This window comes from Globicephala melas, chromosome 16 (assembly GCF_963455315.2).
Source record: "Globicephala melas chromosome 16, mGloMel1.2, whole genome shotgun sequence".
Taxonomy (NCBI): domain Eukaryota; kingdom Metazoa; phylum Chordata; class Mammalia; order Artiodactyla; family Delphinidae; genus Globicephala; species Globicephala melas.
In genome coordinates this window covers 70,159,372-70,231,460 of record NC_083329.1, presented here as the reverse complement: position 1 = coordinate 70,231,460, position 72,089 = coordinate 70,159,372, and the positions used below count along the sequence as shown (strand labels likewise).

The 72,089-nt window shown below is 39.2% G+C and overlaps 1 protein-coding gene across 3 annotated transcripts; it reads right to left on the bottom strand.

The window, feature by feature from the left end:
* Nucleotides 1-14,240: 14,240 nt before the first annotated feature.
* Nucleotides 14,241-60,889, bottom strand: TMEM26 (transmembrane protein 26). 3 transcript variants are annotated; one of them, XM_060286572.1, is made up of 6 exons: nucleotides 60,393-60,888; nucleotides 42,092-42,170; nucleotides 37,845-38,012; nucleotides 35,680-35,900; nucleotides 20,924-21,000; nucleotides 14,241-17,930 (listed from the first exon to the last, which is right to left on the bottom strand). In XM_060286572.1, exons 1-6 carry the CDS (start codon nucleotides 60,581-60,583, stop codon nucleotides 17,506-17,508), a joined length of 1,161 nt encoding a protein of 386 aa, XP_060142555.1. In that variant the 5' UTR covers nucleotides 60,584-60,888; the 3' UTR covers nucleotides 14,241-17,505. The 3 variants fall into 3 exon arrangements, with proteins under 3 accessions (XP_060142555.1, XP_030699794.1, XP_060142556.1); XM_030843934.2 differs by having other exon boundaries at nucleotides 37,899-38,012; XM_060286573.1 differs by lacking the exon at nucleotides 37,845-38,012 and having other exon boundaries at nucleotides 60,393-60,889.
* Between the last annotated feature and the right edge of the window lie 11,200 nt (nucleotides 60,890-72,089).

The window sequence follows — 72,089 nt, the reverse complement described above, 5'->3', positions numbered from 1 at the left end:
TTTTCACCTCGACCTACTCTGCTGAATCTTCTTTTAAAGATGTAATGCAAGAAAAACCATTATAATCCTCACCATTGTTCTGGTTGCTAATAGACCTGTGCAAATATTATTGTAGGCTTTTTAAAAATTATTAATTTATAAAGTGCCCTGAGCCTTACAGAATATGAGCAACTGAGCAGGCTGGGGCAATAAAGTTACATAAATCACTGTTAAGTTAATAGCATAAACCACAGTGACCCTACGGTGGCTCAGTACAGTAGTTTTGGAGAACAGGCACAATCAGGAATTTTTGAAAATCTAAAAAAGAAAGTATATTTTAAAATATGTAAATATGTCTGTTGATTTATAAAGGCAGTGTCAAGTGGAGATTAATGGAGAGCCCAAAGAATCAGCAAAAACCAATAAGATCAGAATGATGTTTAAAATTCTTGTATAGTTTGATGATATTTTGATGACTTCAGAAATGTTCATCAGAGAATCAAATTGCAGTCAGGATAAAAAGGACAACTCACAAGTGATCATCACGCTTTCCCTGAACTGGGCTTGCAGCCCACCCAGACTTATGAAAATCCTCACTGCATTTATTGTTTGCATACTGTAGAGGATGCTGTTCTGAACACTGTGTACAGTGTAACTTTGTCAGGTGCAATGGGAGAAATTCCTGTCTGATCTTAGTACCAACCACTGTGGTACTTCTGAGTAATGGGTTTGTTTTTTATTTAGTGGGCCCTGGGAACTATGTGATTGACCACATTTCCCTTTTAATAATGGCAGTGAGAGAGCAGAATTCTCATTTATAGCCTTCCCATAGCAGTGTATATGTCCATATAGGAAGTGTTTTCTCATTATTTCTGAATCCACTTTATGTTACTATAACACGTTTTATTATGTTTAGTTAGCTTTATACATCTGGTTAGCTGCCTTACCTAAATCCTTACTGAAAAGAATGTGGGGCTTAGGGAGGAAGAGAAACGGGGAGAAAGTTGAAAATTTTAAACTTAGACATAAATATAATTTTCTATTACAAGTTATAAAATCTAATTTTTCTGTATTTACAAAAGAGGTAATTAAATTCATCTTAAGGGATTCATACCTCTAATGCTGAATAATAAATAACTTTGATAGTAAATATCAATTTTCATTTATACCACATTCATGGGTATAACCACATTAATCCACACTGAATATCACCTCAGAGTTTAATACTGTGGGATAGTTGCTTAATAGGTTTGTTCATCTCTGTTTCAATTTATTCATCTGCAAAATGGCAGTAATAGTGTGTAGGCTTGTTGAAGGCTACACATAAGCTTGAAGGCTTGTTGTGAGAATTAAAAAGAATCTCTGTGAAGAACAAGTCTTAACCTTCTTGTACCTCAGTGTTTTCATCTGTGAAAGGGGTATACAATAGTACCTATATCACAGCTAGGTTGTGAGGATTAAACAAGCAGGCATAGTAACATGTTTAGGAAAATTCCTAATACCGTATAAATCCTATTATTGTTGTTATTATTTCTTATATTTTTATTTTATTTTACTAATACCGTATAAATGCTATTATTATTGTTGTTATTATTTCTTATATTTTTATAAGATATTTTCTTTTACTATTTATTTTATTTACTATTTATTTTATTTTACTATTTATTTTATTTTACTATTTTATTTTATTTACTATTTACTATTTATTTTACTATTTATTTTATTTTACTAATACCATATAAATGCTATTATTATTGTTGTTATTATTTCTTATGTTTTTATTTTATTTTACAAAGGTTTTATAAATATCCAAAATTAATTTCCCCAACTTAAGGGTTGGAAATATTGCTTTACTGAAACTGAATCCATAGTAGGCTTCTTAAATGGGCTTAAAATGGCCGTTTTTAAAAAATCACACAGTGTGCCAGTGCCTCCGTGGGATTCTCTGTTTATATTGGTCCTAAATACCATAAGATTAGCAACTGTAGAGCGGTGGTTCTCAACTGGGTGATTTTGATCCCCCCCACTCCCTAATGCTAAATAACTTTGATAGTAAACATCAGTGTTAATTTGTATCATGTTCAGGGTGTATTCGGCAGTGTCTGGAGTCATTTTGGTTGTTGCACCTGGAGGGGCTGTGCTCATGGCATCTAGTGAGTAGAGGCCAGAGAGGATGCTAAACATCCCAGAATACACAGGACAGGTCCCACAACAAAAAGTGACCTAGCCCTGAATGTCCATAGTACCGTGGTTGGAAACTCCTGGTATAGAGTTTCATGGCCAAAAATGGAATAACAGAAGGAATGGTTAGAGAACTGGTGGAAATCAGAATCTTTCTTACTTAGTTGCTGCTGTTTCTGCATTTCCCACCCCCAGATTTTAGCTTTCAATTTAGTTTTGTCAGAAGCCTAACAAATATGGTAAGAAAATTAGGGAATGTGACACGGCATAGTTTAAAGAGTCCTGGAGACTGCCATTGCCCACTTGCCTCTAAATGTACAAATAGTTCTATTTTCAAAAAGTAACTTGGACCCAAATTAAGAATCTCAGGAAGATCTGTCAGAGTCCACATCTAGCACACATCCTAGAGAAACTCTTGTGTGTGTGAGCCTGCGGGGCTGTGCAGAACAATATTTTGGTAATGGTGAAAAGTTAGAGACAATCTAAAGGGCCATCAAAAAGAAATGGATAGAGGAAATAAATTTAAAAGTAAGTGAACTAGATATGTATCAGACTGGATAGAGGTCAAACGTAATTTGAGTAAAAAAAGCAAGTTGTAAAACAGCTCGTTGGGATACCACCATTTTAACAATCTTAAAAACAATATATCAACAGTTAGGATTGTGTTTGGTCGCATTCGAAGAAATTTAATGACAGTGGCTTAACCAAAAAGAGGTTTATAATTTTGTCCTGTAAGAGTTCAGCTGAAGGTGATCCAGATGAAGGTGGCTCTAAGAAGCCATCAGTCAGGTCCCACAAAGCGAGGGATGGGCCACTTGTACAATTAACCAGGTCTGGTGGTCCAGAAAGGGGATAGGGTATATAACATGTAAATATGTTTAATTAGTCCATCTCTGGTGGAGAGCTTGAAAATTGTTTTTAGGGGTCCTCAAACCTGCAACCAGGGTTCCTTCCCCAGAGCTCATTCTATCTTTCACTCTTTCATCCTCAAGATGACAAGATGAGAGCTTCCACCCCACACAGTTCATCCATGTGTCAGGTCCATAGAGAGAAAGGGTAGAAGATGAATCTGAACCTAGTCTGAATATACCCCCTCTTACCAAGAAAATGATGGTTTTTACAGAAGCCTCATCTTCTGAACTTCTGCTTCTACCTCCTTGGTCAAATCGAGGTCACGTCGTTCCCTACCCGCCCCTCCACTCTTTAGCTGCACCAGAGCCTGGGAGGGGTGAATGAATAGACTTCTTGATCTCTGCTTCCTGAACAAGAGCAGTGTCCTGACAGAAGGGAAGAGGGGAATGACAATGAGTAGGTGGGCAAACAGAATCGTCTGCCTCAAATAGTATAAAATGTTTAAAGATGGGTAGTAAAGATGTAAAAACATGGTCTGGGAGAATATATCCCAAATTGATGAGAGTGTGTGCCTCTAGGGAGGGAGAAAGAATACCATTGAGTAGACGTACAAAGCAGATTTTTCCTTAATTCCTATTTTATTTATGTATTTAATATAAAAAATTTCTGAAGCAAATTTAATATTAAATTTTAAAAATCTGGGTCTTCGATGTATGAATCTTTTACTCTGTTCTTCTATGTAATTGTTCTAAGTTAAGGAAAAATCTCATAACTTTTGCCAACCTACAAAATACTCGGGCTAGTGGTATGTATTCTTTTGTCTCAAGAGAAAGAGAGATATGAATGTATCTGCCCAAATAATGAGACAAGAGGGGACTGAGATGAAAATTCCAGGGAGCAGCATTCCCACCGGCCACAGAGCTGGACAGTTCTTGGAAGCTCTAACTCCCAAACCCATATTGCATACGGCTTCCCCCAGGTGCATACTCTGAAACAGTTAAACTAGGATTTAAGCAGGACCATGGGGAAATAATTTTAAGTATTCATGATTCATCTTGTTCTCAGTGAAAGTCAGCATAAAAGCTTGCATGTACAATGTTTCCAAATAGCTGACTGTCCTAACATTTTCTTTCATAAGAGATAGGTCACACAGGATACTCATACAAGAGGTACTTTTATGAAAGGCACTTTTATCCACCCCACCACCAAAAAAAAAAAAAAAAGAAGTGTAATGAATTATTTTCCAAAGCTGATGGTTTCGGAGCATTCATTTTCATGAAAGTCAAAGTCACCGCCACTCAGTAATGAATTCCTTTTGGATGCAATTCAGACTTTCCAAGGTTACCAATTCAGGTTTTACAGAAAAAAATTATACTGGTCTGACAAGAGATATGCCTGGCAAGTTGAGGAACAAAAAGTTAAGGAAGCAGAAGACCCAGGATGAGGTGACTGGGCACCTCATGAGCACTTGAAGAACTTATTTTTGTGCCAAAGCAAAGAAGCCAGTTTAGAATAGGTTTCAATTTATGCAGATGAAGAAATCAGAGAAAGAAGAAAAAGGAAAACTTAGTGTTTTCGTTTCACGTTTTCTTGCTGCAGACTCCTGACCCCCATGACTTAAAGTGCTTCTATGAAAGAGGAGGAGCTTGGAGGGGAAGGGAAGGGAAGAAGTCTGTGTCAGGGAAACTCAGAAGGTCTTCTGTAGAAGAATCCCACATCTTCCCTGTAACGGTGTCTTTTATTAATTTGCCTAAGAAAATATTGTAGGGGTTTCAGCGTGGGAAGGAAGAAAAATGAGTTTTATTTTTCCTAGCTCCATTAAATATAGAAAAGGAGACAATAAACGAAAACAGTCTGGCATAATTAATCCCAGTACCACAGAAACAATGGCAAGACTTTTCTTTGAACCAATCTGCACAATATAAATCTCTCTTTGGGAAGAAGCCGTCAAATTACTTTAATATTCCTGAGGATTGAAACTGTTGGGAACAAACCAGTTTAGGGCCCAAAGAAATCAAGTGGTAATTAAATCCCATTCTGATCATTCTGACAGATATTGTTTTCACCTTCTGGAAGTGTCTGTGGACCCACTTCTGGGTACGGCAGGACAATTTTGCTGGTCAAAGCTAAGTTTGGAAAATTACAGACCAGTGGGAAAAAGCAAATCTATTTAGATGTTTTAAGTTGCTGCTCGCTGATGGGTAGAATCATTTCATCATGCATTCCTGCCTGGGGATCTGAACCTTTGGGCTTGAGCCCCTGTTCAGACCCAAAGACATGATCTTTGCCAGTCTTCTGAATGCTCATTTCCTCATTTGTTTAAGAAAACAAAACTTGCATCTAGAGTGGTTGTAAGGATTAAAACAATTTATGTGAAAGCATTGCATAAACTCTAAAATGTTGAGCAAGGAAGATTATCCTAAGGGTATTACAGATACCATGTTATTGGCAGAAAACTTTAATTTTTAATTTAAAATGTTTAATTTTTGTTCTGTTGTATGTATTTTGCTTTTGTGCACAGGTCATTTTGGTCTTGATTGTGCCATTCGCTAGAGTAGAACTAGGACGCCCCTTCTCTTCTTCCACCTTTCATCTCTTCGCCTTCAAAGAGGTAAGGAGATCTAACATTCCTTCAAGCTCAAAGGCTCCAAAGGTATGTGACTCAAAGTACAAATAAAGAGCAGAATCTGTCCTGAATAAAATCCTTGTGTAGGCAAATCTGAAAGGAGATCAACAGCGTGACACTAAGTGAAAGAGCATTTCTGAGGCACTTGAAACTGAAAACTAGAAATTATAGTAGTGGATGTTTGCTTTGGCTTCTCCAGGAAGTTGGAGAAATGAGGTCTGTATTCTTTGGAAGATTCTGATTGAAAAGAGGATTTTTATTAAGTTTTAGAAAAGCCATAAGGCAAGGATGAATTCTCTAATAGCTGCTCACACAGTTCCTGCACACTATCCCTTTCGAGGGACTGGAGCTTTGATGAATGTGGCTGTCACCCCCAGAGGTGTCATGCACCATATAACATGCACCCTGGATCCACACCGCGGTGTTTAGTCTTCTGTGGAAGAGCACAGAACACACAGATTCGAGGGGAAGCTGATTCTGCTTGGTGCTGATTTTACATGTGGGCAGGTAGGTGTGCAGTTTTAAAACACAAATTACCAGGATGCTAGAGATCACCGGCACTCAGGCTGTGAAGGGGCGCATGTGTGCAGCAGAGCCAGAGATGTCCGTGAGCTCAGTCAGGTCCGACTCCACAGTCTCGAAAGTAAAAGAAACAGCAGATCCAGAAAGACCAGCCATTGCCACTCATGCTTCTGACTCTCAAGGCAAAATAAACCGGGCTGAATGAACTTTTTTGTCACATCTGATTCAGCAGCATACAGCTTAATGGGCTGCTTCCCCAGAGAGAAATGGTGGACATCTGCTCTTAAATATGACTGACATTTTCAACTACCTTTTTCTCTAATGCTTTTTTTTTTTTTGCGGTACGCGGGCCTCTCACTGTTGTGGCCTCTCCCGTTGCGGAGCACAGGCTCCAGACACGCAGGCTCAGCGGCCATGGCTCACGGGCCCAGCCGCTCCGCGGCATGTGGGATCTTCCCGGACCGGGGGCACGAACCCATGTCCCCTGCATCGGCAGGCGGACTCTCAATCACTGCATCACCAGGGAAGCCCTCTCTAATGCTTTTATGCCATATATCGCTGAAGTATAATCTTAAATTTTTTGAAAAGTACTTGCAAAGAGTTAATGAAAGAGGTTGTAATCTTCAAGTAGAGATCAAGTATGTCTTCCTTCTAAGATTGTTTTTGCTGTGATGGAAATTGCTAGAATGTGATGGGCCCACGTAGTCTTCCTTTCAGCCCAGTGAATCTGTAAAAATAAATTTCACTGCTCCCTCACATGTGACAAATGAGCATCTTCTGTCCTGGACATGTACTGGGAACACACTTTAGATTATTCTGTAGGTCCATATAGTGCTTTCAAGTCTTCCATGGTGCTTTCACATGAGCAGTGTCCCACTACTTTGAGCCTAGAAATATGCCTGAGTTCAGACAGAAGCCTCTTCAGAATAGCTGCATCCTTTGAAAAGAAGACAGCAGATTATAGCCAGAATGATTACAGGTCCAGGATGAGATCTTGCAATGTTTGAGGCATCCTACAGTGGCCGTCCCGCAGTGATCAAGAGCCATCACCTACAAAACGTGTTTTCAAAAAATAAACAACTTTCATTTCTTTTAAATCGGCCCTCTCAGATCTCCATTTTTTTTTTTTTTTTTTTTTTTGCATCCCCTCTTATGTGTCAATGTGTATGTTGGGAACAAGGCTGGAAACTTCAGGTCCTACACAAAACCCAGAGAGAACCAAAATGAGCTCTTCACGGGCTTGAAGACAGGTGGTAGGAAGCGAAGTTTATGGAGTTTATAAACATTTTTTTAAAAAAACCGTAGATATAAATTTCCTCAAAAGCAAGGGCAATGTCTTATTCATTTGTGTATCTCTCACATAGCTAGCAGTGGCTTGTATGTGGTAGGTATTAAAAGATATTTGTCGAGGCCATTGATCATTCATAGAGCAAAATATTATTCTACATAGACCATGAGAGTCTCCATGGAGCATAGAAAGATGAATAAAACAAGGTCCCAATTCCAGAATTTCCACAGGGGCACCATTTGGTCCAGGCTTCAAATTCACAAAAACCCTAAAACAGACACTCTTCATTTCTCCTCATGAGGTTATATATGCCTTCATAAAGATAATACTGACAAGATTGAGAGCTGACATTATTCATCATACAAATTTAAATTAACCCACAGTTTTTGCAACTCTTTTGATGTTTTTTTACCTTTAAAGATTTAATTAATATATTATCCTATAATAAAAACTATTTCTATAAACTCATCTATCTACCTAGCTAGCTAGCTAGCTGTCATCTGTCTGTCTATCATTTTTCTATCTGAAGTAAAAGATTCATGAAAGAATGATTATTATTAATGATGAACATTACAGTAAGGTGGGATCCCACGTGATTTTTACCCTCTTTTCTATATGTTTGAAATCATTGCGTTGAACACATATGACTTGTGTAATCAGAGAAAAGCAACAAAATTATATTCAGTATGCAAAAAAAAAATGAAGTAAGATTCAGCAAATGTGTGAATGAGTGGAGTCAGTCAAAAATGACACCTTAGCTTAAGCCAAAATGACTGGAAGGATGGTGGTTTTGTAGGCATTGAGCATTCAAGAAAAGGAGCTGATTTGGGAGAGGACACTTTTCTTTTTTTTTGCGTTGCGCGGGCCTCTCACTGCTGTAGCCTCTCCCGTTGCGGAGCACAGGCACCGGATGCGCAGGCTCAGCGGCCATGGCTCACGGGCCCAGCCGCTCCACGGCATGTGGGATCTTCCCAGACCGGGGCACGAACCCGTGTCCCCTGCATCGACAGGTGGACTCTCAACCACTGCGCCACCAGGGAAGCCCGAGGTCTTTTTTTTTAATTAATTTTATTGGAGTATAGTTGGTTTACAATGCTATGTTAGTTTCTCCTGTACAGCAAAGTGAATCAGTTATACATATACATATATCCACTCTTTCAGATTCTGTTCCCATATAGTTCATTACAGAGTACTGAGTAGAGTTCTCTGTGAAAAAGACAATGATACCACTTTTATGTGGAATCTAAAAAAATGGTGTTTAGAACTTTTTCTACATTCACACAAAAGAGTAGCTGGGCATTATAGTCTCAAAGAATAATTAACATTAGGAAAAGCTCAAGAAATGATAATAAATGAACAAAGCAGAATATACATGTAAATATGTAGTTTGATTTTAGTTTTATAAAAAATTATAGGTATAAATAAGCACAGAAAAATAATGTACCCAACAGTAGGTTTTGAGCAGCTACTATGTGCTACCCACTTGGGACACAGAGATGAACAAGATAGGTACCCTTGACCTTTACATTTCCATTATAGGTAGGATAGACAGCAAACAAATAGACATATAAAGTAGAGATAATTTCCACTAATGATAAACGCTAGGAATAAAGTAAAGATACTTGTGATGGAACTTATTGGCAAAGGGAAAAAGTGACGGCCTCTCTGGGGACCTTGCACTTAAGCTGGAATCCAAATGAAAAGGAGCCAGCTCTGGGAAAACGGGAGGTGGAAGTAGGAGTTGTCCCAGGAAAAAGCACCAGCGGGAACGAAGTCCCCCAGACAGAAAGAAGCTTGGTGAGTTCTGGGGACAGACAAACTTTCAGTGTGTCTGGATCTGCTTGGTTATTATGATAGAGTCTAAGACATGGCCAATGCCCTCGGACAGCTCATAGACACAGAAACGAATCGTTGCATATATTATTGTAACCACTGGGACAGAGGCAAGTACAAAGTGCTGTAAATACACAGTAAAGGAGGAGAGTCACTCAATCTGGGCAACAGGCAAATGTGATCTTTGAGCTAAGCCTTCTGAAGCTTTTGTGGGTTTCTGCCATGGTTGGCGATCGCTAGGTGAGGAATACTGCTAGAAGGGGGACTCTTCATAAGGAGCAGGGGAAGACATCACGGAGGCAATATAAATAGAAGCTGCTAGATTAGTAAATACAGGAGCAACTGACTAGTTCAGCCAGATCTGAGAAGAAGAGGGGAAAACTTCTGGGGACCACTGACCCATCGCTTCTCCTGTAGATTCTTCTTCGCGATCATGATAAGTGACAAATCCCATAGCTCTGTGTCCATGTTGTCTTACCTGGTGTCCTCATCAGCTCTGCTGCTTCAGAGGAAACTCCAGAAATCAGTGACCCAGGACTGGAGGATGTCTCTGCTCCCAGAGGAGGTCTGTGCTCACTTTCCTGGGTGCTCTTAGGGTGCAGAATAATCTTGGCTGATGGGATCGTTCTTCCTCCCCTAACCATTAACTCGGGATGGGGAAATGGGCTACCCATGAGAAGGGAGGAGTGAGTAGACCAAGGTATCAGTGATGGAGTGCTGGCAATGGAGAGCATCTGAAGAAAAGAAACAGCGTGGTGCACAAATACATAGCAATGTAAAGGATAATGACAAGTTTAGGGGGGCATGGGTAGTATGTTATGGTGGCAGGTGTGTGTGTGTGTGTGTGTGTGTGTGTGTGTGTGTGTGTGTGTGCAGTGATTGATGGTAAAAAAAAAGACTGAAAGGTCAGGTTAGGGCCAGCTTGTGAAAGGTCTTAAATGACTTCCTTGGGACTTTATGCTTGATTTAGTTGAAAGAAAGGCATCACCAAAGTGTTAAATAGAAGAGACATATGATAAACTGTGCATTTTAGAACGGCTCTGAATTCAGTTTGGAATATTATTATGGGGGATTAAACCAGGAGGTTGAATGACCAGTTGGGAAATGACTGCAGTCAGTGAGGCAAGAAATGATGAGACACTAAATTAGGATGGTAGCAGTTGAAATAGAGAGGGCAGGTTAAAAATGGAAAGGAATTATAAGCAACATAACTGAAAGAATTTGGAGATCACTTAGGTAGAGAGGATAAGCAAGAAGAACCAAGGGTCAAGGATATCTCTGGTTTTTTTTTTTTTTTTTTTTTTTTTTGCGGTACGTGGGCCTCTCACTGTTGTGGCCTCTCCCGTTGCGGAGCACAGGTTCCGGACGCGCAGGCCCAGCGGCCATGGCTCACGGGCCCAGCCGCTCTGCGGCACGTGGGATCTTCCCGGACCGGGGCACGAACCCGTGTCCCCTGGATCGGCAGGCGGACTCTCAACCACTGCGCCACCGGGGGAGCCCTCTGGTTTTAACATGGGTGCCTGAGAGGCTAGTGGTGCTACTAGCCATTATATGGAACACAGGGAGAGGGGCATATTACATGTTAAGTGTGGTACAACTTGTACTCCATGTATACTGAGTGCATATGCTTGCAGAGTATCCGGGGGCGGGGGGAGATGCACATCCAGGCACGGAGTCCAGGAAAGAGGCCAATAACTAGATATTGGTAGGAGTTAGTTGAAACCAAGAGAGCTGATGAAATAATTATAGCTTTGACCCAGCTGTCACTCAGGTCATATGGGAGCCCTTGAACACTAGGGAAGAATACTTGTTGCCAGAAGGTAGAAACAACCCCCAAGATCCCAGAACCACAACCATCTGAACTCTCCAGCTACGCACTTGGTAGAAACGGAACAACACCTTCCACAGAGAAAACATATTTTGTCTTGCAGATCCAATTTCCCTTGCCCGAAATTCTCAGTTTAGATACAAAGACTATATGATATCTGACATATAGTTGGTTTAGGAATTTTTGTTTTCCTCACTAATTTGATCAGATTTGCATATGATCCATTTGATCACTTATCACAATCAATTATGAATTTAGTAAATATTTGGCAAAAATCTAAAAAGTTTACATAAACAAGTTAGATGGGCTGTAAATATGGACTGGGAAACAGATTTTTTCTGAAGTTTTGTCTTTCAGGGTTCCTTTAGTTCTCTCTCTCTCCTGGGGAAATCAGCTTGACTCTGTAATTCAATGTGAAATTCCGCTATGGTTTGTCTTCCTCTATGGTTTTCACACTCTATGGAGTGTGAAAGTGTCAGACTGGCTCTTGTAAAGTGGTCTCCATGGTGTTCATCAAGACCCAGTGAATCATTTTGGTCAGTTTGATTTTTCCAGGTTCTTTTAGATCTATTCATTATTTCATTTCCTAAGGTTTAACACTTCGTAAGGCAAGCAGAATTTGATACAGTTTAAACCTTTGAGTTATCTAAAGCATCCTTAGTTATAATGGCAAAGTCTTTTATCTTCTTGGGTGAAAAAGAATGGTGTGCTTTTCCTTTATTTGCAAAATGATATTAGAGTCTCTGTACATAGCAGCAGGCTCTATAAGTCAGTGAGATTTCTTTTTGTTAATAATTGTCTTCAAAATTACAATAGTAATGCGTACTTAAAACTTTCAAATTATAGAAAGCATTAAGGTAAAAAAAAATGGGGGGCTGTCCATGATCATTGGAAATTTGAGCATCATTTCCTCTATTTCTAGCCACTGGACAAGGCATGGATAACATTTATAAAAAGAGTGACATGCTCACCTCATGGTTTTCTCCCTTACTTTGATGTAATAAAATAGCTAAGTGATTGTTCCTTATCAGCATTTATGGACCTACTCCAGTCTCTTTAAAAGCTACATAATATTATGGAGTCTAGATGTTCCGTAATTTAATAATGACCCTATTGATGGAGACTATGCTGCTATTGTAGCAACTACTGAGAAAATACTGCTCTGAACAGGCTTGTATACATATTTTTGCACACATGTATCTGCAGGCTACATTCTTAGAAGTTGAATTGCTGGGTCAAATGATAAATGTACCTTTAATTCTGACTGATATTGCCAAACTGTCTTCCAAAGGATTGTTCCAATTTACATCTTCACCACCAATGAATAAGTATGCCCACTTCCCTTGATCCCCTCTAATACAGCATTCTAAAAGTTTTTTTGAATCTTTGCCAACCTGCTAATTGAAAAATGCTATCTTATGGTTTAGTCTGGATTTGAAAAACGGTATTTCATTGTGGTCTGATTTCCATTTTCTTAACTATATCTTTTGCAGTAAATCATATATGTAACCTCTTTTGCTCCTTTTTCCAGTGGGTATTTTTTTCTTCTTATTTGTAAGTACTGTTTGCTCTGAAAACTAATGCTTTGTTACATTTGTTGCAAAAATATTTACCGTGTTTGTTGTTCAACTTTTGAATTGACCTATAGTATTTTTAAGATGTAAAATTTTTAGTTTTACAAGTTGAAATATATGAATCATCTACGGTTACTAGTTTTATATCTTGCTTTGAAAACATTCTCACCATTGCGATTGTAAAAGCAAAGTTCTCTGTGTTTTTTATTTTTAGTGTTTAATTCTTTGATCCATCTGGAAATGTTTTGGATACGAGGATTGAAGTAGGGAACCAGTTTGATATTTTTCAGACCTGAAACCACTTATAATAGTCTATCAACCCCAGCCCCATGATTTACCATGTATCAAAATCCTTATGTATTTCAATTTATTTCTTGACCTTATTCTGTTCCATTTTTCTTCTTGACAGAATCAGATTCTCTTGCTTATTGTAGCTCTTTAATGTGTTTAAATATGCTGAAAGCACCCTCTCCAACTTTTTTCTTCCTTTTAGTATTTTCTGGCTATTCTTTCATGCTTATTTAATCATAATATCTTTAGAATCAGCTTGTGTAGTCATTAAAAATCAAAATCTTATTGATTCATTATGGAGATGGTATTAAATTTATAGATCAGTTTAGGAGAAATTGATTTTTAAATTGACTTTTTAAAATATCAAGGCTTCTTACCACTTCCCAATAGAATATGTCTTTCTATTTGTTAAATTATTCGTTGATGGTCCTCAAAGTCATTTTAAAGTTTTCTTCACACGAATCTTGCACATTTCTTATTCAGTTTATTCCTATGTAGTTTATGATGCTAGTTCGTATTATAATGGAAATCTCTTATTCAGATATATATTCTATGTGATGTTGATTTGTGTATAGAAAAGCTATCGATTATTGTGTGATTTCAGATTATTTGTAACAGTTTCTTAGGTTTTCCTATGCTTTTCCTGCATATTCAAGACTCAGTCTTCTAGAAGTAAGCGATAAATTTCGCTCCTCCTTCCTAATTTCTTTACCTCTCATTTCTCTTGTCTGAGCGCACTGACACCTTTCTCCAGAAAGTAGATAATAGTGATGTATTCCTGATACCTTTTGCCATTTAGAAATTTTAAATCTTTACATAAGAAAATCTGTTATTCTTTTCTTTCATAGCTTCTGGGGTTTATATCTTGCTTTGGAAGATATTTCCCACTCCCCAGATGCTAATGAGACATTCCATATTTTCTTCTAATATTTTATAGTTTTCACTTTTACACTTAGATCTTCGATCCATCTGGAATTTATCTCTATGTATTGCATGAGATAAAAATCTAACTTCATTTTTTCCAGATGGTTCGCCAAATATCCCAACATCATTTATAAAATTGGTCAGTCTTTCCACACTAGTTTGAAATGCCACTTTAGTCATATTCTAAGTAGATCAGTTTTCTTTTTAAACCAGAGCTTAAAAAATAAATAAACTGAATTACAGTAGAGAACAAAGACAGGAAATGCACGCAAAAAACAGACATTAAGATAAAGTTGTACACAAACTATTTAATGTATATAATATAATACAAATGTCATTCATACCAAAATAGTATAAATATAAATAATTCACAGACAATTTTCTTATAAAATACTTCTGTAAGAAAGATTCAGAGGATGGACACCCATGAAATATAAGACTGTAGGAGCTGATTATTCAAACGTTGTTTAGAGTTACTCCCATCATATAGAAAGTTATTTAAGCCTCAAAGCCATAAACGTCGTCCAGCTGCCTAGTTTAACCCCAAATCAGATGTTTCTGAGAGTGGATCAGAATGTCCATTAAGTAAAAAGCGAAGTCTGAAATTAGGGGGAAAAAAGTAACAGTCTCTTCTGTTCTTATAATTCTAGACGGTTTGACGTTTCATTTACATCTCTGAGGCTCTAGATGTATGTCAGCATGTATGTCACATTTCTGACACTGGAGTAGAGTGAAGGTGGACAGTGGCCCTATGCAATCCTTTCTCTTTTAACAGGAGAGGTGATTGAGTCATTGAGATCAAATGCCAGAGATAATAAGAGTCAGTGTGGATCTCTGAAACCTGTATGGAAATCCTAAAACGTGCACTGAAATGCATGCCTTCCCAGGGCTTTGAAAAGTCTGTGAAATAACAAGTTAACAATTAATATTATGATAGTGAATGCTGATAGTTAACTGGCCACATCTTTTTGGTCTTAAAAGGCCTGAAGTGCTACTACATGTTAGTGGAACTACAACAGAGCCAACTGATGAATTTGTGTAACAATCTTCATTTTAGAAGATTAGAAAGAATGTTATTGGCCAATAAAAATTTCCATTTTCTTATGTTATCTGTTCCAGTTTAAATAAAAATTAACAGAATAGTCAAAGAGAAAGACAGATCACTAATCTTGCAGTGTCAAGTCATGTCCTCGGAGACTCCTCTAGTAAGTGAAGAAAGCCCACAAGAGGGTTATGAGGTGTGTTTCTACACAGCATCGCTAAAACATGCGCACTGTGTTTTCTCACAAATGGAATGATAGGTTTTTAGGAAGCACATTTGATTGAGCTTTAATCAAGCAATTAAATAACAACAGTAACAATAATAATAACAATAGCACCAGCAACCACAAATAAGCCACTTTCTTCAGTGGTTGGGGATATGCGTGTCCTGTGTCTGTGGAGGCTGGAAGAGAGGTATGGCCTGCATCGCATTATATAGATGATCTAAGTCCGTTATGTTATTACAGGTACAACAGAAGCCAGCCCCAGAATGTCAGCCTCTGGGAAGTAACTGCTGTCCAGGGCGCTTTATAATTACAAAATGCTTAAATACTAGAAACTCATTCACAGAGCCAAGCCCAGTCTCGGATTTGAAAGCACTTAAAAAATATCCTTGTAACAGCCATACTGCTTTATACTTTATCTATTTTTAGAGGCCCAATATTTGTTTGGCTGGAAGAAAAAAATTGGAACGTGAAAAGTATGCCCAGGAGCAAATCTGCAATAATAAGCAGCACATACATGTTGCGGAGGAAAACATTCAACATAAGACAGTCAACATAAAAACAGATTCTGCTGAGGCGTCTTTATAAATAGCAGTTATTATTTTGCTTTCAATTGCTAAGCGTTCTAAATTGCATGCCCTTAAAAGTCGTCAAGTTCTTTATATGAATATAATTTCCTGATCTTAACTTTCATAAAGTTATTATGAAAAATTATAAATGTATTCCATTAGCTTCATGTGTAAGTTTACAATCATCATATTGTTAAAATTAGAAACACAAGGAAGGAAAAGAAAGAAATAGAAACGTCAGGCACTGGAGAAGCTATTAATTGGAAAGTATTAATTTTTCTGTATAAGAACAGAGTTTGCCTACGCAACTCTTTATTAAATGGTTTGAACAGATATCCTCTCACACAGATTTATAGTTGAAATTGTCCCAATTAGTTGTCGGTAGGTCACACCCAATTTAAGGTCACACCCTGCCTTATCTTTAATGTCCCTTTCACTTCCTGAGCATAATAACAAGGAGGAATTATGCTTTGAACCCTAAAGGAACAGTTTTGGGGCTGTTTGCTTTACATAATTACTGCTATAAAGTAATTATACTTTATAGCAGGTAGATTTTCACACTGTATCTTTAAAAGCAAAAAATCATTTTAAAAGGTTCTGAATCGCCTCCATCTGGAAAGTACAGAGGCATATAAAGGGAACGTATGGCTATTTCAGTACTGGGGAAATGCGGTCGTAATGCAGGGAAGAAAAGCGCATTTCCTGATTTCCACGATGCTGGGGCATTTTCTGATCCCCTTCGCTAATCCAGGGCCGTTGGCCGTGAGTAGGGCTAATGCAAGTCTCCATCACCAGCATCTTCCCTGAGACCAAAGGCCGGCTCCAGATGTGGCAGTTCAGAGGAGCTACCTTGACAGCCGGCAGACACCAGCGACTATGGTAACACTTAAAGGGCCTGAAACACCTTTAGTCACTGCTGCAGTGCGTTCTTGCATCAACCCACGCAATTCGACTTGGCAATATAGAAAATGGTAAAGTGGAGTTAAGGGAAATGCTAACGAATACTGCAAATCATGTTTAGAATGGAAATTGTGACTTTGCTAGCATTACAAGTATTTCCTGCCTCCCAACCAATAGATCCGTAACCAGGATGGCTTGCTGTGAGTTTTGCGGCACCCAAGCCAAAGCAGTAACATTTCCGTAAGAGCATATGCGCCATGACAGAAGACTACAGCAGCCCAGAAAAATGATTTTTCCTGGGAAGGTCTGTGCAGCGATGAATAGGGCTCCTGATGCTATGGCAGCTGGGCAGAGATTTTCACTGCTTCCAGCCCACAGTGAGGTAATTTTAAAGGCACTTTTCCCTTCATTTATTCTGCATTCACTGAATGTACATTTTTTGATGTCAGGGGGACATTGCAGGAAAGATCAGATGAGATAGGCTGACAATAGAGCCAAAGTTCAAAGCGTCTCTATTCTCAGGTAACAGCCAGGACAGTTTGTCTGCATTAAATGTCTTGAGGGCATGTGTCACTGTAACCCTGTCCGCAGCTTTTCAAACAGTTCAAGACAAACAAATCACTTAGCGGTTGAACAACTGTAGCATCTGATGCCATCACACAGACGTGGTAGCGACAGCCACTAATCAAAGTTCTTTTCATTCCGTTGAAAAAGAAGTTCCTCGGCTTTGGTTTAAGATCACTTTTTATGTTGTTCTTTTGAAAATTATTATATGCCAAGGTTAAAAAAAAAGAGAAAGAGAGAGAGAGAAGATTCTGTCTATAGGAACCGGAAAGTCAAGCCTTCTGGCGGCATGCTGCTCTCGGTGACTAACTATGGGGTCAGGGGAGAGTCGTCAGAGGTGACCGGCAAGGCCTGTAAAGGAATAGCCAAGCCCTCCTTCGAACCACCTGCCCAGGCCCCAGGTGAGACCCCACTCTCAGCTGGTACACCTGGGCATCTGTGCTCTCCTTTCAGGCGTTCTTGCTGACTCCGCAAGGAAGCATGGACAACCAAGGCCAACACCACCAGGCGGTAGAGCTGTAACACCACCACCAGGAAATTCTTGGCGGCAAAGAACACCAGCATCTGGTTGATCACTTTGAAATAGGTCATCAGGATGAGTCGCACAACAAGGAAGGGACCGTCTTGTATGAAGACGCTGATTCCAATGTTCCACAGGTCGGCACTGTATTGGCAAAAGAACCGGCTGGGGAACCCCCTTGTTGCCATAGACACAGGGCACACAACATGCTGTACTGAAAACGCAAGAGAGACCAGTTACCGTAGCTCTCTGACATGCAGAAAAGTAAGGCAGAGTGAAGTGGGGACAAGTCATCAGCCATGGGGGTTACGCTCATGCACAATGGGGAGTGATTCTGTAATTTCATTCTGGAGGGAAACAAGTGTAACCACCCTGCCATTTTACATCCTTGGGCATTTTATATTCAAAATGGATCATCTGTTATAAGTCCAATGACACACATGAAAAAAAGCCAGCCTCTGGTTTCTATCCACGTAAAAAAAAAATCAGCTCGTCTTCAAGTCCTCACTCACACTGGGGAAAGCACAATTAACTAGGCTAGAAAGGATAAAGAGCAGAAGAAGCCGCCCTGTCTGTCTTTGAAGTCTGCAGAGTAGGAAGGCAGCACGGCAGGGTGCTCTCAGCCTCAAGTCAGGGAGCCTGGCTTCCTCTCCTGGTTTCCTCATTTTCTAACAGCAAGATGCACGCCAAGTTACTTAGGCTGCCTGGACCTCAGTTTCCTCCTTTGAAAACTGGAGAACAATGACAGCTTTGAGGAGAGGGGCCCCTATTCCCTGACTGTTTTTGGTTCCATTAGACTAACACCCCTGGCACCTCTCCTTTCTCACTGTCTTTCCCTGAGGATAATTCATGACTTACCTGGCTGCTAAATTTGGGAGATGAAACAGAGTGTCGGTGGCCCAGAGCTGTCTGCATCCCCTCTCTGGTACCTGCCTATTTACTGGTTGACTCACTTGGCCCTCTATGTAAATTGTGTTGTGAAAATTCAAGCACTTATCTTCAAATTCAAACTGAAGTCACGTTAAACATATCTCCCTAACAGGGGTGGGGAAAAAAAGCCCAAATAAATGCCATGGTTATTTTATTTTGTCTAATTCCTTATGATTTTGTTGCACAGTTTACAAGAAAGACTGGATATAATTACTGATTTTCCAGTTGAACAAAAGGAGGTCCAATCAACAAATGAACCTTTTTTGTTTTAATTTCTAAAATGTAAATTTAATTCAGGGTCAAGGGCAGAAAATAATCCTTTTATAATAATGAAGACTTCCATTTGGAGTTTTCAAACAAAGAATGCCTTCGTCTACTGGAGCCTGCAAATATTATGAAGCTGCTTTGATATGGGTGCACATAACGTACCGTTTGTTGGAAACACAATAGTGATTTAGTCAGAAGTAACATTTGGTCTTTGTTTTTCAAACAGCTGCATAACATTATCACCCCTGAAAGTTTACAGAATTTCTTTCTTAAATAAAAATTTTCTAAGCAAGGCGGTAAACCACAAGATATGGGAGGGTGAGGCCCAGCAGAGGGAATGACAAAAGAAAAACCAACGTAAGATCAATAGTCACCGTTCCTAAGAAGTTAGGGTCGGGAAATGGCTCCCAGAGGACCTCCTGAAAGTATTATTCGACATCTAAACTGAAGGTGCCTAATATTCTCGCAGAGGACACCAGCTGATTAATGGTATAGAGTACCTTCTGGGGCACATTACAACAAAATCTGTGTGTGTGTGTGTGTGTGTGTGTGTGTGTGTGTGTGTGTGTGTGTGTGTTATTGGCATACATTTGTTTGCAGTTATTAACTAGTAATTAGGTTTGGGGCATTTCCAAAAAGCCACAGCCACTCTTTCCTTCTGTTGGCAATTTTGTTTTGCAAAGTGGATGCTAAGGTCTAAAATGGCCCCTAAAACCTCTGTGCCTATCAAAGTGGACCAAAAAAAGATGCAGAAAAAAATTAAATATCTCTGTACAAAGATTAATTCTAACCCTGAGGCCATCAGGTAGGGTACCGTAAGAAAGGAGTCAGACTTCAGGAAAACATTAACTATTCAATCCTACAATTTCTTCAGAGTAAAGTGGCATCCAGGAGAATTTCCAAATCAAAATTCCAGGGTGGGCTTCCCTGGTGGCGCAGTGGTTGAGAGTCTGCCTGCCGATGCGGGGGACACGGGTTCGTGCCCCGGTCCGGGAAGATCCCACATGCCGCGGAGCGGCTGGGCCCGTGAGCCATGGCCGCTGGGCCTGCGCGTCCGGAGCCTGTGCTCCGCAACGGGAGAGGCCACAACAGTGAGAGGCCCGCGTACCGCAAAAAAAAAAAAAATTCAGGGCTCCTAGAAGTTATGGGATAACAGGTCAATGCATTCCAATAGAACCATCTGTGTTAGGAAAAACGTTCTATATCTGTGCTGTCTGACATCATAGCCATATGCAGCCACGGAGCAGGCTAGTGTGACTGAGGAACTGAACTTTAAATTTTATTTAATTTAAATTAATGTTAATCTAAACAGCCACATGTGGCTAGTGGGTACTGTACTGGATAATGCAGCTCTAGATCATCAGTATGAAATGGCCAGAAAACCGTTTACTTCTTGCAAAGTCTTGGGGGTTTATGTCTTTATTAAAATAAGCCCAATGGGAGTCTAAGAGCCAATACTGAGGAAAAATCTAATTTCCCATGTGGCCCTGAACCTGCTCTTATTCCCTTTGAAGTTCTAATACAAGGGTCTGACAAAGGAATGAAAATGGCCCCTTAAAAAATCAGGAGATAACATTTATATGCCAGTAAGTGTGCTGAAGCACAGTCGCTACAAACTATGTCTTATTTTTGTCATCACAAGGACCCTCAATCCTCACTGCAATAATTATCATCCCCACTGCATGGATGAAAAACTGAGGCGCTGATGTGTTAACTAATTTGCAGAAGCTTTTACACATTGCAAGTGATGGAACTACTGTGTGAAATGAACATAAAGCTGTGCTCTTATCGACTTAATTGTGTCAGGCTCACCATGTACCAGAGTGGATCATGGCTTTCCTAAGTTTCAACCTAGTTGTCTTCTAAACCGAACTGGAACTAACACTGAGATATCGAAGTGATTAAAAACAAAAAAAAAGATAATCCTCTCAAATGCTTCCTTAGCTTCACTGCAGTTCATAATCAAGAGCTGTACTTTTCTGTTTCTTTGAGCAAACATCGGACACTTACCTGCCAGGTCAAGTGGGAACTGCAGCATACTCCAGGTCCATATAACAAGGATGGCATAGACCAGAGCAGGGCTATTCCTAGAATGCAGACAAAATTTTAAATTAGTGATGAAAAATACGAACACATGCAGAAAAATCTTGTCTCTTTTTGTTCTCATATTTGACTATATCCTAATAAACCTCTTGAGAGTTGTCAGAATATCTTGGTGATATAAGATATCCATGAAAAATTCATGCATGATTAAAATGGAATAATGAAAAAGAAATTTTAAAAAATCTGGGACTTAAAACCCAACTTCCACATGTGCCAACATCTGTGTGAATTATGACAGAGCCTCTTGGTCCTATATTGCTGTATTTAGTTTTACAGAATCATGGACACATTATGGGAGGGAAATGCTAGGACAAAAGTTAGACGTTAACCTGGAAATTCAGAGGACTGATTTCAAGAAATTTCAAGGAGGGAAATTGAAAATTGTTCCAAGATCCCAAGACTCTAGCCTAAAAGTACATCTCAAAAGGCCTAGATGAGGCTCAACAATTAAGAGCTTAGCATGTAAAAGAAAGTTATCCTCAGTTGAAAAAAAAGTAGGGAGATAAGTCCAATCATCAAAGGTATACATTGGACACTAGGATGTAAATTAAAGGATGTGATTGTTTCATTCACCATTGGATTTCCCCAGTGCCTATAACAGTACATGGCAAATAACAGTCACTCAACAAATATTTGTGGAAGGAGTTGCTGAACGAATAATCAAAGGATCTGTACTTAGAAGAAATACAAATGTCATAGACCTAGGAAAATGGTCTTGAAGACTAAAGTCAGAAAGAAGAGAGGTTACAAAAACGCAAAGGATCCGAAAGAAGTCTCAAAGTCACGTTTTTACAGCAAAATCCCAAAGGAAATTATCAATTTGAGGTTAGTGGTGTAATAACAGATTTTGTTGCCAACTTCTCTGTCAAGAGGGATTTCCAGAATGGAGAGGGATAGAAAAACATCAGGGAACAGTAATTGAAACCAAACTCAATGAGGTGATTGTAAGGGATATCTTTAAATGCTTCGAGTATTGAGGCCCTGAAAAATTAGATCTTAAAACTCTGAGAGAATCTGTAAATGAGATTTCTAAGCCATCATTATCTGTCCTGGCAGTTAACGGTGAAGACAAGGTTGGTGACAAAAAAATGAAGTCTTAACTTTCAAAATGAAGCAGAAGTATATTTTCAACTATAAAGGCACATTTACTGTCAATCCCTAGTTAGATTATATAACTGATTATTTGAAAGATTTCTGAGAGCCCTTATTGAACAAGACAGTGTTACCTGAGAATCAGCACAGGTTACCTGAGAACAACGGCACTCAGCTAAGATTATTTTCTCTCTCCCCCCCTCCTTTTTTTTAAAATAGAGTTAGGATTACTAAGCAGATAATGATACATACATAATAATAGACACTGGATGTAAACAAGGCTCATGAAAAAAGCCTCCCATAGTGTTCTTATTAGCAAGATTAAGAAATGTTCTGAGTGTGAGTACAGTTGGGTGGATTCCTGACTGTGTAAATGACTCAGGGATCTGTAAAGGGAGCTCTCCAAGGGTCGCTGCAGGCTCTGCCTTTGATTCTGTTCTACTTCACATTTCATCACTGAGTTGGTTGCCGACATTGATGGAAGGCTTCTCATATGCACATATGACATTGGGGGCTGGATGAGAAACCAATACCCCAGAAGACATCATCAGGATCCCCGAAGATCTTGACAGGATGTAACTGGATGACCTAGAATAGGATGGAAGAGGTAGCACTTCACAGCAGCAGCCATTAAAAAGGCTCAAGGATTTTCCCTTCCTGTTATCTAATTATGAATCCGCAGTATGACATGATTTATGATTTTCCAAAATCAGATGCAATCATAGGTCTCTTCCCGAGAAGTTTAAAGTCTAGAATTTTACGTGAAAATGCCTAGGGAATGCAGTCTATAACTTTTCCCTCTTTGCAAAGTCAATGTCTCTATATGGTAGACCTTCAGTAAGCGCCTGAATTTTTAAATAATCTTGCCTGCCGTTTCTGAGCTCATACTATGTGCCAGGCAGTTTTCTAAGTGTTTAGCTCTGCGATCACACTTAATCCTCATACCAGCTCGACAAAGTACGAACACTTATTATCTCTCTTTGGCCAGTGATTTCAGCATCCACCTTTTTACCTTTCCATGGTAGTATTTCCATGAAGGAAATGGACAGTTTTAGCCCTGCTCTATTCTACAATATTCAGGGTGTATCTGACATATTATGTGTTGTCCTTCATGTTTTAGGAGGAACACTGAAAACATTTTTGGTCCAAAAAAGAGAGACTAGGGTGGTGAGGGGACTCAGAGCCATGTTAGACATGGCATAGTTCAAGGAACTAAAAACTAGAGAAGACTGCTTTAAAACTTGATTTCATACATTTAAAGGGTTATCATTGTGGAGAAGGAATTAAACTTATTTCTTACGACTTCAGAGGGCCAATTCAGGTTCAGAGGATTTGAGTTGCACCTGTAAGAATCCAAATTTCATCCCAGTAGAGGAAAGTACTTTCTAATAATACTAATTCAAAATAGAACACGTTGCCCCTGGGGTTAGTATATTCTCTATTAGTGAAAGTTTTCAAAGAAAGTCTGGACAAAAACTTGAGAAAATTTTGGAGAGGATTTTGTAACAGATGTAAAATAGGTTTCTCAATAGATGGTCACTTTTGAAGTTTCTTCTCATCTCAGACTTCAGTAATTCTACGAAAAAACCCATGTGCAATTTGTCTGCAAGGCAGCAGAAAGAAGTGGTAAAGCACGAGCTCTGGTGCTAGGTTGCCAGGGTTCAAATACCAGCTCTAACCCTCACCAGAGAGACAGGATGTGGGCTTCCAGTCCCAGACTAATCATTTACCAGCTACACGAATAGGAACAAGTAATTTAATACCTATGTGCTCTAGTTTACCCAACTTCTGTGAGGATGACAGTAATAATAGCTATTGGATTTTATATGATCATTTTTATTAAATATATTGTTTAAAGATATTAAACATATAAAGCTCTTAGAGCAGCACTGGTTACAGACTAAGCATGGTATTCTACCACAAGTTAAGTAGTATTATTTTTTACCACGTAACCTTGAGACTCTTGCAACTTCTCTTGCCTGCCATTCTTCAGCTTATAATATCGTGGTAATGACAGTATCTACCTCATGGTGGTGTTGTAAAGACTAAGTAACTCATCACAACTAAAACCCTTAGAACAGTGCTTGGAACACAGCAAGAGATAAATCAATATTATCCGCTACTACTGTTAGTAGTAGTAATAGTATTTTTATTTTTATTATGTGAACATATTTCTTAAAGTCTTTGTGTTTTAATTTTATTATTATACAAAACAGGGATAAATAATAAACTGACCTTAGCCCTAAGTAAGTCAAACTCTAACCCTCTAATACCAAATATATGTCTTTTGCATTCACAAGTATTATTATCTGAACACACACAATATGGGAGAATGTGGGTGTTGAGAAACCTATTACTAAAGTTATCAAAAATAACTTTGGAAAAGATGGCCAGAAAATCTCTGGAGCAGACAAATTTGTATTATTAATTCAGACAGTAAAATTTACCCAGGAAGGTTAAACGCTGGAATATAAATACATCACTGAGCTTAAATGGCAAACACTCCAAATTTGTGAAGGAATTTTGGAGTCAATTTCTCCAGCATTGTCTCTGTTGTGTAATTGTCTCCCCAACTTGTCTTGCCCCATTTTCTCATGTGTAATCTGTCTTCATAAGCGTCAACTGAGAAGCATGTAAGCAGACAATGGGCTCTATTCATACAGAGACAAAAGATCATTTGAAGTATAATTATAGATGTATCACTTCTCTGCTTGGAAAACTAGGAGGATACAAGACTAGCATTTGGTAAATCAGTGCACCACAACTATTGGGTGAAAAGTAAAAATAAAGTCATAAATTGCTAATTTTTTTATTAAAGTATAGTTGATTTAAAATGTGTTAATTTCTGCTGTAGAGCAAAATAACTCAGTTATACATAAATATACATTCTTTTTTATATTCTTTTCCATTACGGTTTATCCCAGGACATTGAATATAGTTCCCTGTGCTATACAATCGAACCTGTTGTTCATCCATTCTGTGTATAATAGTTTGCATCTACTAATCCCAAATGTGAGGATGACAATAATAATAGCTATTGGATTTTATATTATAATTTTGATTAAATATATTGTTTAAATATGTTAAACATATAAAGCTCCTAGAACAGCTAAGAGCTGTTTCCACCCCGCCCCCCCACCTTGGCAACCGTAAGTCTGTTCTCTATGTCTGTGAGTCTGTTTCTGCTTCATAGATAGGTTCATTTGTGTCATACTTTAGATTCCACATATAAGTGATATCATATGGTATTTGTTTCCCTTTCTGACTTAACTTCACTTAGTATGATAATCTCTAGTTGCATCCATGTCGCTGCAAATGGCATGATTTTGTTCTTTTTTATGGCTGAGTAGTATTCCAGTGTACATTTGTACCACATCTTCTTTATCAATTCATCTGTCTCTGGATATTCAGGTTGTTTCCATGTCTTGGCTATTGTGAATAGTGCTGATATGAACATAGGGGCGCATGTATCTTTTTGATTATAGTTTTGTCCAGATACATGCCCAGGAGAGGGATTGCTGGATCATATGGTAATTCTGTTTTCAGTTTTCTGAGGAACCTCCAGACTGTTTTCCACAGTGGCTACACCACCTTACATTCTCACCAATAGTGTAGGAGGGTTCCCTTTTCTCCACACCCTCTCCAGCATTTGTTACTTGTAGACTTTTTAATGATGGCCATTCTGAGCAGTGTGAGGTGGTACCTCATTGTAGTTTAGATTTGCATTTCTCTAATAATTAGCCATGTTGAGCATCTTTTCATGTGCATATTGGCCATCTGTATGTCTTCTTTGGGGAAATGTTTACTTAGATCTTCTGCCCACTTTTTGATTGGGTTGTTTTGTTGTTGTTGAGTTGTATCGGCTATTTGTATATTTTGGAAATTAAGCCCTTGTCAGTCACATCGTTTGCAAATATTTTCTCCCATTCCATAGGTTGTCTTTTCGTTTTGTTTATGGTTTCCTTTGCTGTGAAAAAGCTTGTAAGTTTGATTGGGTCCCATTTGTTTATTTCTGTTTTTATTTCTATTGCCTTGGGAGACTGACCTAAGAGAACATGGATATGATTTATGTTTTGTCTATGTTCTCTAGGAGTTTTATGGTGTCTTGTCTTATATTTAAGTTTTTAAGCCAGTATGAGTTTATTTTGGTGCATGGTTTGAGGGTGTATTCTCATGCATTGCTAATTTGCTTAACTGTTTCTTTTTGAAAGTGTAAATACTCCTATCAATAAGAGATAATCAGTGGATAGAGTTGCTCTAGCTTTTTAAAAAGCATCCCACAAACCTCTTCAGAGGAGCAAAAAAATTAAGGAGAGAGAGAGAAAAGGAAAGCAAGCAAGCAAATGAGCTATTAAGCTAACCTGGAAGAAATGCTTCATCAAGCAAAAAGAGCTAAACTAAAAGAACACATAGCGTAAACATAGAAAAACTCTCCTTTGTTTGGTCAGATATTCACAGTGAAGTAGCAGTAATGCTACGGGAACATTTTACCAAGTGTGTTTTTTCTTTTCAGTAAATGATCTGTGTTCAAAAAAAGACTGCAGAGAGTGATCTCCAAAGGTGTAAATAACTACTTAACTCTTCCTGGCAATTATGCTGAAATTCAGACTTGTTAAAATGTTGGAGGGTGGCTGTAGCAGAATGCAATGGTCAGCAAATCCTCTCCCCAGCAAACACACATAACACTGGACAAATTGTCAAAAACAACCACTTCAGATCTCTGGAAATAAACCAAAGGCAAATAACAAATTGAGTAACATTTATTCATGAAAACCTGGTAGAACTTCAGTTAAGAACAGTGAGCGTCTAAGGCATTCTTGCCCATGGGATGTTCCCTTAAACCTCCAGCTTTGCTATGTGAAGGAAAAATGGCACCAGACAGTTAAATAGGCAATGAAGACTTTATTGAAGTCTGCAGTAAGGGAGAGAGACTGAATTCACCCCCACTGAAACAAAATCAGAAGAGTTTTTAAACACTGGGGTGAGCTAGTGGAACAGTACTAGAGGTTGTTAGAGAGGGAAGTTAGTCAATGTGATTAGGCCATCTGTGTTTGCTAATTGGCACTGATATAAGTTAGGTTCCTGTCGTCCCAGAGAGACTAGGAGATGGGGGTGTTATCTTTCCTGATGATCACATTTCAAAGGGATGGCTCTCACATCCTCGAGAAAGATATTCCTACTCTGTAAAGCTGGAAAGAGTCTAAGAGAAGACTTGCATCTCAAAGGGACGTAGAAAGAAATTACAGTTGCAAGTTTTCTAAAATCAGTGCTCTGAGGAAAGGGGGAGCAGAGGCTTATATTCAGGAATAAACTTTTTTAAAGTTTAATCAAGCTGAGGGGAATGTTAAGGCTGCCTTGGTCAGTCGGAGTGTTAGTTTTACCAGGGAGAGCTTAGCAATGAAAACCAGAGGCCCCTTGTGACCAGAGTATGCTGACTTGATTTGGAGTGGAGTGTGAAATCCATGGTTAAAGGTGTGGTCAGTAAAAGTAACACATTTAGTTGGAAATGAATGGGGAAGCCCGTGGCTTTCCTACTTAGAGGTTGCAGCCCCAGCTGGGGTGAGGGGCAGACTAACTTAACATTTCATGGAGAGATTCCAAAAATAAGAGAGCCATAGAAAGGCTAGATAATGTCTCCAAGTTTGCCAGACATGTGCAGGGACGATCCAAGAAGGCCCAGTAGAAATTTAAAACTGGTTGTATATGAAAACTTTCTGAACTTGAATGTGCGATCCGGCTCATACACAGATCCATCAGCAGAGGGTGGAACTCAAAAGGGCTCAGAGTGTTTGATCACAAACCCTGCTCAAATCATTGGCTGACCATAGGTGTGACCCTAATAGCCATGCTATTAGAATTAAAAAAACAAACAAAAAACAAGTCCGAGCAGAAACATCAGTGACTGCAATCCACGGGGAGATAGAGTCCTCAGATTAAGTTCAGGCAATTTATTGAGACAACAAAGATGACAAGAAGATTCCTGAGGCATGTGGGGAAGCCTGAGGATAACATATTGCTACAAAACATAATACAAAATGTTCAGTTTTCAGCAAAACAGTATGAGACATACAAAGAATGAGGAATGCATGACCCATGCTCAGGAGAAAACAACAACAATCAATTAATCAATAGAAACTGACTCTAATGGGGTCCAGATATTGGATTTAGCAGATAAAGACATCAAAGCAACTATCTTAAATATTTTCAAAGAATGAAAGAAAACTATGTTCCATAAACTAAAGAAAAATATGATGACAGGGACTCAACAAATAAATAACTGAAATAAGAAATATAAACTAAAAAGAGAATTAAACAGAAATTCTAGATTTGGAAATATGGTAACAGAAATGAAAAATTCACTAGGTGAACTCTACAGTTTGACTCTACATATGGATTTGAGATAGTGGAAGAATCAGTGACCTGGAAAATAAATCAGTGAAAACTCTCCAGTCTGAAGACTAGTAGGTAAAACAGATAGGAGAAAAATGAACAGAGTCTCAGAGACCTATGGAACACAACTAAGCATTTCTATTTGTAATAGCAGTCCCAGAAAGAAGAAAAGACAATGGGTCAGAAAAAGTGAAGAAATGATGGCTGAAAATTCCTCAATTTGAGGAAAAACATTAATTTACAGATCCTAGATCAACAAAGTTGTAGTAAGGTTAAGACAAAGAGACCCACACCTAGACACATCACAGACTCCTGAAAGCCAAAGAGAAAGAGAAAATCTTGAAAACAGCAACAGAAAAACGACTCATTTGTACAGGGTAATGACAAAACAATGGCTAACATCTCATCAGAAATAATGAAGGCCAGAAGAAAGAGGAATGATACGTATAAAATGCTGAAGTAAAAACTATGGAGCAAGAATTCTTCATACAACAAAACTATTTTTCCAAACATGAAGGAAAAATACACACATTTCTCCACAAAGATTAGGAGAATTTGTTGCTAGCACATTTGCCTTAGATGAAACAATAAAGGAAGTCTTTCAGGCTGAAAGAAAACGACACCAGAAAGTAACTCAAATCCACAAGAAGGAATAAAGAGCATCTTCAAATATGTAAGTAAATATGAAAACATATAAATATACAGTCATATCTTTTCTTCTCTTAATTTCTTTAAAAAAACACAAGTCTATAAAACAATAATTATAAAACTGTACTGTCTGGCTTATAACATATAAAGATGTAATGTATATGACGATAATTGCAAAAAAGAGGGGGGAGGGAATTGAGCTATTAACTTGTAATAGAGTGTGAAGATCTAAAATCATATTGTATTCCCTACAGTAACCACTGTAATAAAACAATACACAAATCAATAGAGGAATTAAAATGGTTCATTAAAAATATTTTTAAAGCAGTAAATAATTAACACAAGAGCAAAAAGGAAATGAGACATTGAGAAAAACAAATAGCAAAATGGCAGATATAAATTCAACTAAATCAGGACTTCCCTGGTGGCGCAGTGGTTAAGAATCTGCCTGCCAATGCAGGGGACACGGGTTCAAGCCCTGGTCCGGGAAGATCCCACATGCCGTGGAGCAACTAAGCCTGTGCACCACGACTACTGAGCCTGCGCTCTAGAGCCCACAAGCCACAACCACTGAGCCCGCATGACACAACTACTGAAGCACGTGCACCTGGAGCCCATGCTCCACAACAAGAGAAGCCACTGCAATGAGAAGCCTGTGCACCGCACAAAGAGTAGCCCCTGCTCTCCGCAAGTAGAGGAAGCCTGCACACAGCAACAAAGACCCAATGCAGCCATAAATAAATAAATAGATAGATAGATAAAAAAAATTTCAACCAAATCAATAATTACATTAAATATTAATGGATTAAACACATTGCAAAAGCTTGGAAATTTTTCCCCCAAATTCATGTCTGCGTAGACTTCAGAATGTGATCTTATTTGGAAGTAGGGTCTTTGCAGAAGTAGTCAAGGTAAGAGAAGGTCATAATAGATTAACCTGTGTCCTAATCCAGTGAGTGGTGTCCCTATAAGAAGGAGAAAAACTGGAGACACTGACAGACACACTGGGGAGAATGCCATGTGAAGACAGAGGCAGAGATTGGAGTGATGTGTCTATAAGCTGAGGGACACCAGAACTGCCAGCAACCACCAGAAGCCACAAGAGGGAACAGATTCTCCCTCAGAGCCTCTAACAGAAACCAACCCTGCTGGCACATTGATTTGGACTTTCAGCCTTGAGGACTAAGAGAGTATAAATTTCTGTTGTATTGAGCCACTCAGTTTGTGGTAGTTTGTTATGGCAGCCCTGGGAAATTAATATACACTCCAATTAAAAGACAAAGATTGTCTAACTGAGAGGAAAATGCAAGATCCAACTATATGTGGTATATAAGGAATACAGTTTAGATGTAAAGATACAGAGTTTGAAAAAGATATCCCATGTCAATAGTCGTCATAAAATAGAGTGCCTGGATTCATATGAGACAAAATAGACTTTCAGACAAGAACTACTACTAGAGAAAAAGTAACATTTCATGATGAAAAACAGTTACTACATGAGGAAGAAGTTTAAAAAATTAATGTATGCACATCTAAAAACAGAGCCTCAAAATACATGAAGCAAAAACTGACAATACTGAAAAAAGAAATAGACAATGCAACAATCAGAGTTGAAGATTTCAATGCCTCACTCTCAATAATTGATAGAACAACTAGACAGAAAATCAGTAAGGATATAGAAGACTTGAACAGCCCTATCAGCCAACTTGACATAACTTACATTTACAGAACACTCAACCAGACAACACATTCTTTTCAAGCCCACATGGAACATTCTCCAGGATAGGCCATATGCTAGGCCATAAGTCTCAGTATTTTAAAAGGGTTAAAATAATTTTGTATATTCTCAGACTACAACAGAATTAAAATAGAACACAACAGGGAGAAATTTGGGCAATCCCCACATGGAAATTAAACAGCTTACTTCTAAACAAGTCATAGGTCAAAGGAGAACTCATAGGAGAAACTGGAAAATAATTTGAACTGTATTAAACAAAAAGATATATCAAAGCTTATGAGATGCAGATAAAGCGGTGCTTAGAAGGAAACATAACTTTGAATACCATATTAGAAAAGAAGAAAGGTTTCAAATCAATAGCTTCCATCTTAGGAAACTAGAAAAAAGAAGTGCAAATTAAATCCAAAGCAAGCAGAAGGAAGGAAAAATTAAACATCAGAACACAAACCAATGAAATATAAAACAGAATAATAGAGAAAATCAATGAAACCGAAAATTAATTATTTTAAAAGACTGACTAAATTGAGAAGTCTAAGAAAAAATAGAGGAGACACAAATGACCAACCTCAGAATGAAAAGTTGGGGAGGGGCATAATAAGTGACCCTATAGAAATTGACACAAGTATAAAGGAATAATATTATGGACAACTTTATATAAAAAATAAAATTAGATAAAATGTAAGAATTCCTAGAAAGAAAAATATAATCAAAACTGACCCAAGAGGAAATAGAATAACTGAATAGTCTTATGAGAAATAATGATATTGAATTAGTAATAAACTATCTTCCCATAAAGAAAAACCTAGGCTTTGATAGCTTCCTAAGTGGATTCTATAAAATATTTAAAGAAGAAATAACATCAGTCTTATACAAAGTCTTTCAGAAAATAAAGAAGGAATGCTTCCTGAGGTATTCATTGAAGGATATTACCCTGATACCAAAGCCAGGAAAAATATCATTTGAAAATATTACTAAAAATCGGTATGCTCTATGAGTATAGATGTAAAAATTATTAACAAAACGTTAGCAAACCAAATTCAGCAACATATAGAAAGGCTTATACACCATAACCAAGTGATATTTATCCCAGGAAGTCAAGGTTGATTTAACATCTGAAAATTAGTTAATGTAATACACCATATTAATAGAATAAAAGATAGCCACCACACAATGATCATAAGAAAAACAGAAAAACATTTAACAACATTCAGTGTCCATAGAAAAAGAGAGAGAGAGAAAAGAAAGAACTCTCAGTAACCTAGATGGGGATTTCCTCCAACTGATCAAGGGCATCTATTAAAAATATCTGTGCAAAACCTATAGCTAACATCATCCTTAATAGTGAAAGACAGAATGCTTATCCTTTGAGATTGAAAGGTCCACTCTTATACTTCTGTTGAACATTGTACAAGAAATTCTAGCTGGTGCAATAAGACAAGAAAAAGAAATAAAAGGTGCACAGATTAGAAAGAATCAAAAATATCTTTGCTTTCAAATGACATTATCCCATATGTAGAAATCCCTAAGGAGTCTACAAAACTAGTAAGCAAGTTTAGCGTGGTTTCTGGGTACAAGATTGTCACACAAAAGTCAATTGTATTTCTACATAGTGGTAATAAAAAACATGAAAATGATACTAAGAAATTAAGAAAATGATTCTATCAAAAAGAAAAATATTTAGGAATAAATTTAGGAAAAGTGGTGCAAGACCTATACATTGAAAATTACAAAACTTTGCTGAGAGAAATTAAGGAACATCTGAATAAAAGATGAGATAGTTTATGTTCATGAATTGAAAGACTTAATATTATTAAGATGCCACTTCTTCACAAATTGATGCTTAGATTTAATACAATCCTTATCAAAACTCCAGCAGGATTTTTTTTGTAGAATTTGACAAGCTAATTATAAAACTTACATGGAAATGCAAAGGAGCTAGAAAAATCAGAACAATTTTTGAAAAAAGAATAATGTTAGAGGGCTTACAGTATCCAGTTTCAAAACTTACCATAAAATTCCAGTAATCTCAATAACGTAGTACTGGCATAAGACAGACACACAGAGCAATGAAACACAATAGAAAGTCCAGAAAAACTCCTTACATATGTGGTCAATTGATTTTTGACAAAGATACCAAGGCAATTTAATAGGGAAAGGATAGTCTTTTCAACAAATGGTGCTGAGACAGTTGGTCCTAGCTGGAACAAAAAATACTGCTGGGATAATGCCAAAACACAAAATGAAACAAGACAAAACATGAACTTAGACCCTTACCTCATGATACACAAAAATTAAGTGAAAACATTACACAGGAAAATATTTCTAATTTTTGATGGGGCGAATATTTCTTAGAATCTATTATTTCCAAAGCACTACAGGGAAGAAAAAATGATACATGGGATTTTATCAAAATTCAAAAAAAAATGTTATTCAAATGACAACATTAAAAAATGATATACTGGGAGAAAATATTTACATTATGTATCTAATACCAGACTTGTATCCAGAATATATAAAGAACTCTTACAACTCAATAAAAATTAATCCAATGAAAAATGGGCAAAAATTTGAACAGATACTTCACCAAGGAAGATATATGAATAGCTAATCAGCACAAGGAAAGATGCTACACGTCGTTATTAAATTTATGCTTCATGATTGTCTTTTTGAGGCCAAAGAGGAAAGCTACACTACAGCGAGAAGGATTTAATATTTCCTTTGAAGAGATGGAAATTTGCAGTGTTAATTCTTGCAGTATAGATGGGGCCTGAGATGAAATCAGAACTTGGGAGGTGGGCCTTAGGAGGGAATTAAAAACTCTCAGTTCTCTCTGGGCCTTGATTTTGGAGTCTTTGGGTCATGATGGAGACATGCATGAGTCTAGTGGAGACCACAGAAGGTCACTGACACAATGCAGTTATATTAAAAATAAAATGATTTCATCTGAGATCATGAAACCTGAAAAGAAACTTAAAAACAATAATCTGGGCAGAGTTTATTCAGTTCTATTCTCAGGACATGGTATAAGTTTAAAATGAGAAAAAACGATTTATAAAACACTCAGATTAATGTATTGGTGGGTGAAGAAATTGCTGAACTGAAATTACCTGGGTTGGGATAGGACTGTGTGTCCTTTATTTCATCAGTTGCTCACCATTTGCTCCCCAGTCTCCACTAGCACTAGCGCACTACCTGGCCCACACTAGACGATCAGTCAAGAGTTGGTGCATGAATGATCCCTCGTAATTTTCAAGGTATTTCCCCCCCGGGTGACTGACATTGTAATCATTAACTTATTTAATATTCAACATCTGTTGGGAAACACTGACCTATAAAATGCCTCTTGGTGTCACTTGCGGATGGGCCTCATAAACAGGCCATTAAGGTAGCTGAGTTTGGCGTTTCTCACATTTTTATAACCAGCCCCTCAAAACATATTCCTCCTGAACCCCCTCTCCTACCCTATTTCCCATGCATCTCACTAGATATTTGGCATTTATATGTCTACTTCTATTTAGGTAGAATTAATCATCCTTATATTGTCATGTCCGTATCACTGTGCCTGTAGTTATTTATTGTTTTTCTGTGCTCGGTCATGATTTCTTCATGATTTTCTTGTAACCTCATTGTACTGTAAGTATTCTAATGTATCTGAAAATGTGTTATACAATGTGAAGCACTGACCAAATATTTGGTATTAAAGCTACAAAGCTAAAGTCAACATTCTGAGGACAGTGGGTCAACTTAGATTGGATTCTTTTTAAAATTCGACGTCTACTTACGGTATAAGAAAACTTAGTAGAAATGGAACAGGCAATGATCATGTGAAGGTAAGCTATGATTACAGATACACTTTGTACTACAACTGGGGTATTAAGTTTACTCAGTAAGTTAGTGTATTTTGCTCAGCTTTATGTTTCGTTGTTTGAGAAACACAGCATAAAATGTAGAATTAAAAGCCAGCCTCACTGCAATTTATTTTTATAGCAGAGTGCAAAACAACCAAAGCTGAAAGTACATTTAGGCACTGAGACTTAAATCTCTAAAGGTAAGAAAGTAGTTCCATAAGCAGCTGTGATCAGGGATTCTGAGTTTATTTGCTTGTGGCAAAAATAAAAGTACCAACTCGGTAAGTTTTAATTTATAGGCATCTACACCAGATAGCCTTTGGGCACTTCGAACAAAACTGACTAAAAATAAAATTTAGTAAAATAAAACCTAATCTGCCCCATTCTGCATTCACGTCAGGGAGTATAAATTCCCCAACTGGCTAGAGGAGTGATTTCTCCATGTCACCTCTAGGTTCTTCCCTGGAATGGTAGCTTTGCTCTGCTCTAGAAGAGACTCTTATGATTGGCTACATTCCTGGACACTTGAGCATGTGAAAGGGAAGCTAGGGATGGTCATTCCACCCTCAGAAGGTTTTCGGATAACCACGGCTTCACCTAATCTGTGGTCATGCAAACAGTCAGAGCTTCTCTGTTCCTACCCATGGGTAATATTATTTGCCCCTTTTCTGTAGCAGCAACATCCTTGACATATTCATATATAAAGTTTTTATATATATATGGTAATACATATGTATGCATATACATACGTATGTATATATGTGTGTGTGTGTTAGGGGGCTGGTACCTAACATGTACCTGAACAGCAACAAATTCTATGATTCTAGCACTGGATATATGATCTCCTGAAAATCCTTATTCACGCAGAATATAAATAATAGAACAAAAAGACAGGTGTGTGGGCCTGACCTTGAAAAGAAGGTCTTTTCGTTGCAGGGCCTTCTTACCTCACATTTTCTTCTTCCAGGGTCTCACTTGTGAATTCCAGTATGTCAGCAGCTGTCCCCACAAACATAAGGAGAAGTTGAGAGAGTTGATCCCGAGTAATCCCGCCTCCAATGGGTAGAAGCCATCTTCCAATTATTAGCATTAGCAGGAATGTCTGATGGAGTCCCAAAGTCCAGACTTTCTCGCATACTGTAGATAAGTTATTTACAAAAACTTTGGCCTGTTTAAGAGAAATGTCATACAGACAGAAGGATTATGAACTACCACCTTAGAGAGAGAGGCCTTCTTCACCATGGCTGTCAGTCAATAGTTAGCTTTTGTGGAAGGTCATTTTCAGAAAATGATTCTTCACTTAATGAAGAAAGCAAAACTCTTTTCAACTGAACACGCTAAAAAAAAAAAAAAAGCTAATGTGGTCCTTAAAATGGGGTAGCCTTATAACTGAAAGTAATTTAAACCTTTCACTTACTAGGGGCATTGTACTATATGATATTTTAAAAACCAATTTTGCAATGTTTTATAGATAATTTCTCATTTATCATTTCATCAGTCTCTGAAACCGGTATAACACATAGCAACATTTTAAAAATTCCGTATTAAAATTTTAAAATTCCTGTATTTTTCTTTTATAGATTTCATATCGGAATTTACTAATCTGGTAATATTTTTAGCACGGTACAAATCTTTCTTTTGATTTTTATTGCTATAAAACACTATATCAGGGCTTCCCTGGTGGTGCAGTGGTTGAGAATCTGCCTGCTAATGCAGGGGACACGGGTTCGAGCCCTGGTCTGGGGGATCCCACATGCCGCGGAGCAACTAGGCCCGTGAGCCACAACTACTGAGCCTGCGCGTCTGGAGCCTGTGCTCCGCAACAAGAGAGGCCATGACAGTGAGAGGCCCGCGCACCGCGATGAAGAGTGGCCCCCGCTTGCCACAACTAGAGAAAGCCCTCGCACAGAAACGAAGACCCAACCCAGCAAAAATAAATAAAATAAATTAATAAACTCCTACCCCCAACATCTTCTTAAAAAACAAAAACAAAAAAACCCCCACTATATCAAAGGAGAGAACATATAATAGTGTTTATTCCTTACCTAAAAGTAAAGCAAGAGAATAACTATAAGGTTATTTTTACTCTGAACATTTAACATATTATTCAAAAATTCATAAGCTAGCAAATTTTATTCTGCCCCTATTCTTGGACTCTGAGAAAAATTTACATCCCATTCATGTGTTCTGGATGCCCTCTCTTGCCCACTTAACTTCCAAGTAACTTTTAAAGTATATTATTGGCCCTATCAGTTATGATCTCTAAAGACTACAAGGGTGTAGATCTTAAGTGGATTGGATAGTGATTCCAACTGATGTATACAAGTGACTTAACTATATCTGTGCAAAATTTATTTACCCCTCTTGATCACGTGCTGATGTCAAGTGTAAAGGTTAAGGGAGGATAAAAGACAAGGCAGGATGCTAACCTGATTGAAGCCGTGAGGGAAGATCAATAATCTTTCATTTGCACACTTCTTTGAGACTTCTCATACATTTTATTTAATTCTTTGAGGAAGCATACTAGCAGTGTTAATATTTTCAATTGTCAGATGATAAACTGAGAGACAGTGAGATTGATTTGTTCAAAGTGATCTGGGTAAGCTGTGATTGAAGCTTGAAGTAGCTCTGTTAAACCTCACAGAATCTGTAGCCTGTCTTATTGTTGAAAACATGGTTCGGTGGTAGGGGCCTTGGCCTTGAGTCTCTCCAGTATATCATTTTCTGATAGGTCATGGTTAGTTTGCCAAATATCAAGCATGAGAAGAACAAACAAGCGATTCTATTTTGGCTGGAAACCTTCCCTGATTTATTAACATAAACACCTAAAAAATATATAGGGCAGATCCCAGTCTTTCCATTATATCATTCCTTCACAAATGTATGTATCTCTCTTTGTACATAGACTGTCTGATCTAAGTGTTAAAGGTTCCTTAATACTGCAGGTTAAATATATTTATTAATGTCTATAAGATATATATGCCTATTATGCAAGTGAAATATGTTTAATAATATTTTTAAATACAATTATCTTGTGAATTCCTGAGCCAAACAATTGGCAAATTTCCCTAGGAAAGAATGAGCTGAAAGGTATAGAGCATGTTATCCTCACCAAGTGAAAAGGTGATCTGCTAGATCCTTTAATATACAGTGAGAAAGCTCTCACCGTCTCAATGAGATCATCCGCTCTGTTGGTTTGTTCAGTTGACAACAGAGTTTGATTGAAGTCTTCTTTGGTGCTGGTGTTCCTTGACATTCCTTCAGATTGGCTACTGCAATACTAAGAAGTGTTTTAAAAAGCAGTATGTCAAAAAATATCACAGTAGGTAGAGTTTAAGATGGCTTCAATGTGTCTAAGAGGTTATGAGCAAATATGTGACGTTTCACAGTATGCATAAACATTTCTGAAAATCAGAATATAGGCTTGAGATAGAAAACCACTTTTCAGCTAATATGAGAAAAGAGTCAACTATACATGTCTTATTTTTCCACAAGTCTATGAGGATGTAGATGCTCTGAGTTCATTGTGGAGAGCTGTAGAATTTATGGATCGATCACTGTGTTCCCTTCCTTGAACCCTGGATCAATTATAAAACAAACCAACAACCAATGAAAGCGTGTATGATCCTGGTCACAGCATTCATTCTAAGATTTTGTTTCTTGTCCAGAGGCCTCTTTATCTAAAATACCATTTTGCTAATATAGCTAATTCAGTTACTTTCAATCATGCCTGTTAAGCACTGTAGCAACCCCCCCAAAATAATAATAAATTAACATATTCACCCACCAACATATACATCTTGTGTCACTTTAGAAGTCAGTTTAGGTTTATAAAAAATTTAGCAATAGACCTAAAATAAATGGCACTTTTCCCCCTTCTTGTTCTTTCATTTTGCATGCAAATTTCTACAAGTGAACTGCGGATGATTTTTATCCAGCCAGATGCTGGGAATCTGAGGTACAGAAAGAGAAGAAAAAAGTACATAAGAGAGGAAAGGGGTGGCACTTGAAAATGTAACTGTAGCCAATGATTATTTCACAAATGGGTAAAAAATATATATATACATATATATATATATGGTTTTTTTTAAAAAAACATCTGCAGAGCAAACGTACTTTTGAAACACATGCACAAACACACACACACGTGATCACACATTTGGATTTAGAGAGAAATTATTAGTTTTTAAATGCTAACATTGTGAGAAGTGTATTTTTCTTAATTATTCTGGATACTTCATCGATCATTCTATGAGCTACTTGGAAAAGTAGAAAAGAAAGTCTGTCAAGAAGCTATTTTTTTCCTCCCTTCCATCAAAACAACTAGTGTTACAGGTGAAATGACAAGAATAATTAAGAAAAATGGCCATGTGCCGTAACTCTAAGAGCAAAAATGCAGTTGTTTGTACCCTTTTTTTTTTGTACAGCTAAGGCTCCGAGAAAAGATAATAAAGATAACAAATTAAATCTTTGAGCAACAAATCCTCATTGCAGAGGAGTTTGGTGACTCTATCTAAGAACCTCATGTTCAATAGGAAACAAATTTGACCACTTCTCTTACAGGCATGAAAAGCAGATTGTATATTTAAAATGGTGACCCTGATGTTTTTTTACATTCTTATCACTGAAAATCCATAGACATCTTGTTATTTTTAAAACATCGTCATCTATACTGCAGCATAAGATAACTTGATAGCAAATAGTTTTGTAGTTCGTGTTATGGTATAAAGACCTGAGTCCCTCTTTATTCTTAGAACTCTATTTGTTATAAATTGATACGACTTTCCTTTAAGTGGCAGCTGCCTTAGGACTGCAAAGAACAGTGGGTTTGACTCCTAAGACCTAACCTGACTTATATTGTTTTTATGGTAATATTGTTTACATTCAGCATTGTGTAAGTGAGTGATGTGCACGATCTGGGTGCCAACAAGTCACTTTTTCATGGGCTCTGTCTTAAAACTTTTAATAGCTTCAAAAGTACTCCGTTGGGTCAACCAGACTGTGACACCATCAAGACCAGAAAATTTCCTTTGCTTGAATTGTGCCACTTCATAAATAGACTTGACTAAGAGTTAAGGTCATAACTGTTGTCATAAGCATTTTGTTTCCATTCAGGTAGACCCAGCCAGATTCAGAAATGAAGGTACAGAATTGATCATCTAGGAGAAATGTTTTCATGAAATAGGTCAGCATGTTTTTCAAATGCCAAGTCATGGGTTAGAGCATTTAGGGTATAGAGTAAAGGGAAAATGTGAAAGGAAATTAAATTATCCTTTCCCATCATGAAAAATTCAGATGATTTTGATGCAAATTCCTGTAACACACAGAACACATAATTGAGAAAGGCAGTGTGGTTTAATGCACTAGGGCTCAAGACTCAGGTTCTAAGCCCCAGAACTGTGGTTGATTAGCTGTGTGGCCTTGGGAAAATTACTTAACCCTTCTTAGTCTCAGGGTCCTCTTCTATAAAATAGAAATCCATATACCATGTCTAACTTAAGAAGTTGCTGGGTGTATACATGAGAAAATGTATCTGAAAATACTTCGAAATGAAGGGACTATATGAAAAAAGTGATCATTATCATAACCAAAATTTCCTACATGAATGGACTAAGAATTTCTCTACCTCCCTTTATTCTGCCATTTCTTATTTCTTTAAACACAATGCCAATACTTTTTTGTCTCTCTCTCACTTTTTTCTACTTCTGTCTCTGCCCAGCCTGCCCAATTCAATCACTGGGCATTCGTTTTAATTCTCAGTGTCAAAATGAGTCAAATCCATTACTGCTAAAGGTCCAATTTCTTTTGTAGTATGAAAATTAAAGAGGTACTGCCCAGGGCTCAAAAATCTCTTTTTTCTTAAAAAGAGAGCTTTTGGTTGCATGCTATTTGTTGTAATAGGATTGGACCTGTATATCAATTAACTGTGCAAAGCATTTATATTATAAAAGCATTTGGGGAAATGAATTGTTATTGTGGATGATAGCCACGTCATAGAATTAGATGTGAAGGAAAAAAATGATTCAAATCACCAGAGCTTATTTTCATATCCTTGAAAGCAGTAGGTAGTAAGGAAATTGAAACAGTCCCCTAATCCTTATGGTACAGTTTTTAAAAGCTATAAGAACTTGAACCAACCAATCTACTGTGACAAAAATACTTTTGCTACAAACATAGAGAGAGTCTTTGACTTCAGTGTTTTTTAAACAGGAGATTTAGGCAGACAAATGTTTTCTTCATGCCTACATCATTGGTACATGCTTGTGGAATTCAGAAATAGTCTACAGAACTAAATTCCCATCTGTGTGCCTAAAATTTGGAGCAAGCATTTTCCAGATAAGGTTTGAATATCTGAAACATATATAAGAGGCTTAACTTTGCTATAAAATGACCAACTGTAGCAAAGAAATCTGTGAAACAGTCTCACAGATTTTACCAGTAAATGTCCTAAAATAATATTATAACTACTGTAAAACATATGAACCTGTAACCTGCACCCTGAAGATGTGATGTCCAGGCTGCAGTCTGATGGACTTCGCCAACTGGCACCCCCAGTGTTGTACAGGAGCATTTACAACAATCAGTGACCGAATCCAGCCTAGAGCCTGCTACCTAGGGTTGCCCAGGCAAGAAGCAGCTCACTTAAAAATCAGTACCTCCCTCTGTATCTCCCTAATATAGATTAGGGACTCTTATTGGAACCCACTGTTTGTTTTCTAGGTCCGTGTGGTCTTAAAACAGAGAGCCCACCCTTCCTGACGGTGGGTCCCCTGGCTCCTCTCCTTTACCCTTATTTCGGGTCCCTAGGGTGAAATTCCTATTTTACTGAGACAGTTCATAGGACCCTCAAAAGTGAATCTCCTGTAACCTGCAAAGCCTGTATTTTAAGACAGACTACTTCAAATAGCCCCTCCAAGTTTGATTGTATTTGTATAGCTGAGTACAGATGATGGGGTTTCTTTTTTGTTTCTGTTGTCCCTAAAAATGTCATTTTATAGGATGCTAGATGACTGAGCCCTGCCCGTTCTTAGCACAATAACTCGTTGAAGCGGCAAGGGTTAAAACCAGAATTGTATATCCCCATGTAAACTGTAGCATATTGGAGGGGAAGTCTTAAGAACAAGATCTCTAACCCAAATTGTTAATGAATGATGTAGTCTTAAATCTTAAATGAATGCAACATTTTCATGGGGTTTTACAGATCATGGATTCACTTCCTTTTCGCTGAGGCCTCTTACTTATTCAAATCTTGATAACTCCAGTTCCTTAGAAAAGTGCATTTCTGACAGAAATTGGATTATAATATGAATGTAGTTTATTGCTGAGTATTCCACTTCCCTACTTTCCAAAAGGACATACCTGGGTCTCATGGTGCATTTCAAGAAGCCACAATGATGGAACAATGCTAATGAGATATAAAAATATGGCTGGTGAAAACCTGTGAAAGAGGAAAAAAAAAGATAGCTCAGCTTTTACAAAATTTTTTAAAAAGAAAACAAGTGCACATACCCTGACCACACTGAGTCAGATCATTTTATCTCAAGTGTTTATTTCTAAGGGGGAAAAAGCATTATGTGATTCCTGCCATATGGATTATAGAGAAACAAAGTAACTGTAAAAGGCACTAGCAGCTGTCATTCTCACTGAATTTCCAATCCAATTAATAGATGTTAATTTTAATATAGTTTAATGGGGTACTGCCAATTAGTTTCAGGCACAAAACTGTATATTTTGTATTTAATACATTTTACAAAAAGCAAATACAGAAATAGTAAATCTTGGATTTTTGAACATTGTACTTTCAGAAAGATTGGCTACATTTTTCAACATTAACCTGAAATTCTGAGAGCTCAAATAGTAACGTACAAAAAGACAAAAATCAGATGATATGTACTGAAGTAAATCAACTGGCTTCGTGTGTTTCTGCTAAACCTGGTACAAATAAAAATACAGGCACATCTCATTTTATTACGCTTTGCTTTATTGCACTTCACAGATATTGTATTTTTTACAAAGTGAAGGTTGCTGGCTACTCTGCGTGAAGGAAGTCTGTCTATCAGCGCAATTTCTCCAACAGTATTTGCTCATTTTGTGTCTCTGTGTCACATATTTCAAACTTTTTCATTATTATTATATTTGTTATGCTGATGTGTGATCAGTGATCATTGATGTTACTTCCAAGACTCACTGAAGGCTCAGATGATAGTTCGCATTTTTTAACAATGGAGCATTTTTAAATTAAGGGTATGTGCATTGATTTTTAAAACAATGCACACTTAAAAAACTACAGTGTAGTGTAAACATAACTCTTAAATGCACCGGGAAACCAAAAAATTCATGTGACTTGCTTTATTGCAGTGGTCTGGAACTGAACCTGCCGTATCTCCAAGGTATGCCTATACCAACAAACAACAGATGAAGGGTTTGGTATTTTTTTAAAGACCTATCTATATTAATTATTTTCAGACTCAAAATTCAGAGGGCAATTCAAAGAGAGTGCTTTTGTTTGTAGTCAGACACATCAGGTTCAAATGTTAGTGTTGCCACTGACCTCTGTTTGCTTCCTAATCCACAAAATGGGAACAGTCATATACTAGCTTAGGCTGCCTTAACAAAATACCACAGACTGCATGCCTTCAACAACAGAAATTTATTTTCTCACAGTTCTGGAGGTCAGAAGTTCAAGATCCTCACGTGTCCTTTCCTAAGTGCATACACATCACAAGGACAGAAAGAGATTTCTCTCTCTCTCTCTCTCTCTTTTTTTTTTTTTTTTTTTTTTTTTTGTTGCGTCACACGGGCCTCTCACTGCTGTGGCCTCTCTCATTACGGAGCACAGGCTCCGGACGCGCAGGCTCAGCGGCCATGGCTCACGGGCCCAGCCGCTCCGCGGCATGTGGGATCTTCCCGGACCAGGGCACGAACCCGTGTCCCCTGCATTGGCAGGTGGACTCCCAACCACTGCGCCACCAGGGAAGCCCCCTTTTTTTTTTAATTTATCTTTTGGCTGCATTGGGTCTTCGTTGCTGCATGCGGGCTTTCTCTAGTTGCTATGAGCGGGGGCCACTCTTCGTTTCGGTGCACAGGCTTCTCATGGCAGTGGCTTCTCTTGTTGCAGAGCATGGGCTGTAGGAGTGTGGGCTTCAGTAGTTGTGGCATTCGGGCTCAGTAGTTGTGGCTCGTGGGCTCTAGAGCCCAGGCTCAGTAGTTGTGGTGCACCAACTTAGTTCCTCCGAGGCATGTGGGATCTTCCCGGACCAGGGCTCGAACCTGTGTCCCCTGTATTGGCGGGTGGATCCTTAATCACTGCGCCACCAGGGAAGGCCCTCTCTTCTCTTCTTATGAGGCCACTCATCTTATTATTTTAGAACCCTACCCTTATGAACCTCATTTAACCTTACTGACTTCCTAAAAGCTCTGTCTCTAAATACAGTTACATTGGGGGTTAGAGCTTCAACATATGAATTTGGGGAGAACACAGTTCAGTCCGTAGCTGTCACATTTATCTCACAGGAATTTTTATTATACAGTTGACCCTTAAACAACGTGGAGGTTAGGATCACTGACCTTCTGCATAGTTGAAAATCCACATATAACTCTGTAGTCGGTCCTCTGTATCCACAGTTCCACATCCACAGATTCAGACAACATGGGACATGTAGTACTATAGTATGTATTTCTTGAAAATAATATGTATATAAGTGGACTTGCACAGTTCCAACCCATACTGTTCAGGGGTCAACTGTACTTTCTATAAAGCGGCGCCTGGCAGAGTTGGGCATTCAATAACAAGTAGCTACTACTAATATAATTATGGGACATTGTGCAATGAAAACATGTCCTTAAAAATTTGAAAGAAGATGAAAATTACATACTTTCCAAATTTATTTCTTCCAATTTCATTTAATTTAGATTGGAATCTTGCTTTATGAATCATCTTAAAGTCAAAATTGTAAGTCAATATAATTTTATTAAAATACTTTTAGTACACATATGTGATGGTTTAAAGTGACCTGAAAAATAGAAATGTTAATTGCTCAAAAATAGAATTGTTTGAGATGAAATGCTACTAAATTCATACTGTTATAATCCAGTGGGGGAAGAAGTGAGCAAACCTAAATGCAGGAAAATTTTTAGAGTGGACTTTTTAAAGGCTGTTAACCCTTTCATTAATATCTCCTTTCAACTTCTGAGGAGAAGAAGGGAGAAAGGGTAAAAGAGAGTCTTTTAAAAAAATCAGTATTTAATATGTATAGCTGATTTACTTTTGTTATAAAGCAGAAACTAACACACCATTGTAAAGCAATTATACTCCAATAAAGATGTTAAAAAAAATCAGTATTTAAATGGACACTCCCCTACCTTTGAGTTCCTGCAAAAAATAATTTTGAAACAAAGGGGTATGGGTCATGATATTATTAAAATCTGATTTAGACGATGGCTGGGCTGCAGCAAGATATCAAAAGCCCCCATGTTGAACATGCTTTCAAAAAGAAAAGGAACACTTAATTCTTTGACCTTCCATATCAAGGGAAACATCAGGAGAGAATATTTCCTTTGTGAAATTGGGAAAGGAAATGAATTCTGGTTGGAGGGACAGTCGGAGGGAATATGTAAATGTCTGTTTGGATACATCAAATGTTGGCTGGACTGCAGTTTTGTTGACTCTCTTGGAATTAATTTTGGGTTTAACTCCCCTAACAATACTGTTACAATAATAATCTAGGAAGACTCTAGACTGAACATAACATAGCTCTTGAAAGAGGTTAAGAATAAAAAAGAACAATAACCCTTAACATCTTCTATGCATAAGATTTATTTCTGTAACTGGAAAAAAATACTATCCTGGTTCAACATATTTTCTCTAATTAGGAATCTAGTTATATTAGAAAACAAAAAACTTCCAAATCCAGGATTTTCTGTGCTGCTTACTACAGAAAATCTAAATTCTCTCTCTGATATTCAAAGCCTCCATTATCTAATCTTATCTCCCCTTCCCCTTCCTCTTCCTTTACCACATTCTATCAAGCTGAGCAACTCAGTAGTTTCAACCTGCTGTGTATTTAAAATGAAACAAAACAAAATGTTTTAGAAAGTTTCCCTCACTTCAGCCCCTGTTCATCAGACCTATTTGATGTAAGTGAAAAGGGGGTGGGAAGAGGGAATCACATTTAACCCCCCGAGAATTAATCATATTCAGCTCAAGAGTGTATGAGTCCATAGTCTTTCTCCCCCTATTTCCCACCCTCTTAACCCTACACCTAAGAGGATTTGCTGGAATTTCCAAAGGCTTCCAGGTAGAATTACCAACGAAATGCCTAGTTTGCGAAGTGGTCAATAGCAAATGAGAATCAGGAGCTTCCTTCCCTACTTTCTCCCTCCCCCCCCCCCCCAGTAGCAGGCTGTGGTAGTTGTACAACTGAAATTTCTTTTTTTTTTTTAATTATGGAGAAAATAAGTCTCTATAATCTAGAGAAGTATTAAAACATGTATGATAGGTTTTATTTGGGACATGAAGAAGACATTTCAACCATATGTCACATATGTTTTATTGGACCATGGGTCCCTGTTAAGAGCAAGGGGCTCTATTGCCCCTTCAGCTTGGTCCGTCTGAGAAGAGAGGCTCTGACATGGTTTTTGGAGCAAACGTCCCTTCAAATTATAACTGCCTGTTTTGGAAAGCCCTCCTCTTACATCTCTACCCATCGACGTCCTTCCTGTATTTTGCAATATAGGAATTAATGGCAGCAGTTAATCTTAACTTGTATTTTTCTTGTGACCCAACACATTCTCCACTGTTTTCTTGTTATGTGTATATATGACTTCGCTTTCCTAAGTTCCTTGAAGACAGATCCTGAGTCATATATATCTTTATGTCCCTTCCCTCTTCCCTCTCCTTCATTTTTTCCCCTCCTCAGTGGTCTCGGGTGTCTTTTTAAGTCTTTAATTAATGTTTATTAAGCAAATACTTAAATGCTTGAATGCCTGAATTTATAAATAAAGGGAGGATTGAGCAAATGAAGTGAATGGAGGCTGCTGGCATCTACGAGGACATTTTCTTCCCATTTCAGCGGGTCTGGTAACAAGTATGCTCCTCTTGTTGTGTCCCTTGAGGAACTGTGACACTGTGGTAGCATTTTCATGAACTTGAGAGACCCAAACTTGAATCTTGCCTCTTCTATTCATTCATCTTTAGAAAGTCGCTACCTTTCCTGAGACTCAATGTCCTTGTCTATGGAAATGGGTATAATAATATCCACCTCATAGGGTGGTTGTGAGGATTAAATAAGACAGTGTTATGAACTTGATACTGTATATGCTCAATACACGTGAGTTGCTGCCTTACCAGGCTCAGCTCTGCAGATACACTCATGGCCACATATTCAGCACCTACACTTAAAGCAGACCCACAGAATACCTGGTTAGAAGATTGTTTCTTCAAATAACTTAAAATCAATCCCATTTTTAAAATATGGTTCTCAAAACCAAACCTATTTGAGACTCCCTGAATCAAGGGAAGTTGTTTGCAGTGCTGTGGACATCATTATGTCTAACTTCACGTTCACGGTTAAGGCAGTTACTGTCACACAGTCATGGTTGGCGTGGGCTTTTTGCTCATCATGACTTATAAAATGCTGTACCATTAGCACCCTGCCTACCTCTTGGTCTCTGTTGCTTGCATTCTTCCTCACTGAGCTCCTATAATGGTGTTTTCTTTCAGTTCCGGAAAAAAGCTGAGTGAGTTCCTAACTCAGGTCTTCACACATGTATTTCTCCCCCTTGAAATACCTCTCTCCCTCACTTTTCACCGGATTATCTCCTTCTCAAAATTCATGTCAGCTCTATAGGACTCCACAGAAAAGCTTTCCTTGTCCTTCCAGCCTAAATTAGATCTCCTTGTTACACTTGTTCTATATATAACACTCTTCACTTTCACCCCATACAGTTTCAAATTTTATAACTATATATATGTATATATGTGTATGTGTACCTGTGGTCACTAATTGTCTCCCAGCAATTCTGAGTAATATTGGAGTGGCCAAAAAGTTCGTTCGGTTTTAAGTAAAAATAAAGGACGCTTTTCATTCTCATGAAGACCTTTATTGAACAACGTAGTCACTAAATGAACAGACTTTTTGGCCAACCCAATACAAGCACAGAATTGTGTCTTGTCTGCTCAACATTATGCCCTCAGCTCCTTCCACAGTGTTTGGCACATGATGGGCTCCCCCAAATAGTCAGTGATTTCATAAGGTCCTAGTTGATTTATAATTCCAACTTTCTTGACACTCTGTTGCTGGTTTGACTAGAAATCTCTTTTTGAAATATCATCATAAATTGATTCTTATCAGAAGTTTTTCTGAAGGAAACTAATTATTCTGTTCTTGTATAAATTTGGTATTTTTTGCCACTACGAAGGATTTTAATATTTCAAGATGACATTTAGCTGTTACTTATTATTTTGAAGGTTTGTCATATTCTTGATAGTTCATTGTCAGTGATTCATTTTTGGAACCAAGGAGAATGTGAATTCTAAAAATTAAAAACTAAGCCCGATCCCACCTCTTTCTGGGTAATTAACCAAATTGCATGCCCTTTCTTAGGGGCTACAAATCATTTTACTCCAGTTTTCATGTCTTAATTGTATCAAAAGTAAGTAGATACCAACCACAGGCACTAATACCAGAGAGGGGTCTAGCCATCTCAGAAATAAATCAGGTTTCTGGTTGCTTGTTTATAAAATTATGTTACACTATTGAGAGACTGACAAAAACTGATAAATATATGATTAAATGAATAAGACATGTCCAGGTGGGATATTTTTACAAAATTGATAATACCTGATTACTGATGAGCTACCTGTCCTTGGAAACTCAGACTTATCACAGTTCCAACCATCACTACCCTATCACAATATAGAAGATGCCCAGCATTAATACTTTAATGCCAAATTGCTTTCCCTTTGCTCAGCTAGTTTTTCTAAATTCCAGCCTTCCTGAAGATAATTTTTCTCCACAGAAATTTTTTTTTATTTGTTTGTTTGTTTTTTATTTCACAGCCCTTAGCCAACACACCAATTCTCTCTAAATACACAGCAGGAGCACCTTACATTAAAGGATGTTTTTCTCTATTTGTTTACGTACTTATTTGTTCACTAATATGTTTGTTGGTCTTCCTACATGCTAGACACTGCTCTGAGCTCTTAAAGAGCTATACTCATTGCTTTATTTTCAGTTCAGTTCATCCAAATATAAAGTATCATTTGTCATACAAAGTTGTCATTTCAACATGACAGTGTTTTTCACAAAATGATTATGTCATGACATTTAGCAATTTAGCCCTGCAATGGATATCTACTTCAACTCACCATTAGCCTAGAATTAGGACTCCATTTTCCTCTTCCCCAAAATGATATTTATTATTGTTTTCTTATTGAAAAAGTAACATTTATTCACTTTAGAAACATACAACAATGGAAGTAGGCAAATAGAAGAAAAATTAACCATAATATCAGCTTTTCTCTCTGCAAACGGTGAGGATTCTAATCTTGTAATTATATGCATAAATCTGAAGATAGATAATATTTAAATGGAGCAAAAATAATGTTCCAAAATTACTTTGATGCGAACTGCGATTTTATTTATATTTCACTGCTCAGTATTTCCTACTCTACAAAGGCAGCATGGAGTTGTCAGGATATACTAGACCCAGGTTTCAAAATCTCGTGTTAAACAGCCTCCAGGGTCTTCAAGATTTCTGGAGCACTTTATATTAATAGGCTTCTTTTCATGGAAATCAAGAAACTAGGTCAAGATATCCTTTCATGAGCCCCTAAACCGTGTCTAACAACTTAAGGACTGTCTGGCCTCCTTACTTGTAGACTGGTTTCTTGAAGTGGGCCTTAACAGCCACGGTTTCCATCTGGGCTGCTCAGGAGGGCTTTCTGTTAGCACAGGGGGTAAGGGTGTCCAATACGACAGCCTCCAGATAGCACCTACCTCTCTGCCACCCCTCAAAATGCACCCTGTGCTCCTCTAGAACACACGACCCCCAAATGCCTGGGAAATCACTAATCTGTCATCACCTCCCTCCTAGAGCCCTTTGCTGGTGCCCGCCCATAAGGGAGGAGCAGGGGGAGGGGAGGCCGCCACCAAATGGCCGTAGGCTGGTGAGAACTCCCCACCAATGGAAAATTGAATATGGAGTGTGTAGGTTTCAATAGGTACCAAGATCAGATGATGGGTTTGTTTTGTCCAGGATCTTATGGGGGAGCAGACTAATAACGAGAATGGAAGAGACAGGGAGGCACTTCAGATGGGTTAGGAATGCCTATTCCAGTGGGTCGCTCTTTAGATTTCCAGAGCCCTTGAAGAATGCCCACATCTAGGTTTTGTAAAAAGGAGAATACTTCTGAAGCTGAACACTAGGCCTTTAATTATAACTTTCTTTGTTCCTTGTCACTGATGGTTTTTTTCAGTAAGGTAACATTCTCAAAGTATATTATCAACCACTAGCAAAATTAGTATTGCATACTTCACTTCACTTAAGAATTTCCAAGATGATATCTAAAGCAAGAACAAACTCCATTAAAATCGAAGTTGCTCACGTTCAAACCTCAACAGAATGCTTCAGGATGACTAAACGAGCTCTAGGGACAAAATATGCATCGATTTTTAGGATCGACATGACTGTTTTTCTCATAGAATTTCTGAGGCAAAGGAAATCGTGACATCTTCGTAAATGAACTGGTTCCAGCTGAAACCCTGTGTATTACCATCATGATATTCCCTCAACCTGAAAAGCCCTTCTCTCTTCTCTCCACTCTTATAAAACCACCAGCCACTTCAAAGGCTAGGACATAAAGCACATACCTGAGAAAGTTTCCATGTCCAACAAGTCTACCATACAGACCGTATCTTTATTCTGAAGCCTTTCTGCACTCTTGGACTTAATTTGTGGAAAATTATTTGGTTCTCAGAGTATTGTTTTGTCTTGTCCTCATATAACTGCGCATGTTTTATATTCCTTCAAGAACACCATCATAGCACCTACTATAATAAATGATTGTTTAATGAACAAGCGAACTTAAGCACTAATGACTACAGGAATTTTAATGGTCTCTCAGAGGATTAAATGCATTATGGATGTTATTTATATAACACTTCAATTTATTTCACTCTATAAAAGACAATGGTATTTATTTCTGTTCTGTGGAAGAGATTGGTTCTTCACTTCAGGACCAAAAATGAAGACGCTCTAGAATTCTTCCCCTCTTCTGTCTTCTTTTGCATCTGCTTTGATTTTACAGGGATGTCTGCTTGTGCAAGTGTCTCTGAGTCGTGGCCATGTGGAGTCTGAAATTTTGTACATTCTAAGCAAAACCATCCTAGTACTCATTAGCAAGTCACCTGAGATTTACCTACCCAATTTTGAAACAGAGTAAATACTTTGACCCTTTCTCTACTGTAGGGAATCCTTGACCCCCAAAATATACGTAGTTGTACTGTCCACAGGCAAAACCCAGTTTGGTTACCGAATGCAGAGCGCAACAAACAGGCTGATGGAGTTTAATCCGAGCGTGGGAATACTTCTCTGAGTTTGGCTTCCTCATTTACAAGTAGGAGCTAGAATAGTAGCACGAGGGCTATTGTGAGGAGCGAAGGAGGTAATCCATTCAGTGCAAAAGCCTGGCTCAATAAAAGTGAGGGCTCACCATATGCTAGGCATTGTTTTTGTGATTTATTATTACTAGTCGTGACCTTAGATAAGTGACCTAGCCTTGCTATGCGGCAGCGTCCTCATCATAAAATAGTAATAAAGATGAAAACGAATTCATTGCGTGGTCGTGAGGATCACATGAGATAATGGATGTAAAGCAGGCTAGGAGCATCGTCAGTACTCAGTAATCAATAACTGTTACCACCTGCATCATCACCATCACTTTCATCATCCTCCTCATCTCCATTATTAACAGACTGTCAGAAAATGGCACAGCCAATATATTAAGAGGCTATTCCTATTAATAAAATAGGTGTGTGGGGCTCAATCAGGGAAATAAGAAAGCAAAGGACTCTTGTAGGACCCAACCGAGGCTGTCAGAGGCATCCGTCATAGAGAGGGCTTCTTTTTTTTCTAAGAATTACTAATTTTTATTCTAATAAGCATACAACATTAAGTCAGTCATACACCAGCTACTTCTTGGAGGTCAGACAACCCAAAGATAAAATATAACCCCTCTCCCTGAACAACTATGGGTGGTAAGTTTATATTCAGAAAAAATAAACAAAATCAGCCCCACCTTGGCATTTTATATTAAAATTGTAGATTGTTAACAATCCTGAACGTGACTTTCAAAGAAAGTTCATTTTTTCATACCTGCATATTAAAAAATACTATTTTATTTTTTAAAAACCACGGGTTTTCTTTAACAAAATGATTTATGCACTCCAGGTCTAACACGCCTGATATTGGTACTTTAGAGGAACTTCCGGAGTAGGGAGGGAAATGCACATGGGGAAAATAAACCTCCATGTAAAGGTGAATTTTCCATTGTTGTAAAAGTGAAGCTATTCAGATTCGTCCTGACGCTGTATGCATAATAATGTCACTGCTATGAGACGGAGAAATGCTTGAAATTTAGAAGTAGGGATATACACATATACACTGACTCATGGGAGCTGCCCACACTAATTTGTACTTTGTTTTTCTCCCAGTCAAGTACACGAAGTTACAAAATATTATAGCCTTAATTTTCAGTTTTAAATGTCTCACTTGAACATGCTGGTGGAGAAAAACACGGGCATCATTCAGTGGTTCAATTTCCTGGGGGTCCCATTCTAAATGCAGCCATGATTATTGATTTGATCCCAAGTTCATTGTGAAATAAAGGAAGAAAATATGACTTCTTCTTGGGAGCAAAGCATAGTACTAACTCAAGATAGGTTAAGACTCTTCCTCCTAAACCATGACTCGGATCACTAAAAACAAAGTCATTTGCTGGTAACATTCAGTGTATGCCTACAAAAAGGATGCAAATGTAAGTCACCCTTTTGCCTTGAGCTCAAGGTTCAGGATAGAAAACGCATACACACAAACACATGTGAAGATAATGAACATTATAGAGCTCTGGATGTACACTGCAGGCAGTGCTGATAAGTCCAATGCACAGTGGAAAGTATTATTGGAATAACTAAAAAGTTAAGGAGAGATATCAGGAAATCTGGACAGCAAATGTGAACAAGAAGAGAAACAGTTTATCTCCTGGGAGAATTTCCGGTGCCCACCCTGGCCATATGGAAATCATAGGGTCTCCTTCTAAATGCCTTCATTTCGTCCTCTCTGATACCCAACAAGATCAGGAGAAGAGTGCTTTTATTTCCCAGCGTCCTCTGTGGCGTTTTTGTAAGCAGTTTTGGTAGAGGAAGATACATATTATCAAATACTACAGCATTATAATCCTACAGAGCTCTTCTACACTGCTCCAAACTTGTTCAGGGTCAGACCTCATACGATACCTGTCTAGTCTAGGTTTTTCATTTCCGCTGCTGAACCGTCTAAATACAATTGATGAATCAAATCAGATTTCACTGAGTTTTTTACACAATTGGTTTGAATTTGCAATCAATTTAGGATGGAATCTCTTTTGATGTTTAATTTATCTTTCCTGTTTTTAGTTGGGGGCCAGCCAGACATTTTCAAACACATGATGTTTCAAATGAGATATGGTAACAGATACACACTACTGTGTATAAAATAGATAAACAACAAGGACCTACTGTATAGCACAGGGAACTCTATTCAGTATCTTGTAACAACCTATAATGGAAAAGAATCTGAAGAAGACTATACATATACACATGTGTGTATGTATGTATGTGTCTATAACTGGATCACTTTGCTGTATGCCTAAAACACTATAAATCAACTATACTTCAATTTTTTTAAATGAGATATGATCAAATATAAAATTTAGAAGGAATTTCTCATTTGGAGGCAGGGGACATGGGGAGAAGAGACAATGAAGACTAGAAGAGAAAGTCAGTATTTCTCTGTCTTCCGGGAGGATGTCGGAAGTGTCCCAAGGCACGCATAGCTCTTCCTCTCACTCCTTTCATCGTCTCCCTGGCTCTTCCCTTGCCTGGCTCCTTCTCTCTCTAACGGACTTAGCTCACACGTCGCCTCCCCAGCTAGACATCTCTCTTTCCACCCAGTGGAACCTTCCCCCGGGCCTCCATCCCTCTATAACCCATCCCACTTAGGCCTTCATAGTTCTGATCCCTCATTTGTTTACCTGCTTATTGTTACTTATCAGCACACCTGGTTTTTTTCTTCCAGTTTCACTGAGGCACAATTGACATACAGCACTGTGTGAGTTTCAGGTCGTACAGCATTAATGATTTGACTTACGTACATCATGAAATGATTGTCACAGTAAGTTTAGTGAACATCCATCTCATACGGATACAAATAAAAGAAATGGGAAGAAATAGTTTTTCCTTGTGATGAGAAGTCTTAGGATTTACTCTCAGTAACGTCCATATGTAACATACAGCAGTGTTAATTATATTAACCATGTTGTACATTACATCCCTCGTACTCATTTATCTTATAACTGGAAGTTTGTACCTTTTGACTGCCTTTATCCAGTTCCCCGTCAGCACATTTGTTTATTATTTATTTTATTTTCTGAGTCCCTTGACTAAGATACAAGTTCTTTCAGGGCAGGATTTATTCACCTCCGTATTCTTGGCACTAAAAAAAAACATCTAACACACTTGAGATGTTCCAGGTATTTTTGCTGAATGAAGAATGATAAGGCTCTGTGTTTCCTCCAGAGAAATCTGTCATCGTTTCCCCACACTCACCTCCCTCAGGATGTCCTTTACTTACCCAGCCTTGGCACTCTTCTCTCTCATATCTGCTTTTCCTGCTGCGGCTCAAATGCTGTAAAGCCCCCTCTCCCTCCCTACTCACCATCCCCTGGCCACGTCCCCACCCTGCCCCATCACTCCTCCCCACATCCTTTTTTCCTCTAAATTGTTAGAGTCTTAACATCCCTGCTTTCCCCATCACCAGCTCAATGATCTTTAAATGGTTTAACAACTCTGTGCCTCAGCTTCCTCACCTAAAAATGGGAGAAAACAGAAACAAAATAACTACAGCTGCTGTCAGGATCAAGTGGGAAGTTCTGTAAACACTTGAAAGAGCCCGAACATCATAAAATGCTAACTATTCACAATTATTCTTATTCCCACACATGCGAACACTTCATTGAAATGCTACATTTTATTTTAAAATCTCAAATATGTCTGTTTTCTGTTTCTTCACAGTGTCTAGCATGTGTCATGTTTACTTAGTAGGCAGGTCAACAAGTAGTTGTCTGATTCAACCTAATAAAAGAGAAGGGGGGGGGACTTCCCTGGTGGCGAAGTGGTTAAGAATCCGCCTGCCAATGCAGGGGACACAGGTTCAAGCCCTGTTCTGGGAAGATCCCACATGCCGCGGAGCAACTAAGCCCGCGAGCCACAACTACCGAAGCCTGCGCGCCTAGAGCCCGTGCTCTGCAACAAGGGAAGCCACCGCAATGAGAAGCCCGCACGCCACAACTAGAGAAAGCCTGCGGGTAGCAACACAGCCAAAAATAAATAAATAAATTTATTTTTTTAAAAAAGAGAGAAGGGCAAGAGACAATGCAGAAAGGTGACCATATAAGTGAGCTGTTTTATTAACTCAATGATATTTACCTTGTATTCTTGAAATTTTGATGAAGAAAGCTCAGTGCTTACAATTCTACAGTTTTGTCAATCAATTCAACTTAGATTTCTACTTATTCTCAGATACCACCTGCTTTTAAGTGAACAGGCTTCAAATTTGTCACAATCTTGATCGTTTTTCTATTTCCTGAAGAATATTTTATCAGTATTAGCTAGAAAGCAACTGGAAATCTTATCTTCTGTTTGACTGTACCTAAATGGTAATTCACAGACCCTTTGGATTGTTGCCCAGACAATAGAAAACAAAATCAAGAAAAAATAAAGCAGTGATACTAATTTTCATCTTAATGAAAAGTACGTGAAGAGCAGATGAAATTAATAAATACTAGGGGAAAAGGGCCGAATTCCACCAGCACGCGTTTGTTGGACTTGACAAGGAACGTGTCGTTGGCTTACCCTCTTTATTCTATAGGATTCCAACAAATTAAGCTCCTCCAACTGGCAAGTTCTTAGTGTTGATGTAATGTTGCCTGTCCCTGGACAGCTGAGCTCAGCAGCTCCAGTTCCATTTTTCCTATCCAAAGAATAGCTAAAGTAACATTCTTTGGACAAGTGTAATATGTTTGCTGCGTTTCAAGAAATTTTTTTCACATTTTCCTCTCTAGCTCTGTGTATTGCACCATGATTTCTATAGATTTGATTTATTTGGGGCCAGGTACAAATTTTAATAAAAAGGACAATGTTCAAACTAGCCTAGAGCAGTCTAAAGGAGTTTCATGGATCCGATATTCCAGAAGAGAAATTTTCACTTCATGTGTAAACAGAGTTTAGTCCACCGTTCAGGCCTTGATTGATTGATTTTCAGTGTGAGAGGGTTTTCCCTCTTCCTCCAACTCTTCTTCTTTCTCTTCTCCTCTTTCTTCTTCTTCTCATTCTCTTCTCCTGCCTCCCCACCTCCTCCTCTCCCCCTCCTTCTTCTTCTGGACTAGTAAATAGACAATGTATTCAATTGATACAAAGGGTAGTTCTTTGACAAGTTTGTTTAAAAATTGAGGGCATAATATACATAAGTCTGTAACTTTATTCTTCTGACAACATATCGTGGACATCCCTCAAAGTCAATAGATAAAATCTAGCTCATTATTATTATTTTTTAAAATTTTTTTAGCGTTACGTGGGCCTCTCACTGCTGCGGCCTCTCCCGCTGCGGAGCACAGGCCCTGGACGCACAGGCCCAGCGGCCATGGCCCACGGGCCCAGCCGCTCTGCGGCACGCGGGATCCCCCCGGACCGGGGCACGAACCTGCGCCCCCCGCGTCGGCAAGTGGACTCCCAACCACTGCGCCACCAGGGAAGCCCTAGCTCATTATTTTTAATACCAGCAAAATATTCTATAGCATGGGTATATTACAGTTTTTCAACCAATCTATTGGTGAATAATCAGGTTGATTTTAGCTTTATTTTCCACTAACAAGATGAAAATTAGTATTTTTGTATGTGTGTCTTTGCATATGGGTACTTTTCGTTCTATAGGGTAGAGTCAAAATTGTAAGACCAATGGATCGAAAGATACAGATATAGGGACTTCCTTGGTGGGACAGTGGTTAAGAATCCGCCTGCCAGTGCAGGGGACACTGGTTTGATTCCTGGTCCAAGAAGATCCCGCATGCCGTGGAGCAGCTAAACCCGTGTGTCACAACTACTGAGCCTGTGCTCTAGAGCCCATGCTCCACAACTACTGAAGCCCATGCACTCTAGGGCCTGCATGCTGCAACTACTGAGTCCATGTGCTACAACTACTGAAGCCCATGCAAGAGCCCGTGCTCTGCAACAAGAGAAGCCACCACAATGAGAAAGCCGCGCACCGCAACGAAGGGTAGCCCCCGCTCGCCGCAACTAGAGAAAGCCCCTGCGCAGCAACGAAGACCCAACTCAGCCAAAAGAAAAAGATACATATATCTTTATATTAGGTAGATCTACATAAAGATCTCTGTAGTAACATTTTCCTACTTAGAGGAACATTTTCCTACTGCCATCATTTTTACTTTATCTTTTTTTTTATTCCATCAGCCTTGATTTTCTAATGACAACTTTTTTTAATGTTCAAAAACAACAAAAAATTATGCTTTTCCTTACTCAGAAAACTTCAATCCAGGAATGAAGTATGTCCCAAATCAAACCCTTTTTAAGTGTCACCATGTTATATCTGGGATAATTTTCTATATTTTTTTAGCATTCCACTTTCTGATTTTTTTCTCAAACTTATGAAAGAACAGCATGTGACCTTTGTCCATCACGAAAATGACGATATTTGTAGACTCGGTTTTATTTGGTAACATCAGTAGAACAAAGAATTACTTATCACATTTCTGTTTAGATCATTTTACAAAGACTCGTTTGTTCCTGAAATTTTATAATAGCCAAGTCTATCAAGGATTTTTTATTTTTTTTTGCTAACTCTCAAATATAATCTTGATATTGAGCCAGCAAAAATTTTTTTCAGTTAGTGCTATAATATACAATATACATCATGGGCCTGTTCTGAAATAAAGATGAGAATTATTTTCTGCTTTTTGGCTCTGAACCAATGGTTTACTGGCCGGTCTCTCAGGTAAAGTTTTTTGACTTTTACAGACAGAAAATATGTCCACTGGACACAGAATATTTTTTAATAAGAAGAAAAATAAGAAAAACTGTAGGATCTAGAAAAGACCATTTCTTTTGTATTCATTGACCATCAACATATATTATTTCATTTAATTCATAACAACCTATGAGATAAGTATCTATAGATGAGGAAACTGAGACTCAAAAAGGTTAAGTAACTTATTCAGTGCCTCACAGGAAGTAAGTAGGAAAGCCCCGATTTTTACTCCATTATCTGTCTGATTTTGAATCCATGCTCTTTATACAGACATGTCCCCAGTTTCCTGTTTAATTTGCCATATTGACCATCACCAGTTTTTGGCCCATCCTTTTGTCCTCTCTCAGTTTTAAGTTACATGTCAATCTGAGTCAATCAGTGGTCAATGGTGATACGGACATGAAGGTTCCATTGCCTACAGGATTTCTACACAACTGGCATGGAATTTTGACTTAATGTGAGCTAAGCCCTCACTCTTGGAGAAGAAGGAGGATATTTCAGGGCCAGTTGAGCTGTTCCTTCTTCTGAGGTTGACATGTCTCCCAGAAGCTCTGATGATGGCTGGTGGCAGGACTACTTTCCATGGGAACATATTTAAGCCTCAGATTTCATCCTCATGTTACTGAAGATATTTTTTACCCTAGCATGTTAAAGCTACTCAGTAAAAGCTAAATCAATCTCATGTGATCCGCTTGCTGGGTGAACACTTTTCTCCCTTCTGTTTCTTTAACCCTAAGGCTTATTTGGGGAACTAATACTATTTTTCTTTGAGATTTCCGAAAGGCATACTGGAAAGTTCCTCAGATCTCTCTTGCTTGATAAGCTGTTAATGGGGGGAGGGGCAGTGACATTCCTCCAATCCTTGTTGTATTAAATTGATTCTACTTGAATAATTCCTTCATTGATAATTCTAGAAATTTTTCGACAGTGGAAAATTTAAGCAAGACTCACATGATTTTAAGAGACAACGCATTCTCTCCCTTGGATTGTAGTGAAATACACAGCCTTTTGTAGTTTAATATGTAAAACTGTCCAGAGGGGTTTTTTCTTTTATTTTTTCTTAATATGCCATCATGTATACAATTCTTGAATTGGCTAACCGTATTTTCCTCTATCTCATAGCAGTTGGTATTCTTCTTAAATATGGCATACATGAAAACACAGACTCATTGTTTTAAAAAATAATACAGAAAGAGGCCTAACTCAGATAAGTTTGGGCTGAAAATTTCCTGGGAGTGGAGCCGTAGAGGTAGAGGCGCTTTGTAAATGGCAGGGAATCTTTTTCTCAATTCTTTGATTGCCATCCAAGTCTTTGGGGAGGAAATAAAACATCACTAAAGAGTCTGCGGTCTGGCACGTTGAGGTGAGGGCTGAACCACTGCCTGCTAGTACCTTCACCAGCGTCGTAACCCATCTTTTTTTTTTTTTTTTAACGTTGTAAATGCTATATAAACTTTATATGAGCAAACAAGCTCAGAAATGCACATTCATCTCAAAAGTACCATCTTAGTACAAGTTAGAGCAAATTAAGATGAATCTAAGTGGGTTAAGTGAAACCAATGTCAAAATCACACATTTATATCTAAGGTAACTTCCTAAGGTGATATAGAACAAATCTAAGTGAAACTAAGCAGGCTGTTTGAAACAAGCAAGAAATGACACATCTGACAAGATGGGCTGACCATTAACCGAGGCTCTCGGAAGCAACCAAGCCCGGAAGACACCTGAAGCTAGTGCCATGCTGGGGCTGGTTTGCGGGGAAGCGGCTGAAACCACAGACGTGCTGCGAGTGGCTTGTCACCCCGGGAAGTGCTGCCCCCAGCGCTGCCCGATGTGCACAAGCCCTTACACAAGTCGCTGATGCCCGGCGAAGGGCATTCCCATAACTGCATGCACTCAGGCTAAGCCGTACACAACCACACCCCAAATTCAGAACGCAGAGCACATGACACCCCCGTCGCCCCACTACTCTCCCACTTTGGAGCACTTTCTGCAGAGCATGAAAGCGCTTCCCTTCTTTTTTCCCATCTTTCAAGTTGCTAAACCTGGGGTTGGGTGGCGCGTGGCTGCAACTGGAGCCTTCCCCTCTCCCGGGTTGCCCTGGGACCCTGGGGCACTCCGTTGTGTCCAAGCGACGCCCAAGCATCCCGCGCTCCTTCGATGCTCCCAGCGAGGACAGTGGGGGTCCTCCGCATCCCAGTAAAGAATCGTCGGGGAGACGGGCTCTTGGGCCGCCTGAGAGTGCCGCAGGGGACAGCGCCCGGGGACTCGGCGTGCCCTCCGTCACCCAGGGTGCGCTCACCACTTGTAGCCTCTGCCGCGCTTGAATTTGAGGGTCAGCGCCGTCTCCAGAAAAAGCAAGAGGTTGAGCAGCGCCAGCAGCCAGTACCACGGCTCCTTCTTCACCTCGGTCACTCGCCAGACTCCAACCAGCGAGTGCAGCACGAAGAGCAGCCGGGTGGCCAGGGCGTTGAGCAGGACCAGTCCCTCCATGCCGCCCGGCGCGCTCTGCCCGCGCCCCGCAGACCCCGCCGCCCGGAGCACCCGAGCCCGCCCGAGGGCGGGACGCGACACAGCTCCGAGACCTGCCGCTGCTGTCGTCCTCCCTCACCCTCCCGCGAACTGGAGCGAGCGGAGCGCCCCTCCCCCAAACTTCCTGAGAACTCTTGAAAGAGAGGCGATTCTGCACCCAGCTTTTCGGGCTTTCCGGGGAGTCTGGGGCTGCGCTGCTCGGGCTCCCAGGCGTTATTCTCCCGCGCTTGCCCATCCCCCTCCCAATCCCGGGGAGTGGGGAGGGCTCTCTCCGTCCCTGCCCTCGACCCCCGCCGCCCGGCCTCCGTGGGGTCCTCGAGAACCTCGCCGCTCCGAGGAATTGGAAAGAGGGAGGCGGACTGAAGGTCGTGGGGCTGCATAGCCAGAAAGGGGGAGGGGGACGTCGGGGGCTGGGGGGTTCCCTTACTTTTCCACTGAAGTACTTTAATTCACTCACACTTCTTGCAGGAACAGGCTCTCACGGTGACTCTGAGATGGGACGCAGGAGAGCCGGAGAATCTGCTGCGCAGGCAGGTTTAGAAATAAGGTTCCAGCCCAGTTTGAAGAATTAAAACTTTCCCGGACTAGAGGAAACGAGGCACCCTGGGCTTTCCCAGAGCTCTCTGCCCCTCCCTTAGCAGACGGGTAGCCCGGGTCACTTCCACTGTTTGGACCAGGTGTTATTAAAGCAAAGAGATAGTCTTTATTATGTCTCGCCCCCCCCACACACTATTTTTTCTGAAAGGAAGTAGGGTGGCAAGACAAGAGGGCAGAGGAGACAGTGAGGGGGAGACAAGATAAAGCTAGGTTTAGGTCAGACGGAGAAATTCATGGAGTAGGGAACTGTACCCTTGACATCAATGACTCATGAAGTAAACTCCGACTTGCCAGCACCCAAGGCAAAGAGGCAACTGAAGTCAGCGTTTCCCAAAGCACCTTCATGATTTTTGTTTCCTTGTTTGGTCTCCTACCACCTGTACCACTATTAACTTAACATTTTTCCTTAAACGAACTCAAATTTTTACTGAAATAATTTTTAAAGAAATCTTTGTATCACTTGTAAATGGAAAATCAGTGTAGTAGGCTATAAATGGAAGGTAATTACCAAAAATCAATAGAATAAAATGAAACTAAGTTATTGAGATCTTGCTAGATATTAATTATTACCTTCCAAGCCTCTGTGCCTCAACCTCCCTCTTTCTGGGAAAATAAAGAAATGCTAGTCCTGGGACTTTCCTGGTGGTCCAGTGGTTAAGCCTCTGGGCTTCCACTGCAGGGGGCTCTGTTCCATCCCTGATGAGGGAACTGATATCCCCCATGCCTCGTGATGCGGCCAAAAAAAAAGCTAGTCCTCTTACTACCAAGCAGGAATGCTCTCTTGACCACATTAGTAAAATTGAAAGTAAAACTCAAAGAGAATTGTCTTTCTTGCTTAGGTTTATTCAGTCTAAAATCATCCCATCCCTGTCTTAAATTAGGTTGAAATCTCTGAATTATACAATTACTGTCTTCATTAGGTGAAAAAAAATCCAGTTACTTAAAAGAAACTCAGTTATTTCTGGTGCTGTGATTAAGGAGATTTCTTTTTTCCTGTGCGTCTGCATTCTTCCACATCTTACAGGAAACCTAGCAGTGATATCCTGGGGCTGTTTATTATAGTGCCCTTCAGTGCAGGCTGATGGCACAGTGACCAGTGACTGTACAGCAGTGATTCTGTACAGCGGGAAGCAGCATGGTGTGGACGTTGGAGCCCCAGCACTGGCTCAACTGGCTGTCCTGGACTCCTGGCTCAGCCACTTAGTTGTGTGTAACCTTTGTACCTCAGTTTCCTCATCTATAAACGGGGTACTAAGCCTCTCAACTCGTAGGGCCATTGTGAGTATAAAAGGAGTTAATTCATATAAAGCTCCTGGCACGTCCTGAGAGCTTGGCAAACCTTGGCAATTACTGCCTGGACCAGGAAACTTAGTCCAGGGGAGCTGCTCTTTGATGATCTGAGACAAGTAATAATAAAAGTGCAGAGAGAAACTTGACATTCCTAAGACCTGTCAAAATCCTCCATCCCGACACCACCAGGAACACATCTATTGCTGAACAAGTTGGTTTTATTACGTTTTTAGGGAGGGAGCACACACTCCATGGAGAACTGTGGGGTGTCTCGCTAAGAAGCTGTCAGAAAGGTTAGAAAAGACTTACTAGAAAGGATTGGGCTTGTGTTAGGTGATTTTAAAGAGGGCTGAAGAAGGTGGGGCTTTACTCTAAATTGGATGCTATCAGCAAGTAGGGTTCATAATTCTACAATTGAGTGTCTTGACGCTAATTTAGATAGGTGGGGAATGTTTGGTCATTTTTGTGGTTTGGACAATGTTCATGTTTTGTCTGTGTTCAGACATGATTGTAGAGTGGTCCTATCTTTTGTCTTGATCCATCATGCTCACAGAGTGGCCTTGCTTGAAGTGGATGTGCTGTGAAATTTTTGTGCTCACCAGGAGGAGACCGAGACCGGGCTGACAGTGCCAGACCAGTTGCCTGCTTTAGGGGGTTGCTTTTCTCTTTCTCAGGTCTCTTGAGAAGGGCTCTCTAGGGGGAAAGGTTAACAGAAAAGAAAGGAGGTCAATCTGACATCTTCCCCACATCTTTTTTTTTTTTTTTCCTCTGTTTTGAAGGTTTAGATTCGGTATAGGTTTTGTTGTCTCTGGATCTGAAAAACAAAACTGTCATTAATGAGCACCTTAAGGTTAGTTCTTTTTAATTTTCTCCTAAACCCGTTTTAGAAAACTGGAAGCTTTGAAAACTATTTTGAAACCTTCAAGCCAAGAGTCCGATAATCATTAAAAAAAGAAAAAAGCACTGAGCAATTAAAAAAATCTCCCACACCTACAGGGCTAGAGATGTCCCCGCCTGACACTATCCGAAGAGTGTGCATGCAATTACGGTCCCACCCATGGCCTCCCAATAGTGATGCAATCCCAAGTCGTGTCTGCATCCAGAGCTACCAAAGTTGCAGGTTGGTCTCAAAAGCCACAACCTCCTAATAATGTTCATTTCTCCCATAGCCCCATTTTGATCCTATTCAGACATCACTCTAACACACACACGCACACACACAGAAGCAGGCAGTGGTGTCAGTGCAAGGAGGGCTCCCATGAGCCTCTGAGAGCTAGTGCTTAGTGCGTCTCACTCAGGCCTTGGTAGAGCTGCCTTGATTTCTCTCCTCTACCCCATCCCCCAGCCCTGGCTGCTGCAAGAGCCACATCCACCCCCAAGAGTGTTCTGATTCTCTTTACACCCTTACTAGGAGTCTCACCTAGCCCACCCCCCTCTTTCTTTCAAGAACACTTCTCAGATTTTAACTCGAGATCATTGAGGGCTCTAGGTAAGGAGTAGCGGTGGTCCCCAATATAGACGGTCTGAATATAGTTATTGAATAAATACCTTGAGCACAGCTGCTCTTCACACTTGCTGGTATGACTTTAGCGTCTTAGGCGCTCTCATGGAAAGAGCTGTGTTCATCTCTGTTCTCTTAGGCTGTTTTCTTCTGCTCTGCTTTCTCCATTGACCCTATCCTATCTGTATTCTAGCTTCCTGAAATTCCTCAAAATGCCTAGTCTGTCCCCCCCATGCTTTCAAAGCACTGTTTTAATTGCATCCTTTCTGGCTTTAAAAATCTTTTCTGTTATTTCAAAGGTGAAGTCTTAGCTGCTAGATCACAAATTTGAACCAGAAAACTCACAGATTTATTTACTGTTCTGAAACATAAGGATTAAATAGGAACTCTAATTGCAACTATTTCACATTATATATAATAGTAGAGGAAAAACAGATCTTTGCTAAGTTACTAATAACTGTAATAATTACTCTCATTTTAAAAAAAGGAAAAGTCAGAGGTAATTATCAACCTTCAGAAACTTTAACAGCTAGCAAGGAAGAGAAATCTGAAGTATAGGCAAAGGGTCTGGAGTGAGGCTGCCCTCAGGTTGCCTTCTTCAAGCCTTGTCACCACCTCTTAAGTGATTGGCAAGTTGCTTAACCTCTTTGAGCCTTGGTTTCTCATCTGTAAGATAAGAATAATGATAATACCTTCATGTATTATGAGGATTAAATTAAATGATATTTCTAAAGTGCTTAGAAAAATGCCCAAATTATAGCACGCACTCAGTAAATATTTGTTGAATAAATAAATGAAGATACGAGTGAGAGCTGAATAAGCAACACCCCAAAACAGAAATATGTTATTCCCCAGCTGGCATCATAGCTGAGTCCTCTTCTAAGGCCAGCTGCTTGTAAATGATGGGGTAAATAATAAAGCAGTAAATATTATTGGTATGAGCTCAGTGCTTCATTCTATCACATGGAGGGAGATCACAGATCAGTGGAAACACTGCATGATTGGCTGTGATGATAAGTAAGTCTAAAAATGCTGGTGGTTTTACTCCCCTGAAGTTGTAAGATTCATTTCCCAGGATAGCTAAATAGTTAAGACTTTGGCTTGGGAGTCATGCAGCTTGGGTTTGAGTCACAGTTCCTGTTATGGGCTGAATTATGTTCTCCCAGTATCCATATGTTAAAGTCCCAACCCCTAGTACTGTAACTCAGAATGTAAGTGGATTTCAAGATAAGGTCTTTAAAGAGGTGATTAAATTAAAATGTAGCCATTAAGGTGGGTCCTAATGCAATTTGAATGGTGTCCTTATAAAAAGAGGAAATTTGGGTGCACAGAGATAACAGGAGTGCACATGCACAGAGGACAGGCCATGTGAGGATTCAGCGAGAAGGTGGCCGTCTGCAAGCCAAGGAGAGAGGCCTCAGACAGAAGCAGACTGCTCTCTGTGATCTAGAACTGTGAGAAAGTAAATATCTGTTCTTTTTTTAAAAAATATTTATTTATTTATTTATTTTTAAAATTTATTTGGCTGTGCCAGGTCTTAGTTGGGGCATGTGAGATCTTCGTTTCCACGTGCGGGATCTTCATTGAGGCATGCGGGATATTTTAGTTGTGGCATGTGGGATCTAGTTCCCTGACCAGGGATTAAACCTGGGCCCCTGCATTGGGAGCATTGAGCCTTAACCACTGAACCATAAGGGAAGTCCCAAAGGTCTGTTCTTTAAGCCAGTCTGTGGTATTTTATTATGGCAGCCGTAGCAAAGTAAATGCTTCAAGCACTTAACCCATAGATTTTGATGATGAAATGAGATTATCATTTAGCACAAATTCTGCCTCATAGTAAGAGCTAAATATGTTAGCTGTTATTGCTATCATTATAATACCAATGATTATTATTGTTACTAGTGTCTCCAGAGGGACAGTTATCAGGCCCCCTTCCTATCATATTGAAATACACACCCAAAATATTGTATCTCTGTGTAAATCACAAGCCTATTTTACAGATGAAGAAACAACTTTCTTTTAAAGATTTTTGGGGTCTGGTAAGAAGGCTTGAATCTTTCAGAAAATAAAGTGTGACTATCAAACACCAAGTAATCCATTTGAAAAAAGAAAGTTCATTCCAAATGTGAATTTAAATAATGATTAGTTGGCTACTTGATTGGTTGATTGGGCGTGTTGATTCATTTTGGATTTGTCCAAATAAGCCTAGGATTATAGCTGTAGTCGTGAAGATACCATGTAGCATTTAATCGTGAAAATTCTTAACCACAGGAGCACTAAAATGAGTGTATACAGGAAAGCATTGTAAGATGCTTCTTATAAATGCTTCTTTTAGGTGTGACTTGGAAGAGATCGTCAGGGGGCTAGGGAGAGACTGATAGTGTGACAGTCATGATGCCTTGTCTCCAAACCCCAACTCGAGGTCTTCCTTTGTAAAATGGAGCTGGGGATGCCAGGCTTGTATATACCATGATCCTTAAAAGAGTCACATGAGGTAACGAATATGAAATTGCTCCATAAAAGGACACTGAGGTTAAGGTTCACATTACAGTGATACGTCATGTTGGTATACATTCCCTTGATATGATGTGATGAGAATAGCACTGTATCTCTGTGGTCTTCCTCCCCAAAACCCATAACCCCAGTCTAACCATGAGAAAAAACATCAGACAAACTCAAATTGAGGGACATTTTGCAGGATACCCTACCAGTACTTCTCGAAACCATCGAGGTCATGAAAAACAAGCAAAGACTGAGAAACTCTCACAGCCCACAGGAAATTAATTAGACATGATGAATGGATGTGGTGTCCTCACTGAGATCCTGGAACAGAAAAAGGACAGTGGAAAACTAGTGAAGTCCAAATGAGGTCTAGAGTTGAGTTGGTAGTAACGTAAGATATTAACAAAAGGGAAACCAGATGAGGGGTATACAGGAACTGTCTGCACTCTCTTTGCAAACTTTACGTAAATCTAAAATTATTATAAAATTTAAAAGTGTATTTTCAAAAAGGAAATTGACGTACTAATATAAGAATTTATCTGATTATTTCATTTAATTTGAAAGGAGCTTATAAATTCAAAAGCTCACTTTAGAAATGTCAGGTAAGGGAATAATTATGTGATAGTTTGCAAATACTTTTAGAATAGCAGAGTCAATTACTTTTCTGCTGTCGCCCAGGCCTAGAGTCTCTGCTTGATTATCATTGTCATCAAACAGTCATCTCATTGCTGAAGAGTTCACTGAGCTTACCAAGTCCGGCCTCCTCACTTTGCAAACTGAGGCCCAGAATGGGCAGGTGACTTATTTAAAGTGTATAATAGTGTTAAGAATGGAAAACAAAAGATATTTTTTATTGCACATAAAGTACTAGAAAAATTATGAATATGTATGTGTATAAATATATATACACGCACATAATATATGTTATATACTGCATTGTCTATAAAATCTTTCTTTTTAATAGAAATGAGATGTAGAAGCATAGGACGTCCTTATTGAGTCTGTTAGTCTGGTGGGTTTTTTTGGGGGGGTGGATTGTTTGGGGTTTTTTTTTTTTTTTTTTTTTGTCTAGACTGTTATGGAAACACATCCAGCTCAGTTAAGGAAGGAAGTTGATAACAAAAACAAATCAGTAAAACTGTGTCCCTTTTAGGTGACAGGCCTGCACTACATTGAGGATTTAAAGGTGAGAAGGATCAGGTCTTTGACCTTGGGGACCTCCCAGCCTGGTCCAGGCAGCAAACACCTAAGCAGCTTTACACTAGCACGTCAGAAGCACGAAGGTAGATGGGAGTCACCTGACCCAACCATGGGACCAGCTCGATGGAGCCCGTCTTGGAAGAGTGACCATCTGAGATGCCTTAACAGAGGAGTGAGGAGTTAGCCAAATGGAGAGATGGGGGGAAGGGATTCCAGGCAGGAGAAGAGACTTCTTGTCCTCTGAGATTGCAAGGAAGGAAGGAAGCATGTGGATTTAGATAAGGCAAAATCTTAAGACGGGAAGTTGACAGATCAGGCTCGAGGGGCTGTCGTCACAGTGAAGTAGGGCGTGAGGCCGTGTGCTGGCAGGGAGGGGAGGGCGCTGGGTGGAGATCTTTAGGAGTGTGGTAAAGCCTTGGGCCTGTATCTGAGGGAGAAGAGAGTGGACTCTAATCCAAGGCAAGTAAAGGGTTAACGAACATTCCAAGCTAGCATTAGCACCAACATACAGGAATATGCAGCTTCCTCTGGCAGCCTTCAACTGTCCAGCGGTAGAGAGAGTACAGAGAAAGTAGGTTGTAGCCTTCATCTTGGGTTCAGTTTTCCCAGACAGGGTGAGCAGAGTGTGGGGATCTAAGAGAACCAAGGATGGTGAATATTTGCTGTTCGGACCTCAGCTGTAAAGGTCGTGGGCAGGGCAAAAAGGGAAAGAAGGAAGTCAGCAGACTGGAAGAAAATAAAAGCGACATGAAAGCCAACGTTCCTGTAAGAATCAGAGAACGTCACAGTCTCTTAAAACTAAATTTGTTAGAAAAGAAAACCAATCCATGTGTCAAACTTCTGAGTAAAGAAAGGAGATGTCTGGAGGGTTAAGAGAGGCAGAAGATGTTCAACCCAGATGACATTGACAGAGGATGACACTTAGATGAAGGCAAAAGCTCGATGGGGTGCCAGGAGAATGCACCTGGGGTGTTGGCATTGTTCAGGGGTACAGAATTGAAGAGCAGTAGGGGATAAAAAAAACACCAAGGAGAGGAGATGGAGTGGCGATACCTTTTGTTCAATGACCAAGGATTGCAGAAATGGGAGGAGTGGTCAGAACTGATGCTTCTAATATGGCCAGGAAAGAAGCAGCTCCTGGTGAAGGGTTTAGGTACCAAGAGACCTAACTATGGAACTACAGGCAAGTACATGAATCTAGGCCTCCCTTTCCTCATTCTAAGAGTTCTGCCCTAACAGGCTGTTGTGGCACTGGAGAAGGTAACGCACCTGGACCACAGTAAATGGTATCTAATACAGGAGAGCCAACTTTGACAGTGGCTGAGAATCCTAGGTGGTCTGACCAGTCTACGCAAGACCTGCACACAGTGGACAGAGAGAGGTGGTGATGCCCAGGTGCCAGGCGGGCAGAGCAGCAGTGGGAGTCTGATATGACCAAGAGCTTAGGTTTGAAAACCCATAGCAAGCGTTTCATGTTGAAGCCTACTTTGAAACACAAAAAATAGTGGAGGTTGGTATCCTAAATCATTACTGCAGATATGTGTTCTAAAAAGAAATGCCCTTTTTGGCCCTGATTGCACCCCAAAAGGCTAATCTGTTGTTTGTAGGTCAAGAGGAGGCATATACATGGCAGAAAATGAAGTAGAGGGAAGAGGCGTTTAATTGAGTGAGGGACGGGAACGAAGAGACCAGGAAAACCTGTGTAGAGGCAACACTGTCAAGTGAACTCAGTCGAATTCCAAGGCTCTGGGCTCAGATTGTGTTCATGAGGAAGGGCCATTCATGAGATCCATGGGGTCTTTCGCTCTCATTATTCCTAATAAGTTGGTTATGTTTATAAAATAGAATCATAACTACATCTGGAACTTTTACACAGAAATTAAGGTTGACGTATGTGCCAGAATGATTTATATTCCCTGATAAGATGGTAAAGATTTACTTTACTTGCACTCTTACTTATTATTCATACTTTATTTTGCAAATTGGTAGTAACCCAACTGCAGCCAGATCGAGAGTTCACATGCCAAGTTTTGGTCTGAAAAGTTTTTGCATCCAGTATATACTTGGCCACGAAAATAAGGAGATTGAATAAGAGAAGAGAAAAGAAAGTGTTTTATGTACTCTGGAGGTCAAAACCAGATGTGAGTAAGGTTCTCACGGAGTGTGGCTAGCTAACATCTGGTAATCCCTAATGCATTTCACTGCCCATTTGTAAGTTTCCCCCAGTGTTTAACATCAACAGCTATTCAGGAACGTAGTGACTTGCACAAAAATAAAATTTATAGATATGAAAGACAAAGCCAGAAAATTACTCTGTTCTTGGCGTTCATCCTTCCTGGGCAAGGAGTTCATATTTTCTTTCGGTCGATGCCGTGTTTAATAATGCTATATGATTGGTTAGATTTTGATTGAGCTGAATGTGTTTTGTTTGTTTTGTATGACTCAGTGAAAAAAGAAACATAAAACCTTAGGCTAACTTTAATCAGAGAGCTCTGTTTTTTTCTGTGTAATCTGAAGAAGACTTGGGAAAATAGCCCCAGAAGGACTAGTTGTGCCTCTAGTTGGGGAGGAAGGCGAGTAAGGGTTGGTGAGGAAGGTGGATAATTTAGCCTATTTTCTTCTCTTGGCACAGTGTCTCTGATTTCTTGTTCCCTTTCAAAAAACTCTCTTCTACAAAGACAGCTCCCACGACCTGCAGAATTTGTAAAGCAATTTGCAGAGGAGAGCAGACATGTCTGTATTTCCAAACACAAAGGTCACAAAGGCTGTGGGACACAGCTGCAAAGTGGATGGCTGCTAAATGCAGCAGTTAAGGTTGGACATATGTTCCTCACTCTTCCATAGATCTATGTTGCATTATATAAATTAACAGTAATCTAGACGTTCCTTTGGCAGGTCCATAAGGCCCACAGAACTGATTAATTAATAACTAATTCAGAGATGACAACAAGGTATACACTTGTGTGCCTACTCAGGTCCACTGGTAGTGGCTGCCAGGAATACAGGCATTAGAAGATTTCTAAAGCTCTTCCCAAGCTCAGTGGTAAAGTGCACTGGTAGACTTTGGATACTGGCCAGGGCAGTGGGCACATGAGCCACTTAGTAACCATCCTTCGTTTAACCTAAGGTGTTTGTCATGATAAGAGATAAGATCTGTCTCCTAAAGTTTGGGAATTTTTAATTCAAAATGAACCCACAGTTACAAATGCATATGCATGTCATGCAGTAATAGTAATACAGCCAGTGATGTGATGACACTTTGTATCTTTAGAAGAGCTTTTACGAGTCATCCCATGAGGTTCTAAAGTGATCTCACAGTATAGAAAGGGGAAGTATTTTTATCCCCATTGCCAAATGAGGAACTGGATTTCAGAGGAGATAGCTCATCAGAGTTCGTGCAGCTGGTAAGTTAGAGAATTAAGGAAATATTTTGTAATCATCTGAATATCTTATAACCACTCAAATTTCTGACTCAAATTAGGAGTCACAGAACTGTGGGAACTCTGGCTAGGATTGTCTGATTCCTAAATTTTGCAACAACAAGAGTGAACATGACTACACAGGAAACGTTTACAATAAATGTATGTATACGTGATTAAGTGACAAGTGGGCAATAGCCAGCCTTTGAAATGCATGAATGACTATTAGTCAGAGTTCTCCAGGAAAAAAAGGATTTATGTTTGTACGCATTACGTGTGTATGTACATGTATTACTTATAAAGGATTGATTCACGTGCTTACGGAGGCCGGCACGTCCAGGATCTGCAGAGTCCGTGTCCCAGTTGGGGTCTGAAGAATGGCAGCCTGCTGTAGAACCAGGAAGAACAGAGCTTCCACTCTGAAGGCTCTCAAGCAGGAGAATTCTCTCTTTTTTGTAGAAGCGTCAGCCTTTTGTTCTATGCTTGCCTTCACCTGATTAGATGAGGCTCATCCACATTATGGAGGGCAATCTGCTGTACTCAGTCTGCCAATTCAAACGTTAATCTGAGCCCAAAACACCTGCACAGAAAAACCCAGAATAATGTTTGACCAAATATCTGGGCACCCCATGGTCCAGTCAAGTTGACACACAAAATTAATCGTCACAAGTCCACCTCTTGGCAACTTGTCATCCATATACTTCTCCTTAAGCCATATTTAATCTCCAAATAAGGTAAATAACGATGTCATCCTTATACGTAACATGACACAATTATCCTGTGTACAGCCAAACACACTAAGCCTTTTCCAAGAAGAGGACAGAAAACCCTTGAGTGATATTTACTCTTCTCACTGATATGTCATAACTTAAGTACTATGAGGGTGGAATGTTATGGACTGAATTGTGTTCCCTCAAAATTTGTATACTGAAGCCCTAAACTCCAATGTAACTGTGTT

Coding starts and splice junctions, on each gene's coding strand:
- TMEM26 (XM_060286572.1), bottom strand. CDS start 60,583: ATGGAGGGACTGGTCCTGCTCAACGCCCTGGCCACCCGGCTGCTCTTC. Junction 42,171..60,392: donor CGCGGCAGAGGCTACAAGTG/GTGAGCGCACCC, acceptor CCTCTTTCACAG/GTTTTCACCAGCCATATTTT. Junction 17,931..20,923: donor GTTCCCACTTGACCTGGCAG/GTAAGTGTCCGA, acceptor TTGCGTTTTCAG/TACAGCATGTTGTGTGCCCT.